The sequence below is a fragment of the Haliotis rufescens genome, unplaced genomic scaffold, assembly GCF_023055435.1.
Source record: "Haliotis rufescens isolate VD_foot unplaced genomic scaffold, xgHalRufe1.0.p SCAF_2, whole genome shotgun sequence".
In the NCBI taxonomy this organism is placed as follows: Eukaryota; Metazoa; Mollusca; class Gastropoda; order Lepetellida; family Haliotidae; genus Haliotis; species Haliotis rufescens.
This window is the reverse complement of record NW_025963890.1, coordinates 24,676,492-24,737,439: the sequence shown is the minus strand read 5'-3', so window position 1 is coordinate 24,737,439 and position 60,948 is coordinate 24,676,492. Positions and strand designations below refer to the sequence as shown.

Below are 60,948 nucleotides of genomic sequence, written 5' to 3'. Positions count from 1 at the left end.
AAATAGGAAATTGCATCAGGCATAATTCTTGTCACTGATGTGTCAGATTTGGAAATGTCTACCACGTGTCTACCATTAAACTTTTTGAAAGGTATACTGAGACCTTGCATGTTGTATCAATGTTGATCAACAACTTCTGAGCAAGAGTATATGACGCTCTTTGAAGTCTTGGTAGAAAGAGCATGCTCGAGTGTACCTCAATAGCTGTGAAAGGTAGACACCAAGAACTGGAGCTGCAGGGATATTGCTATACATGAAGGAAAAGTTGACTTTTGGAAAGTTGAAGTAACCCCTCTTGTCATACAGTCTTGCAGAAATTGTTTTGTCACACTGAATCTTTATGCATAGATCTAAGTATGAAACAGATGAATCGGTCTCTGGATGATCTCCTTTATTTCTAGTTCAGGTGCGTAAATCAGTGGAAGGGAAATGACTATTTGATTGTTATTGAACGATATCAGATCACCGATATACCTGAAGCTTAAGTTAAACTTCTTGGCCAAATGAAGCCAATCTGAGCAGAAATTTCTATTAATATGCATTAGGAAACAATGATCAGCAAAAGGGTTAGCATACTTGGTGCTCATGGGGAGGACTCATTTTTGCCTAAAAGTCCTACCCCTAAATTTTGTATAGATGATATCAACTTCATCCCACGTTATAGCATATATATTTCAAGGAATTTCTTCTTGTTAAACCATCCACAAGCACAAACGTTCATGAATGAATATATTATGTAGCATTTCCGCAGTCGATTGAGCGAATGGAGGTTTAACGCCGCAGTCAGCAATATTCCAGCTGTATTACGGCCGAACTGATTGAAAGGTTGGCTCCACGTCAAGGAAGAGCGATAACATCCAATCAGCCAAGTCATCGACAATGAACTCTGGATCCTCTTTATTGGGTTCTGAAGACACGTCTGGCTTACTCGCGAAGTGACTTCTTCTTGCCGGAGTCCCTACTCGGAGGCGCGTAGTGAACATGTATATATAGCACCTGTGTCGTCCGCACACCGCGTAAATCACAGTTAACTACCCAAGTGTTACAGCGTAAACAGATAATATAATAAACCGTCATGAAAGTCAGTGTCATGACGATTGCATTGAGTTTGACTCTCATAAAACCTTAGGTCAACTTCAATCACAAAGTACCTGAGATCAGAATAGGTCCCACAGTAGCTTAGATCAGCTTCAGTAATACAGGACCTGAGATGAGCTCTTATCACACAATACCTTAGCTTAGCTTTAATCACACAGTACCTTAGATCAGCTATAATCACACAGTACCTCAGATCAGCTTCAGTCACACAGTACCTGAGATGAGCTCTTATCACACAGTACCTTAGATTAGCTTCAATCACAGAGTACCTTAGATCAGCTATAATACACAGTACCTTAGATCAGCTTTAATCACACTGTACCTTAAATCAGCTACAATCACACCGTACTTTAGATCAGCTCATATCACACAGTACCTTAGATTAGCTTTAATCACACAGTACCTTAGATCATCTTTAATCACACAATACTTAAGATCATCTTTAATCACACAGTACTTTAGATCAGCTATAATCACACAGTACCTTAGATCAGCTATAATCACACAGTACCTTAGATCAGCTTTAATCACAACAGTACTTTAGATCAGCTATAATCACACAGTACCTTAGATCAGCTATAATCATACAGTACCTTAGATCAGCTATAATCACACAGTACCTTAGATCAGCTATAATCACACAGTACCTTAGATCAGCTTTAATCACACAGTACTTTAGATCAGCTATAATCACACAGTACCTAAGATCAGCTATAATCACACAGTACCTTAGATCAGCTTTAATCACACATTACCTTAGAATAGCTCTTATCACACAGTACCTTAGATCAGCTATAATCACGCAGTACCTGAGATCAACTTTAATCACACAGTACCTTAGATCAGCTTAAATCATACAGTACTTTAGATCCGCTATAATCACACACTTCCTTAGATCAGCTATAATCACACATGTACAGTACCTTTGATCAGCTATAATCACACAGTACCTTAGATCAGCTTTAATCAGACAATACCTTTGATCAGCTTTAATCATACAGTACCTTAGAATAGCTCTTATCACACAGTACCTTAGATCAGTTCTTATCACACAGTACCTTAGATCAGCTTCAATCACACAGTACTTTAGATCCGCTATAATCACACAGTACCTTAGATCAGCTTTAATCACACAATACCTTTGATCAGCTTTAATCATACAGTACCTTAGAATAGCTCTTATCACACAGTACCTTAGATCAGTTCTTATCACACAGTACCTTAGATCAGCTTCAATCACACAGTACTTTAGATCCGCCATAATCACACAGTACCTTAGATCAGCTTTAATCACACAATACCTTTGATCAGCTTCAATCACACAGTACTTTAGATCAGCTGTAATCACACCGTACCTTAGACCAGCTTTAATCACACAATACCTTAGATCAGCTTCAATCACACCGTACTTCAGATCAGCTATAATCACACAGTACCTTAGATTAGCTTTAATCACACAGTACGTGACATCAGCTTTAATCACACTGTACCTGAGATCATACTTTCCAAAAAAACGCTACCACAAATCATGTACTGAATAATGTTACCCCTGTCATCTACCTCTGAAAAGGTACAATTTCCTCTATTGAATATGCCAAAACAAATCCTGCAAGAAACTGGACTGCATTACTTGTGGATACCACAAGCTGTACCAGATGTCCAGTGGGTCAAACAACAAATGAAAATAGTATTAACAGATCAGTATAAACAATCTTGGCAAGCTTATATTCAAAATTCCTCTAAGGCAGATAATTATAAACTATTCAAAAGCGAACCCACTTTAGAACCATATCTTTTAATTCTCCCACAAACGCTACGCATGTGGCTAACGCGTTTTAGAACAAAAAATCAAAAGTTGCCGATAGAAATAGGAAGATGGCACGGAATACCACGTATAAACAGATACCGTACTCTATGTAATGCCGCTGTTGGCGACGAATTTCATTTTTTATTAAGCTGTAATGAATTACTCAACCTTAGAACAACCCTATTACCAGACTATTTTTGTAAGTATCCAACTGCGCCATAAATACAACTACTTAATGAATTGTGATTTCAAACCTCTTCTTACAAAGTTATGTAAATATATAAAGAATGGACTCGCACTGCTACAATGAGTGATCTACATGCCACTACATATTAAGATAGTACCTTAATATATAATTATTTACGCAGATTGTATGCAAATATGATGAATAAATTGTATAATGTATGTATATATAATGCATATTATATTTTAACTCCAAACTGCTTGTATTGTGCTACATTCGTTGTACAATTGTTTTACACTTCGTAATGTATGTTCTCTATACCACTATTGTGTGTTTTTGAGAATAAACTCTGTTCTGTTCTGTTCTGTTCAGATTACATAGCACATGTACCTTAGATCAGCATAAATCACACAATACCTTAATTGTGAGTACCATACGGATAGTGATCTGTGATTACATTTAAGTCCAATTCAATTCTCTATTTGGAATATGAATATTTACCATATGTCTCCGGGGTTTATCTCAGGTTACTTGCCTTTGTATGAGTTTGTGGCGGGTACCACCGGTTGGGTAGGATACGCTCATCTTTTCGCGAACACCTGGTATCATCCCAATTTGGTAGTGATTCATAAATACCCGCTCATGACATAGTCGGAATCGTACAATCGACTTTTAGCAGAAATTTGAAAAGGTTTTGCCGACGTTTATAACAGTTTTATATTTGTTATATCGCTTATTGATTTATTACACGTAATTATAAGGTATTCGAATTACACGTGTCTCATGGGAATATGGGTTAGAATTTGTCACGTGCTGGTCGCAAGAGGCGACTAACAGGTTGGCGCGGTAAGGATCTTTGAAATGGTTAATTACGATTCATCGTACCCCGGCGGCGTGGATAGTTGCTCATAATATCAATTACAGGTTTGTCTGGACCAGAATCTCTATGGACGCAAGGTGCATATTTTTCCGCACATGTTGATTGCTTTTAAAATTCACAAAGTGTACATTTTGGAGAAAAAAAAAATTCTTTTTATCACAGCAGTCGTGATTTTCTTAGCTCACCAAAACAAAACAATATTATCAATTCAATCGTAAGATTGATAATTTTTGCCGTCAATTCAATGTCAGGGACAACATTTTGCATATTATTTTTTATTTCTAACATACTTTCATTTCTCAAAATGTACTTTACACAGTAAAGTAATGATACATATTACTAGGTAAAATTTATGAATCTAATGCACATATCACAACGCTAGGGTCGTTTTACTATCACCTTTGTACATGCAGAATTATATTCACAAGCATAACACAGAAAGGGCTCAAGCGAGTCTGTTGTAAAACACTTCAACCGTTTTTTCTGACAGAAGTAGGAACAGTTTTTTAACCCATTATACACGAGTCCGAGTATGTGAACAAACAATGCCCTGTATAGAAGCTGACTATGTGTTATATCCTGGTGTTGAACCTGTGACTCGTCTGTGGCTGAAGATGTCTATACTGCGTTGCTGGAGTAGATCTGTAACTCCCAGCCTCGATCTTGTCAAGTTGATGGCTACAGTTGTCCACCATGGTGGTTCTGGTGGCAAAGGAATGCTCGAACTCCCTCTTTCTGTTCCTTGTTCGGAAGCAACACAGTATGGCATGTTTGAAACTCTTTCTGAAGTTCTTCGACATGAAACCATACACCACAGGGTTGGTGCAGCTGTTCATATACGACATGAGGAAGAAGGCCTGCCTCATAGGTTTGAGGTAGCCGATGTGGAGCTGGGGCAGTACCCCCGTGGATACCAGGAGATTGTTGATTAGGATAGGCCCCCAGCAGATGATAAACAGCACAACCACGACAATCAACATCTGAATCACCTGAAACACAAACAACAATGTCATGACGATGGAGAATCAAATGTTCAAATTCAAACATAATTAAACAAAGTATTAAGGTCCATTGGTAATGGTTGTTTCGGTAGCGTTCTCTAAGTTGAGTGGACAACATTGAGTGAGTGTGTGAGCCATGTGAGGAATATATCACAAAGTCATATTTCGTACACCTCTCTTGCTTTCTGGGTTACTATTTTTTCGATTTAACCGCTATTTTTAGTTGAGTGGTGAACTACATATTGTTACACAAGCGGGTGTCATAAGCCCGCTTTGAACGGTATCACAATTATACCACGGCGTGTCAGCAGGTTTTATAGGTATACCAACTTGGACAAATGCAGGTTTATGTGGAATGCCACTATGTAAATTTATTTTGGACACAACTTTCTCAATAATATTTTACCTAATGAATTTAAATCTGATAAAATCCTGATACTATTGGCCATCATTGACAAAACCTCTAAATTAATTAAACATATTATAATTTCATGATATATCTGTACTTCTAATATTAACACTAATCTCTTTCACCAAAAGTATAACACATTTATCTGGTTGAAAAAGTCTTGGGGGAAAAAATAAAAAAAGGAAATCTTTTCTTTTTATATGGTCTGATCTATGTTACCTACATAGCTAACTCTTAACGGGTTTCAAGAAGTATCTTAAACATGGTGACTATTAAAAATTATTATTACTGCTTGCATCCTCGCGGTATAGCCTTTGTTTTTTTAAACAATGATATGTAATTAAATATAATTAAATACACCCTTTTATTAAAACATGATGTATCTATTGACATGAAAACAATATCACTTGGAGAAACCCACGAGTTCGGGCAAAAATCATTATCAGGTCGAAGCTGGTACTCAACCAACTCAAGGGATTCTTGCACGCAAACGACGCAAATGTGTACTACGAGTTGGGACGTCTTACCCGACCATGTCATTGAGCCACATGTTTTGAAAAAGTGTGCAGAGACAATTGAACTTTGTAAAGTATTACATCATATATAAAATTTAGATAACGTTTAATAATATTCATGTTAACTTGTCAAGTAAATCTCATTTTGTATTTGAGACAGTAGATCAGTACATGGACAAGAAACCTGAAACAACATTTATGAATCTTATTCATTTGTTTTAAAATAATTTCGTTTTACAGTCATATAACCGCTGCAATTACAAAATAACTCAAAACAAAAAGACGACTGATTTACATCCGCCCCTTTTGTGGAATTACAATCGTCTTTATAGATGATTCAACCGACCACTGCTTTAATTTCAGATCTGATAACCTCGAAAGTAAAGGATACATGGCAGACCTAGCATTTCTCATTATGCATTTTTCCATTGCAAAATACAATAATCCATCTAATTTTGAAGGATTAAACCCCCTTTTGATCATTATTCTTGACAAACTTATGGTTTAAGGCGCATAATAAAATACTTCAAAACCGTTAATGATGATAATTATTCCGTGACAAAAAGAGGCAGAATTTTTCTAAACATGACTACTTGTCCTCCAGGTAATTCCAGATTACGCCACATAAAGTAATTGATTTGCTCTAGTTTGGCCGAGTAATGAGGTAGTGATTTTCAAGAAGAAGTCGCGACAAGTCATGCATTTGCATCAACGTCCTTGAATTGTCCGTTGCAATCAATGGAAGATTAACGGCCAGACTTCTATCAGCTATCCTATACTGACTCTAAGAGTCTGCACTATTCTCATAAAGTTAGACCGGAAACCTTCATGTCTCTTGCATGACAACTTGATCCGACAACAACTACCTCACTCTCACTTCTAACAAGTCATCAACTTTAGGTTGAATCACGAAATAAGCATCAGCTGCGTTTTCAGTGAAATTGGCATACGATTTAAGGAGCGAGAATGTCGATCTAGACCGACATCCAATCAAAGTCTCTGGGGTTAAATGAAGAAGAACCAGTCAGATTAGATCTCCCGGACAGGAAGCCAATATTTGTTGCATTAACACATTACGTACTCTTTGAAAGCTTAAACAGACAGCTTCTGACACGTGAGATATGGTAAGTAAACAGGCTCCTTGAAGTTGAGGATTCACGATTCCTCTGAACTGAGATCCAGTTCGTAACGAAACATCCTCAAGATACTCATCCCGCAACACAAGCTTACTACTAGTCCAGCCTTCAGAACTCTTATGGTGGCATCGCAATAATAGTTTGATGTTTAACTCGAATATATACTGAACCGCAAAAGAAACGTCACCCCAAGTAACATTGCATGAAAAGTTATCATTTAAATATCTGGGTAATTTTTCTTCAAGTTTCTTACATTTAACATTATCTTGTCCGGAAGAATGACATTTGATGATAAAAAAACAAAGCAGATGACAATAAAACCGATCGCCCAATTGCATCACGGTAACCCGATACACGTGAGTTCCGTGCAAATTGAAATGCACATGCGTTCCCCCATTTCTTGCCCTATAAAGATCCATCCAGATTGGATAACATTCATTCGTCATTGAACTGCTACCACATGCCAAGATTGACAAGAAATCAGCGACACCAAGCCCTTCGACGATTGCAAGCTGAACAAACCGCCCGGCAAGTAGCCAATGTTTTTCAAGTCCACGTAAGGACCATATATAGGCTCCAGCAACTGTACCAGACAACAACACTACAGATGACCGACCACGTAGTGGAATACCAAGGGTCACGGTCCGACGTCAGGATCGTCAGATCGTGCTACAGCATCTGCAAGATCGCTTTGTTACTGCTGCGGAAATTGCTCGACAGACCATGGGGACACACCAGCGACACATTAGTGCGGACACCGTGCGTCGACGATTGACGACCAGACACCTCCACTGTCGCAGGCCACATCGAGGACCCATACTGACACCACCATCGCCGGGGCCGTCTTCAGTGGGCAACACAGCACCAGCAGTGGAGAAGAGTTCTCTTCTCAGACGAGAGCCGTTACTGTATCTGAACAGCAGATGGCAGAGAGAGAGTCTTGCGACGCCGTGGGGAACGTTATTCGGATGCTTGTGTTGTTGAGAAAGACTCGTGGGGTGGTCCGAGCATAATGGTGTTGGGTGGAATTGGTCTTGTCCAGAGGGTTGACTCTGTGGTCTTCCAGAACATCGGTCCAGGGTGAGGCAATGGTGTCACAGCAGCTCGGTACATTGACCAAGTCTTGAGACCACACGCCATACCACATCTGGCAGGTCGCCGCAACCATGAGTTTCAGCATGACAACGCCCGTGCCCACACTGGGAGAGCAACAAGGGACTTCCTCCAGCAGAACATTTCACTAGATACTTGTTGAACTACGTAAAAGTTGCAACGTTACCGAATATTTCTTGAGCATCTGTTTAAGGTTTTTTTACAACAGGAGATAAAGCGCCCGAACTTGCCAATAACATATATCAGAGTGTGGAGTAAACACACCCAAATGTCCTTTCATAAAACACGATTGTGCATATTTACAGCATTTGTATGCCATTACCGACTATTGTAAACACTTCCACACAAGAACGAGGATGTCACCACTGCCCACAGATAAAGTGGTTTTCTGAAGGTCTGAAAATGGATTATTGCTTTGGAATATTGAATAAGAAATGTGCATTGAGAAAACGGCACTAACTTTACATTTATCTTCATCCAGTCGCGACTTCTTTTCCCTTGGTTCTTTAAACACCTGGTTGGGATGTCTGTATATGGGAGCAACACACCCGCTTGTCTGGCGGACCATTGGCGTTCTTTCATGTGATGTGTGACTGCCGCCTCTGAAATACACTTGCAAGTTAGTTATCTGCAAGGAAAGTCCGTTGACGCTATGAAAACGCATGTTACACTAACAAATACGGGATTTGTAATTGGTCACATATGTAAAATTATCTGTAGGGTGAGTGAGTAAGGTCGTTACATGACATGAAAGTCTTTTGCACAGGAATGGTCAGTCAGTTCGGGGCGACCTGAGATCTGTGTAGTCCTTAACACTTCAAGGGGGCATAGGTGGCCTCTTTGTCTGAGAGCTGTGGCCCTTAGCATGGCAGAAACCTATGATCGATGGTTCGAATCCAGATTCGCCCTGATTATTTTCTAGGTTTGTAAGCACCATACCCGTGCACGTGGGTTTCACCAAAGTGTTAAACGCCTAAGACCTGCATCACCTCGGGCTTTTCCCCCACATTTAGATGACACGAAGTGATATAACTGGAATATTGTTCACTCACTCACAATACTTCCTGCACGTGTATGTTTCTGTAACTATTACTGTATTGTGATTAATAAATATTTCTTAGTTCAATTCGTTTCGATCTATCAAATATGTTTCTCTCTTGAATTGGCAATATCTTGTGTAAAATGGAAACCCTCCCATTTGCCGTGTAATTATGTCAATGGTTGGACCAAAGTGCTTACTTACATGTGTTTGCCCAGTCCCTAAAAGTGCCAGTTACCAATGTCAAGATTCTATATCAAATTCAGCTTCAAAGAAAAACACCATTAACACAGTATTTATAGGCGCTGATCGAGAACAATACATCATACAACATGCGGACAATGTTCATCCAAACTGTACTTCCGAGACATCGTATCACAATTTTATATCATTAAGACCGATGGTGGCGATATATGGGTCAATAGACACCCAGTAACGAAAGAAAATTCGTCTTTGAGTGTTTATGGTAAAACACCTCCAACATTTATGGAGCATTTATGTCTTGTGGGAATTCATTGTAGCAGTAAAAATGTGTTTTATTGTTCAAAACAAGAGTTTTAGAAGGTAGGTTTCCCATGTACGGTTCCGCCGTTAACATTGATTTCTTAAACTTTGTGAATTACGTATTTTCTGTAGACTTCAGAATTTCTCTCTGGGTTTTCTGTGTGTAAAGTTGTTTGAACCAGTTACAGAAATGTTACTTCGAACTTAGTTCCTTATTCAGACAGACATTAACACAGATGGCACTGTGTGTTAAACACGATACTGTATAATGTTTCACGCCGACCGCTGTGACACCTTGTCTCAAGTAGGATTCAGTATGTGGCATACTTCCTAAATATATCAAATATCGGATACTCTACGTGATCCGTTGGCAAAGAACATAATATTATAGATCATTTCAAGAGCTCTCCCTCTTGCAGCAATCGTCATTATTGGCGATCACCATGAGTGGTCACGTTGCGTGACTGTCATGGTACGTTGTATGTGTTTTATGCTGTTCGACAAATAAATTTACCAACTGCGTTATTCATCCTGAATACATGACAGTGGATAGTTTACCAGTAGACAAGACGCCCGGTCCAACCCCTAGTGTCTCTTCCTTCGGTTTAAAACCCAAACGTGGATGAATTCCCTCGCTTACTCTATGCATTTTTATGATTCAGATGTCACACGACGCCTGGTGTAGAAACAGGAAAAGGTCCGAATAAACATGGTTCAACCATGTAATGAGTTTTTGAAGTGTCTGCTCTTGTTGCAATATTAATAAAGCCTAACTGATAACCTCACCAAGGCCGAATTCGAGTACCGACTTAAACTGAGAAGTAAAAATACATATAATTAGGAGTGATGACCGCAAAGAATAAATGTCCACACGAAGTACTGAACTGATCACACACGCACAGACGCACACATATTTCCAAAGACGTTTCTGCACGTAACCAAGTGACCAAGTCAAGTTGTCCAGGTTGTTAACGAAGAGGACAACATGACTACATCAAAAGAATGAGTAAATATCGCAAGAGTGTTTTGTGTTGTGTATGTATCGTTCTCATCACCAGTTATATTTTTTTCCATCAACGATTAAATTGTATGTAAGTTCATTGATACCAAGTATAAATTTTTACCCTTAAAATTATCGCGTTGCCATTACATGGGGTTTTAATTTCTTTCTCAATTTATTATCTTTTGCAATATGAATATACTACATACATAGTACTAGATATATCAGTAGGAGTAGCACTATCAGTATATGTACACGGCTACAAGTCACTGTGATCCTATGTATTTGTACACTTTCACATGGTCCACCATCCTTCTTAGAAGAACTTTTACTCTGGAGGGACAGCCATGATTACATGTATTATAGATCGTTATTTTACTTTCAGATGGCGTAGAAGTGCAAAATAACCAAAAACAAACATTGGCCTTTGTTGAATATTGTTGAAGCAGGACAGTTTTTAACTTTTGTTGTTCCAAGAATGATATCATGAGTCATGAGTCATGAGTGTCTGTTTGTACTTCACTGACTTGTTTAAAATAACAAGCTAGGCAAATATTTGATACGGCCACCACCACATCAGCATGCACTATGCATTATTACAAACTGATTTTCAACCTTGTTGACTTAACATGCCACGCTTAAACAGATGATCAAGACGAACACGATTTTGCAGAACCAACCTTTTAAAATAGTCATGAAACATTAACTTCGATCGCATTTTATGTTGTATGAGAAAGAATTTCAATCTTTCGTCGGTGAACACATGTAGGTCATCTGACATTTCTTCTATCCGTCAAAAATAGCGGATCACCGCCTGAATAGCAGACTGTGACATAACATTTGAGGCAGATTGACACCACCCCCAGGGGGAATTATACCTGCAGACGTGTCTAAGTTGGCAAATCTTTACGGGTTAGACACGTGTTGCGGTCCGTGCTCTCTTATCTTACAGGGACAGCAGACGAGGCTGAAAACCTCCATACCGCCTGACATGTAAAAAATCATATGTGACTTGGATCTGCTGCCACAACCTATCATATATATTAAACGTATGTTTAAATAATCCCTTGTCAGGAATCTATGAGATAGGATTAGTGGCAAGGATTACCTCACAGCAGGAAACATTAATCATTGGAAGAGGACTCATTTTGGAAAGGAGTTTATTTAAAGGAGCATAGCTTCCTCTCGTGATCACGTCTGAGATTGCAGACGTGAGTTGAACCGCTGGGGATGACGTCACATACAGTGCATCTCCTTCGGGGTAGTCAAACAACGTTTGAAACATTAAATATTTGCTTTACGTGTCATCTTATTTCAAATTCAGCGTTTTGAAAGCACTATGAAGTCTCATGTTGCAGTCTCATGTCTTTGTTTGAAATATTATCACAGCTGTCAGTTGGCTTTTCTGTTTTGTGTTGTGGGTTTTTTGTTGTTGTTGTTGTTGTTTAACGCCACACTCAGCACTATTCGATGGCAGTCCGTAAATGATCGAGTCTGGACCAGACAATCCAATGTTTGGCATTATGATCATCTATCAAGCAGGATACGATGACATGCATCAACCAAATCAGCGAGTCTGGCCACCCGATCCCGTTAGTTACATTTTGAGATGTTTCAAGACTTTGGAATGATAACCAAGTGCGAAGATATGGACAATAAGTTACGAGTGACGAGGAATTTAGCATTATCTGTCCCGAGTGAATTAAAATTGTAAGTCCCGAGCCTTCACGAGGGACAGATAATCAGTCATTCCTCGTCACTCGTAAATTATTGTTTTCTTACCCATCGTCACGTTTTAAAATAAGAAGCTAAAAAGACAAGAAACAGTTTACTCTTATAACAGAGGCGAAGCCGTATTTCATAATATTCATACCTGATCACACACAGTCTACACTCAACACTAAGATTCCGCTAATACGAAATAGTTAGTTTGAGCGGTATTAATTCTTCGACAATTTAATATAAGCATTGTAATAAATTTTGGCGAAAAATATACAGTTTGATTCATGTTTAATAGTACAACAATGAATAAAAAGTGACTTGGCATTATTGTTTATACAAAATTTAAACACGTGAAGTTCAAACTGTTTGCCAGTTTCTCTCGGTCGACATGGCCGTCAGTCGCCTCAAAGTCACCAGCTCTCGTGACTACGAAAAGATAACCAAAACCTTTGTCCGTCTGCACATGCTCAACAACATCAAACTGTGTAAACTGATTCTACAACAAGTATGGTTTATTTAACAGACTCTTTCAAGCGAGCATATGCCTTACATTTTAAAACAACAGTAAATATTTCAAACAGGAACATTGGAATGTGACGTGGCCTTGACCTAAAACTTATAGATCTCGGCCAAAGTGTTTATTGAGCATTTTCACGAAAGTTAAACGTAAATGTCCATAAATCAAGCACACTGGCGCAAGAGTCCGAAGATATGTCGCCTATGCGCCGACGTTTGGGGGCATTGGATACATCGTCCGACTCAGCAGGCTTGCACATATTTACGTTGAATACGCCGCCATAGATCGGGCCAGAAAACAGGCAGTGGATCATGTCCGTCGTTGCGGATTTTTGTACCGAGTCGGATACAGGAACAATATGCGAATTGGAAGATCGTTCAACGATTCGGATGCCACTGATTGACATATAGGCCTAGCAGAATCCGAAAGTGGTTTGACGGGGACACTGCGTGCACTGATTTTGCACAAAATGTTGGAGATACCACGGCGTTTCGTGAATATGTGTTTATAGAATGCATATTTTTGTGTTTTGTGCCCAGACACTTGCATTGGTGGGCTGGAACGCCCTTCCTGGACAGTGATTGTATCATGTGTTTCCTAGCGTTGTGATTACCCTACCAACTGGTTTGTCGGATGAAAGGTTGGCTTTGGAAGTCATGTTTTTCGTTAGTGCACCAAGCTTGTTTTCCCCAACTGGCTGCCTTTTGAACCAAGATTTGCCAGATTTGGGACACCCTCTAGTGTTTGTTGCGAGATAGAATGGATCTTCCCTCCCCGAAAAATTGCTGGGCCTCAAGTCGCGGAACACCTTATACACGTTGACTGGACAACATGAGGGGCCGTCGGGTTAGGGCCAAGCCCTGGGTGTCACAGCACGAACACCCGTGGAGTCTTCTCGGGTTCTGGTTTTGGATTGCCGTTCAACATACTCGATGAACTCATGATTATCAGAATCTCGTTTCAACTGAAAATCCCCCCAAGACATTCTTCTGTGTGGAGTTATTGACCGTAGACCGCAAAAAATTGTATTGTTCCACCACAGAGTGTTTAATATATAGCGAACAACAAAAGTTCTTATGAAATTGAAAAAGATTTAATGCAAAGAAATTATTTTTTTCCAAATCTATAACAATTTCGGTTTGCAACAGATAAAAGACACCTGTAAGTGTTCAAATGGTTTAATTTGCCAAACTGACTTCAGGAAATGCGTGATTTCATTAAAAAAAACATGAACATGCCAAAATGTCAAGTTACAAAATCAATAGCGTGTGTGTCAACCTCTGGTTGCGATGCAAGCAACACATCTTCGTCTCATGGAATGGGCCAGGCGTCGCAAAAGTCCTGTGGGATATCTGTCCATATCTGCTGGAGCATGTTTTGAAGTTCCTGGAGTGTCTGTGGAACACGTGGTTGACGTCGAAGGCGCCGATCCATCTCATCCGACATGTGCTCGATTGGTGAGAGAGCCGGCCAGGAGGACGACAGTCTCTGACTGCATTCGTCTGTTGCGAACGTTGCCATAAACACCAAATGGTATTTCTGTGGACGTTAAATTGTCTTGCAACATCACGTTGACTCGATCTTGCTTCAACCATAACAATGGCTCGCAGACGCTCATTTTCGGACAGGCGTGGCATTAAGTAATTTCGAATAATTGCGTAATTTTGTTGTTTTTCTGAGTGGTTGTTGTCAGCACGATGCTAAACAATGCATATGGAATCCCGTTAACGCACATGTTGTTATACCCGTTCATGGGTAGTGAAATGCATGGGGCTTGCATAAAAGTCAACTTTTGCATGGAATGCATGCTTTTCTGTAGCAGTTGCGTTTTTGTGACTTGATTCCATACACGTACTACAATATTTAAAACCATACTTTACTTGTTTGAAAAATACACTAAAATATTGGTGTCACAGGAACTTTTGTTGTTGAATATAGATTCAGGTGTATTCGTGCCAAGCTGGCCTGCACTTGGAGTGGTTTTATTTCACTATTGGAAATAGCTTCTGCTCCGTAAGTTAGGTTACCCTTTCCCTGTTTTTTCAGTGATTTTGTTTTTGACTTCATGACACCCCTCAGTTTGAAAAAATTAATTAAATCGGGAAGTGAGAAGCCATAAACTTTGCGTTTTAAGTGACGATCTAAACTGCCCATGAATCCAATGAGTGAGCCTGGCTCGTACTCGGAACCATCCTGTTTCCTAACGTCAATGAAAAACATGATCGTGTTACGTTCAGTGGGAGGGATAACTTCAATTGGGCGTTGTCATTAAGCTTTTCTTGTTGTTTTTTTATAGTGTTTGCATTTTCATTTTCTGCCAGAAATTTGTCAGTGTCGCCATCATGTACATCAACAAATCTTTCTGCTTATTTTGGAACATCAGGGATGTTATTCGGGCCGTCCAAGAAATCATTATCCATCAAATCATCCAAAAATGATTGATTCAGACCAAAATGTTGTTGCAGACCTTGAGTTTCAGGAATCACGCGTAGTCTATAACGAGGGACTTGTCGCTCACCCATGTCAGTTTTCACCACAAAGACGTTGAAACTGTTCAGTGGCTGTATTATGTTCACTACTCTTCCAACCAATTTTCCGTCAATCTTCACAAGATCGTTCACTTTTATCGGGGACAACAATGTATAGCAGACTTTATTCAATCAAATCTAATCTACAAATCTTAAGTAGTTTTTATGTTCCGAGTATTCAATTATCGTAAACAACATGTGTGAACGATATTTCATTTGAATGAATAAAAATTATAGTTTTAAGAACGCTTTGTGTTGTAAATGACAAGTCTCGTATGGCAGAGATGTGTTTGTGGAAAAAGATGAATGAACATGATAAATTGGAAAATGTAGTTCGCGTCATTAACCAATGAAATTACAGGCTTTATAAAAAAAGCCAATTGGCATTAAGCTACTGTTGTAACCTCCCTAAGCATCTCCGTTCCCATATGGGTAATACATGTATGATACTAACAGAAAAAGAGTAACTGTGTTTCATATAAAGTGATGTAAATGTTATAGTATTGAAAATAACATAATATTTGGTCTTACGTCTCACCAATTTTCTTCATAACAACTTATTTGACAAAACTCATACCTGGAAACAGGAGACAGAGCGACAATGTTAATATCAGATGTGACTACCATTTGCGTTGATACAGACAGGGACAGTGGCGGGACATTGAAGACCAGATGCCTGAAACCGCCAGGGGATGTTGTTTCAAACTATGCTAGCCATACGGGTTGGTTCTGGTCCTGGCGTAGGCGTCTATCTATCTCATCTATGGGGAGAGGTCTTGAGAAACAGCCGGCCATGGTAGTACAGGAATGTTATGTGCCTCAGAAACTCTGTTACAATACGTGCAACATATCCTGCTGTGTACAAAACAGTAGGAAAATTCCATCTAACTGTAGTGGAATCAATTTCCCCCTTGTAGCTGGACCTCTAGTGATCACGTTGAAGTGACTTCCATAGCAGGCCAATGTCATTGGCTGTGAAGTAGGGATGAATGTTAACTTTTGAAGGACTTTATATTAAGTGGTTTGGTGTTAGGTTTATTGCATCTTCCCTAAGACTATAATGGTTCACTGAATCGCAGATGCCCCGCAAGTAAGAACCTTCGTGTCAGCACCACAATTGATTATAACATCTAGCGACCCTGTGTCACCTTGGACTCAACTCCAAACTGACCTCGACGAGGGTCCCGAGAGTCGCGGTAAACGAAATATCACTGGAGAATTATATATCACGTTGCCAAATTCGTCACATCCTAATGAGATCAACGTAAGTCTTGAGAGACAGAGGACGAGGCAGGACACGATGTGTTAAATACTTTGACAAATGCCCTGGTCTGGGGCAGTGTAAAATGGATATAACGAGGTGATGGTGGAGAGAGAAAATCAAACTAATAATCTCCCAACACTATTCTTACTGTATGTACCGAACGATATGGTTATGGTTTTAAAACGAAAAAGCACCAACAATGAAGGACAACCCAATATCGAAATATTAATCATTCTTGAGCCCTAATTCCATTGTCCCTTAGTTTGTCATTTCCCCGATACAATTTGAACCACTTATCATCAAGTAAAGCTATTGTATTTACCAAATGCAGGAATCGTCTTTGATATAATAGGTAAATGCTCGTATAATCTTCGGAGTCTAGAACATGGTACTATATTGATGTTATAAAATAGTTCTGAAAACTCGTTGGCGTGGAACATTGCTCTTACTCTAAGTCACTAGTGTCTCTGATCCAGGTTCTATTAAATATAGGTCGCCATGATACAGCTGCAATATTGCTGACATAAACAACATTCAATCACAGCACGGATGGTCAAATCCTTAAAAATCACTAAAAGACGTTAAAAGATGGTACTTGTTGTTACCCTGTCTGGCGCTCGGCATTAAGGGGCTAAAACAAGGACTGGTCGGCTCGGAGTCAGTATACTGTGTCTGAGTGGGGCATTCATGTTAAACTGCGGCATGGTATCTCAGTGAGCTAGCACTATAAATCGGCATCAGTCCGGACTAGTACAAGCAGCCACACACATAGCCCTGAAACATTCTAAGGAAGAATATAATCTTCGCTGGAGAAAGGACTTACGATAACGAGCACCTCACCATTACGATAAGCAGCTGTTACTGCTGTCGTCTGATCCGCCACACAGAGAACCAGGAATAGCAGGGGCATTCCCATAGCACAGTGGCACTGCTCGAAGACCGTGCATGTCGGTGATTAGCCAAACTAGAGTGATATAGTGCAAGTACACATACCGGACAACTCCTGGCTTGGTACTTGATTACACAGTTTAATTATAGTGGTCCGGGGCGACGGCCAAGGCTGTGTGCTTCCTAGCATATCCTGGAAGTATTCAATCTTGCAACAGAAAGAGGTTGTTTCTAGTTTAGATCACAGGCTCGGCTATGAAATTGAAACTGTGATGTGAATCCGTTAAGGACGTTTTTTTCTCCCTTGAAACGAAAGCTGTAGAGATGGGACTTGTTTGTGAGTGACGAACGACTTAATGTGTTTCTAGATTAGTACAATAAAATATTCTATATTGAAGGCGAGTCAGGCTCGGTTCCTTTTTTACAGCGTTTAATCAGGTTTCTGGTCTTAAGTGCAGTGCATAAAGTGTTACATTATTCAGATATGTCTGGCCATGATGTTAAAGTAACATTAATCACCATGAGTGTCAGATCTATGCAATGCAGATGCTTTAGTATACAAGGGGACATGTTCATTACAAGAAAGATTGTCACCCGAAATGCACAGTCTGTCAATAATCTTCACGTCCTAGCTTTTTTTAATTTATTTCCATAGTTTCCAGCTAAACGGTTGAAATACCGTCTTTCAGAGGCATTTGGAAGTTGGAGTACAAACTTAGGATATGGTATTTAGATGGACAACTACTTTATTACACTCAGGAGCGACGTACCGGTGTGGGTACATCAAGCAAGAGATAAACAGAGTATGGTGATGAGGTGAGGTGAGGTGAGGTGAGGTGAGGTGAAATTGATTTTAAAGTCGCGTCCCAGATTATTGCTCTTATATAGCGACGTGCATGTACGTGTGTGTGTATGTGTGGCTGCTTGTACTAGCCCGGACTGATGCCGATTTATAGTGCTAGCTCACTGAGATACCATGCCGCAGTTGAACATAGTGCCCCACTCAGACACAGTATACTGACTCCGAGCCGACCAGTCCTTGTTTTAGCCCCTTAATGCCGAACGCCAGACAGGGTTACAACAAGTACCATCATTTAACGTCTTTTGGTATGACGCGGTCGGGGATCGAACCCCGGACCTTCCGCTCTCCGGGCGGACGCTCTACCACTAGACCACGGAGGCGGTCAAAGAGAGTATGGGGGTATGAGGTAGAGTTTATGCAGTTGAATAGATTTGGGTGTGGCTACAGTAGAGTGGAGAAGCCTGTTTCGTGCACAAAGGATGAAATAAGGTTAAAGGTCCTAGCAGGTCCAAACTATACTTAACTTGCTTGATAATGGTGCTATAACATACACTTAAATTATCACATGTTCCAGGACAATGTATATGTACATATCAAGTCGGTTCATCTGATGATGCATTTTAGAGAACGTTTCATTGGAATTCATTGATAAGCATTTATGTTACATGTTGTAGCTGTACATGTGTATAAGTGCATTTAATAGTAGAAAGGACACGAAAAGCGAAGCTCGATAATGTCTAACACACTATGGAAACCTGTTTCGTTATCTGTCTGTCGGTTGCAACCACGAAGTTTCGGCTGCTTGGCTGTCAGGCGTCAAACAATGGTTTGGATGTGTTATGCGTTTCACAGTGCTTCTGCGAGACGTGATTTCCATTTAAGAAAAATCGAAACTATTATATGAAACATTTACATGAAACATTTACATGAAACTATTACATGGGAAGAACCCGTGGGGATCCTCCTGAGTCAGAATAAGTTTCTTCTAACCTGAGGCCGACTAATGAGGATCAGTGGGTTATAATGTGTGACCTTGGAGTATGAGACTTTGACCTCACTGAATGATTATCAGTTGGTCTCATTGTTTGACCAAGTTGAATGTGTGACGTGGCGGGATGAGTATCAGTTGGTCACAATGTGTGACCTTGCTAACTGTGTGTCATCTTGCTTAATCGGCATCAATCATTGACAATGCTGTCAACCCCAGGTCACTATGATAAAGCATGTTTATTGCGACGTAAAAACCATTAATTGAAAGTTCAATTTTACTTTCTTTACACTGTTAACCTATTTCAGGAGTGTAAGTTCAAGTTATGTCGACGACGCTGGCGACAAGACCACTTAAGGCGAATTAGAAGAAGAACTTTCCCGAAAAGAGAGCGAGGGCCACAATATTCTTTCCCTAATATTATTACATCAGATCTGTACAAGATTACAAGACATAATTCTGCTCCTGCCGTAATCATCAGCTCAGCCCTATCAGCCACCTGACCCGCTCGTATATCTTGGCTGCAATGTCTTTCTACTTCGACTTCAAATTCAGTACCAAGGTTTTCTTGGCGAAATTGGACAGAATACGTATTAGTCATGATCGAAATGACCAAAATCTCTGTTAAAGCGCGAGAAAGGCCACTCACATATGACAGAACTGTTCTGCTGTCGATATATTGGCAACATGTAATGTCATCAGTGTTAGTTGGTGTCGGGTAGAGTATTAATGTGGGAATGGTGAAAAGGGTAGAGATGTGGACACACAACTACAGCTGATGCCTAAGGGATCAAGGAATACTGTCCGATTGTACTCGTGTTATACTATATCTACTTTAGTATGATTAACTTTAACGACATGTTCGTTGAATGTGCAGCACTCACCGTGTGTACCCCCAGCACATGTAAAAAAATCCATTCCGATAAGTTAGATTATCCATAGTAATTGTCTTCAAACAGATCAGATCCTTTGAAATGAGGAGAGGGGAAATAAGGTTTAACGTCCCGTTCAATTATTGTACTTATAAATCGACGTGCATGCACGGATGTGTGTGTGTGAGAGAGGGAGAGAGAGAAAAAGAGAGAGTTGGTGTTTTTACTTGTGATTTTATAGTGCTAGCCCACTGGTACAGAGATACCATGCCGCAGTTGAACATGAATACCCCACTCAGACACAGTATACTGACTCCGAGCCGACCAGACCATGTTTTAGCCCCTTAATGTTAGCGCCAGACAGGGTAACGACAAGTACCCATCTTTTAACGTCTTTTGGTCACTGAACTGAGAATGCGATTACATACAAGTTAATCCATAAAACGAGCAGTCCAAGAATCGGGCAACATCAGCAACCATCGTCCATGTGTTCACCTCCAGATGTAACCATAATAGGGGGGGATAATACCGCAACCTTTTGTCTACTCAGAGGTACCTGGACAAATATTTGCCACACAGTCTGCGACAAGAGACCATTCAGACAAAAGTTTTACTACTGTAGGTTAAAACCTTCACCAACTGGTAAACAGTTGAACATAGAACACGTTTCCAAAGCCGTCACCCTCTCTGTCTGGAGTATTGTTGTCCATGTCAGTAATTGAAGTATACAGTACGTGCCTCTGCCTACACACATACCCAGACCAAATCGAAGTTGAAAGATGAGGAGATTGAGGAAGACTTGGGCTGTAGGTAATTATAACCGTCAGCGATGAGACGGGGTTCAGTGATTGCTTGATAATTACAAACCACTTCATATATCCAGACAGTGGTATGTAATTACTTATACACATCCTAGAATAGGGATTCGGGGCCCTCGCATCCACAAAGCCATTAAAGAAATCGTTTGTCAAGCATATTTGTACACCTGATAAACATAGTCAATATATGATCAGCTCATATTTCCTCAAGGGATATTTGGGATAAGGATATTAAAAGGTAAGGTTTGAACCGTCGCGTGGTCTCTCTTGTCGAGGTCCTTAACGTTCATGTGGTAAGTTGGTGTATTTTGCATGTATACGGGTTTGATTCTTTTAGACTCACTCACTCACTCACTCACCCACTCACCCACCCACCCACCCATCACTCACTCACTCACTCACTTGTCAGCTTCAAATACGGTAACAAATCGAAAACTAATTCACATAGGTTTAGGTAATTGATAAAACACATAGTAAGTCCAATGTGTAGCAAATCATTCCTACATATCGGCGATAACAAACCACATACAATCACCCCGCAAAGTTGCAGACATCAGTGCTATTTATAAGTGTCAAACGTATATATCAGGCATAAATTGTACCCTGTTTTGGAATCCTTGATGAATCAGTTTACAAATTGTCATTAAGATTGAGACTGCCGCTCTTCACGACTGACTGGAGAGTGTGCAACTTACTGCGTAACCCCGAGGGCCAGTCTGGTGCCTGACACACGCGACAACTCACAGCAGATCCCCGTGTAGGCGACCACCATCACCAGTACTGGTACCACGAAGATAATGACGAACATGTAGGACTCAAACAAGATGGCCAGACTCGGGTCACCATACTTCTTGACACACCAGTAGGCTTTCCGTACCCCTCCCACTTCCTGGTGGGTCTGTGAACATCAAACAGCGGCATGAACATTCAGCTTGGAGCAGACATCTAGTTAGGAACAGCAGGAGGCAGTCAGAAAAATACGACAATCCTAAACTGCATTTGCCAGATTTGAACTTCTTTATTGTCAGCAGGAATCTAATCTAACGAAAAATCATTCATAATTTGGTTTCTTCATGAAAAGATCTGAATACTTGTTCACTGAATTTGTTGCCGCAGCTTTTTTTTATAACGAGATATTAATGTTTTTGTTGTTTTAATAAGTTCTGGAACATTTAGCTCAATCCTTAAACCAGAAATTTGTTTCATCATTGATCTTCTTTGGAAATGATGATATATTTGGTTTAACTATGCAAAGCGTAACTACGAAGTAACTGACGTACGACGCATGTGTACTTTTAACATAACTATGGATTGTATAAGTATAAGATGCTAGCAAGTTATTGTGGTGACATCCCTCATCCAAATAATTCAAAACCTTGATATCGATGACGACATTTTACTGTTATATAACAATAAACTCACCTGTATAACTAAAACTGGGGTAGCCATGGAGAAAGACACAACCCAAGTGAAGAAAATGACAACACGTGCGTGTGCACTCGTGCAGATATATTTTGCTCTCAGGGGCATCAATATTGCAATAAACCTGAAATAAGAAACGATTGCAAATTCAATATTTCCAGCAAGTCTCCAAGAAACAGCTTCCTCCATCGAAAAGTTATACGTTCAATACAGTGATATGAGAAAACATTTGAAAACATCCCCAACCCCAGGGCCTCATTGCAAATGCTAACTTGAATCAATATTGTGAATGAAGCAGCGACGTCAGTGCAAGTAAAGTTCCTTATCTAATTTCAGAGATTGTATTATTTTTGCTGTTCGACATATCATACTGCAAAATTCATACTTATTGAAATTGGTTCCACTGCTTTACGCAGAGCATAATTAATTTGCGAAATTATTTTTTTAAATATTTTCTGACATAACATAAAAGTAGGCTCCGAAGGAGATTTATGGCACTTTTCATGTCACCCTTCTTTTATGTCGAATTGGAATGTGCCCCGTATCGGCAATTACAAAGAAAGTTTCCATGTAAAAGATGAGATTTATTTTGTTTGTTTGTTGTTCAACGCCGCACTCCGCAACGTTGCAGCTACAAGACGGCCTTCTGTAAATAATCCAGTCTTGGCCAGACAGTACTAGTTCAGTTATTGATATTGTGAACAACGACGACACGTAATGATCGAGCCTGACCACCCGATTCATGAGGTCGGCTTGTACGACCAGCATAATGTGCTGTGGATTCATTCTAACCTGGAGTACCCTCGGGGCCTATGTAGAAGATGACATGTCACGTGTGATTATTATAATACCAAGATTACTGACATGCATGTAACCTTTTCTATGAGAAAAGCACAACATTTCTTAACATGTAAAATATTATTCTCGTAAGATACAATAACTTATACATGTCTTCCATGAAATCCTGCCTTTACTTGATTCCGCAGTCAGCAATATTCCAACTGCATCAGAGCGGCCAGGAAACAATCAACAAACCAACATTCAATTGTTTTATAGATTTTTGTTTGTTTGTTTGTTTAACGCCTCGTTCAGCAATATTCCAGCTATATTACGGCGGTCTGTAAGTAATAGAGTCTGGACCAGACAATCCAGTGATTGATATCATGAGCATCGATTGTTTCATAGATAGACAGACAGAAAAAAAAATTCTCCTATCACTTCCATACAATCTTTAGGAATAAATATTTTAATACATAATATATGCAGTGTATAGAGCCACTCTCACTGTTATGACAGACCTAAAAGTCAGTAAAAGTTTACATAAACTAAAATAAGCAAAATACATAAAAGATAAAATAGCATTAACTATATAAAATATGTTTTCTGAGCTGTAGAAGTAAAAAGCGGATTTTGGCAGTGTAATATACATTGTGTTTATAAAATACAATTAAGTTATTATTGTCGCACAATTCTAAAAAAAATGAGATAGCTGAAACTGACATTTCTATACAAGATTTCACGCAGACCATCATACAAAGTGCAGTGTAACAAATACATGTAACAATTGTATATCGAAAGCCTGTCTGCACGTCACGGTGATTTTCTTGGCTACACCTGATTAATTGTCAATGGTTGTATACCGAAAGCCTGTCTCCGTTCGTCACGGTGATCTCCTGGACCACACAAGATCCATTGTCGCTGGTTGTATACTGATAGCCTGTCTCTGTACGTCACGGTGATCTCCTGGACCACACAAGATCCATTGTCACTGTTTGTATACTGATAGCCTGTCTCCGTTCGTCACGGTGATCTCCTGGACCACACAAGATCCATTGTCACTGGTTGTATACTGATAGCCTGTCTCCGTTCGTCACGGTGATCTCCTGGACCACACAAGATCCATTGTCACTGGTTGTATACTGATAGCCTGTCTCTGTACGTCACGGTGATCTCCTGGACCACACAAGATCCATTGTCACTGGTTGTATACTGATAGCCTGTCTCTGTACGTCACGATCATTTCCGTAACTACACCTGATCCATTGTTACTGGTTGTATACTGATCAATTGTCACTGGTTGTATACTGATAGCCTGTCTCTGTACATCATGGTGATCTCATGGACCACACAAGATCCATTGTCACTTGGTATATACCGAAAGCCTGTCAGTATGTTACGGTGATTTCCTTGACTACACCTGATTAATTGTCACTGGTTGTATACCGAAAGCCTGTCAGTATGTTACGGTGATTTCATTGACTACACCTGATTAATTGTCACTGGTTGTATACCGAAAGCCTGTCAGTATGTTACGGTGATTTCCTTGACTACACCTGATTAATTGTCACTGGTTGTAAATCGAAAGCCTGTATGTACGTCACGGTGATCGCCTGTACTACACAAGATCAATTGTCACTGGTTGTGTATCGAAAGCCTGTCTGTACGTCACGGTGATCGCCTGTACTACACAAGATCAATTGTCACTGGTTGTGTATCGAAAGCCTGTCTGTACGTCACGGTGATCGCCTGTACTACACAAGATCAATTGTCACTGGTTGTATACCGAAAGCCTGTCTGTACGTCACGGTGATCGCCTGTACTACACCTGATTAATTGTCACTGGTTGTATATCGAAAGCCTGTCTGTACGTCACGGTGATCGCCTGTACTACACCTGATCAGTTCTCACTGGTTGTAAATCGAAAGCCTGTCTGTACGTCACGGTGATCGCCTGTACTACACAAGATCAATTGTCACTGGTTGTGTATCGAAAGCCTGTCTGTACGTCACGGTGATCGCCTGTACTACACAAGATCAATTGTCACTGGTTGTATACTGATAGCCTGTCTCTGTACGTCACGGTGATCTCCTGGACCACACAAGATCCATTGTCACTGGTTGTATACTGATAGCCTGTCTCTGTACGTCACGGTGATCTCCTGGACCACACAAGATCCATTGTCACTGGTTGTATACTGATAGCCTGTCTCTGTACGTCACGATCATTTCCGTAACTACACCTGATCCATTGTTACTGGTTGTATACTGATCAATTGTCACTGGTTGTATACTGATAGCCTGTCTCTGTACATCATGGTGATCTCATGGACCACACAAGATCCATTGTCACTTGGTATATACCGAAAGCCTGTCAGTATGTTACGGTGATTTCCTTGACTACACCTGATTAATTGTCACTGGTTGTATACCGAAAGCCTGTCAGTATGTTACGGTGATTTCATTGACTACACCTGATTAATTGTCACTGGTTGTATACCGAAAGCCTGTCAGTATGTTACGGTGATTTCCTTGACTACACCTGATTAATTGTCACTGGTTGTAAATCGAAAGCCTGTCTGTACGTCACGGTGATCGCCTGTACTACACAAGATCAATTGTCACTGGTTGTGTATCGAAAGCCTGTCTGTACGTCACGGTGATCGCCTGTACTACACAAGATCAATTGTCACTGGTTGTATACCGAAAGCCTGTCTGTACGTCACGGTGATCGCCTGTACTACACCTGATTAATTGTCACTGGTTGTATACCGAAAGCCTGTCTGTACGTCACGGTGATCGCCTGTACTACACCTGATCAGTTGTCACTGGTTGTAAATCGAAAGCCTGTCTGTACGTCACGGTGATCGCCTGTACTACACCTGATTAATTGTCACTGGTTGTATACCGAAAGCCTGTCTGTACGTCACGGTGATCGCCTGTACTACACAAGATCAATTGTCACTGGTTGTGTATCGAAAGCCTGTCTGTACGTCACGGTGATCGCCTGTACTACACAAGATCAATTGTCACTGGTTGTATACCGAAAGCCTGTCTGCACGTCACGGTGATCGCCTGTACTACACCTGATTAATTGTCACTGGTTGTATATCGAAAGCCTGTCTGTACGTCACGGTGATCGCCTGTACTACACCTGATCAGTTGTCACTGGTTGTAAATCGAAAGCCTGTCTGTACGTCACGGTGATCGCCTGTACTACACCTGATTAATTGTCACTGGTGTATATCGAAAGCCTGTCTGTACGTCACGGTGATCGCCTGTACTACACCTGATCAGTTGTCACTGGTTGTAAATCGAAAGCCTGTCTGTACGTCACGGTGATCGCCTGTACTACACAAGATCAATTGTCACTGGTTGTGTATCGAAAGCCTGTCTGCACGTCACGGTGATCGCCTGTACTACACCTGATTAATTGTCACTGATTGTATATCGAAAGCCTGTCTGTACGTCACGGTGATCGCCTGTACTACACCTGATCAGTTGTCACTGGTTGTAAATCGAAAGCCTGTCTGTACGTCACGGTGATCGCCTGTACTACACCTGATTAATTGTCACTGGTTGTAAATCGAAAGCCTGTCTGTACGTCACGGTGATCGCCTGTACTACCCAAGATCAATTGTCACTGGTTGTATACCGAAAGCCTGTCTGTACGTCATAGTGATCCCACTGACTACATCGTACTAAATATTACTTCTTGCATACTCAAAACGGGTATATGTACCATTTGAGGAGTGTAAACATAAATGGAAATCTTATATCAAACGAACTGTATGACGAACTTGGGCTTAGTTACACCTGACTATCACGAAATGTAAAAAGTCCTACTCATCTAAAACATTTAGTCCATGAAAAAACCGATGACATTAACCTACAGTGTTGGATAAGTGCAATAGATAAGTCTTTAAAAGGCACAATGTATAGTGTCATAAAAACTCATTGTCAAAATTTTGAATATCACTTGAATAGCGTTTTGGCGAGTCCTCCTTAAGTTAAGAACTTGTAACCACAAGCTGAAGACAATAGCTTTTATTAAACCGAAAGAAGGTGTCTACTTTGCAAACTCTCTGACATATGTGAAAAATTATATTATTTGTTTATTTATCCATCTTTAGAAAACGAATGAAAACAATTTCACACAGATTTTACTACATTACTCCCAATATGTATAAAATGAACTTACTTTTCAATAATCCACGACTAGGATCATTGAGAAGATTGTCCAAATTTTGTCAAACCAGTATTTCATTGTTTAAACTGCTCAAATAATTTTCTCTCTATTTAATTGCATATATATTGTTGCTTCGATCTATCTGTATATACATGCATGCATGTTCGGCAAAGATGTTCTGGATTTAATCTATTCTTATTTGTTGTTGAATAATGTTGCTGAAATTATTTTGTTCCTCTTATGCCGGTGATAGCGACCTGAATGTGAAATATAAAGTTCAGTTCTAAGTTCGGTTAAGTTTAGTCTCCTTGACTTACACATGTCCGTGTCTAGGTAATCACCTTGACGACAGTGGATCGACTGTCACTGTTTAGATAACAAGTACATGTCGGTGTACGTCATGGTAATCTCCTTCTGGATGTGTGTGTGTGTGTGTGTGTGTGTGTGTGTGTGTGTGTGTGTGTGTGTGTGTGTGTGTGTGTGTGTGTGTGTGTGTGTGTGTGTGTGTGTGTGTGTGTGTGTGTGTGTGTGTGTGTGTGTGTGTGTGTGTGTGTGCTCTTGTCCGGACTGATGCCGATTTATAGTGCTAGCTCACTGAGATACCATGCCGCAGTTTAACATGAATACCCCACTCAGTGACAGTATACTGACTCCGAGCCGACCAGTCCTTGTCTTAGCCCCTTAATGCCGAGCGCCAGACAGGGTAACAACAAGTACCATCTTTAAACGTCTTTGGGTAAGACGCGGTCGGGGATCGAACCCCTGACCTTCCGCTCTCCGGACGGACGCTCTACCACTAGACCACGGAGGTGGTCTCCTTCTGGAACAACGGCCAATGCTTAGATAACAAATACATGTCGGTGTACGTCATGGTAATCTCCTTCTTGATCAACTGTCACAGTTTAGATAACAAATACATGTCGGTGTACGTCATGGTAATCTCCTTCTTGATCAACTGTCGCTGCTTTGATAACAAATACATGTCGGTGTACGTCATGGTAATCACCTTCTTGATCAACTGTCACAGTTTAGATAACAAATACATGTCGGTGTACGTCATGGTAATCTCCTTCTTGATCAACTGTCACTGCTTTTATAACAAATACATGTCGGTGTACGTCATGGTAATCTCCTTGACGACACCGGATCAACTGTCACTGCTTAGATAACGAATACATGTCGGTGTACGTCATAGTAATCTCCTTCTGGGTCAACGGTCATTGCTCAGATAACAAATACATGTCGGTGTACGTCATGGTAATCTCCTTCTGGATCAACTGTCACTAGTCATAAACTCAAAACGTTCTCGTGAACGTCATGCTAATCACATTGATTACACCATATTTATTGTCACTTATTGTATGCAATTAATACCTTAATACGGTTGGTCTAACTTGGAGTTAAATCAATGTTGCCTTATTGTTATTCCATACACATTTTACCATCTCGGCAAATAGCCACTGTTCATTAATGATGTAGTATTGAAACCCTCTTCATCATGGCCCATTATAAATCATGAGACATGACGAATCTGTCTTGCTTTGTTTAAATACTCTGGATGTGATGTCAAAAAAAACTCATCGCGGATACTAATAACTGACAAAATTATAGCAAATATCGATAGTAAAGTATCACAGTGAACGACGGCTGTCATTTATATTTGACGATCGGCTTAGAAATGAAGAAAAAATCAATTGAACTGTCACTCAATGTCATTCGAATGTGTTATGATTTGTTTTACATGGTCAATTAAAACTTGAGGGACCGTCCATTTGACATTTATTCTGTTATATTGGAGGGGGAGGGAACAGGGATATAATCCAAAAAATAAATTGTCCCCGAAACCTCTTTGAAAAAAAGAGAAAATTCATAATCCATAATTTTTAATAAAAAAATATCTGATTTTGTAGCTGTATCTGAAAAAATGTATCTAATCTCGATATAAAATCCCATTCCCTTAATATGCTAAGAATATCTGAATTTACAGAATACGTTCACATCACATCGATCTTTCACGTGAGACTCGCAGAGCTGTTGCTTCGGCTTCTCGTCTCCCTCGCTCTACAAACTGGACCTTCTGGTAAGTAAAATTTGCCATAAAACACTACATGTTACCTTTTACACGCATTTTCCATTATGCGAATATCATGTATCTGGTGGACTGTCTATCCTCTATCGATCTTAAGGTGAGGCAATATAAAACGTTGTTCACGCACAGAGAAAAGTAACACAATATGACAAATCTGTGCTTCGTGATCTGCAAAAGTCACGCTCAGAACCAGGTCAAGATGACATTACATTGTGTTTTAGCCTTCTCGTTGTAATGTCAAATGTTAATTTGCTGTGTTGTTATTTTTATCGTTTTATATTCGTGCCTGTATCTACTAACCTTCTTTATGGGCACATCGTGTCTTCCTCACTGTCGAGTAAATTGATTATGTTGCCTTTGCAACAACGCACTTACTGGCACGTGGAACACGGACTTATATAAAGCAGTGAGTACAGAATCATGGCTGACTTCAGGAATAAACAAATGCAATTATCAGGACGTTAACGACACGTAATTACGCTTTCAAATAAATTTCCTGTAACGTAAACTGTACATGGCCGCGGTGAACAGACAAATTCCGTGATTAATCTATTTCATGCCTAGCCAAACGCATGTCGTCAAGATCCGTTTTCAAAACCACGCTAATCGGCTTTCGCTGTAGAGATTGTCTTGCAAGCAACTGTTTACTGCGACAGCTCAAAGTGTATAAACTACAAATATGTATGTTGAAAGAAATCTTTATTGAAGAAATATTTAATGAAGAAATGTTTATTGAAGAAGGTCAATGAAAATGCCACCTTCATTCCAGTAGAATCAGATGGACCAAATTCAGTACTTAACACTACCTTCGTTTACAAACTCACTGAGTACATAGACATAGAAACTGCGACTGGTGTGGGGTGGGAGTAATTCAGAATAAATCTAGAATATAAAAGATGAAAACAGTGTGGTGTAAGTTGTGTTCTTTACTGAGGAGAAGTAATGCGGGAATTCCTGACATCATCTAATACCGGAAATACCGGAAAGTGAACATTACTTTTCTTACGACTATGGACAGTTTATGTTTGGCATAGTAAGTAATTACAGTTACCAGCTACCGCAGCCAACATACCATTGGGACGATGGACGCACTGGAATACAATTAGATGTCAGACGCACAGTATCAAACATACATCTGGGACGTTAAACCCACATCACGTATTATTCCATACAATAAGGAAGATACAACATACAGAAAAATAAAGCACAATGCGTATTATTGCAAACCCCTTGGATACATCAGCAAAATCTTATAAATTAAAAATCTTTCAAAATATTGCATATTGTAAGGAACCGTCCTGGAAGAAAACTGAATGAAACTTCTCTGGGGTAATATAAATGATGAGTGCATGTCACTCGACCACGAGGATGCGTATACCTATACTCCCACACAGAATTACAACTCGACACACAACGCTGTACCCGCCTTTGCAATTGTACACAATGTCACAACTCATCACGATACATTATTGACAAGCACAGAATTTTTGTGTTTACCTTTCGATGCTCATGACAGTAAGTGTCATGACGGAGCAGATCATGGACACCGTCTGCATGTAGTGGACGAACTTGCACAGGAAGGCGCCAAATGACCACGTGAATGTAAAGAAGGCAGCGCACTGGAAGAGAAACATTCATCAAGAATGATGATCGTCAATACACTGAGCTGTAGAGATCTTATTGTGATGCCCTGTAAATATTTACTGATCCATCTTATGTCTTGATTGTTACGTTCCACCTGTATCTCAACATGTTCATTTTTTACTGTAGCTAATGAGTATACCGGGGAATGTTGAGAACTAAGTGGTGTTTTAATAAGTGGTAAGCCCCTAGCTATTAAGCAGTTGGGACAAATTCAAATTTAGTGTGGTAGACGTGCGGAGGATGGCTGCAGTCAAGGTTGACGAAAGGAAAACGTCTCCGACAGTCAACACTCAACACATACTTCACGGACGAGTCACAGATAATTCAAATTGATTTCCGAAAGGTTAGCCAATTATGCGACTTTCGCACTTTTTGTCCTTAATACCTTCATGTTTTATTTCAGTGAAACGCTGGTCGTGACAGAACCGTCGCGATTGAGAGGCTCCACGTCCTGAAGCCGAGTACACTGGTCCCGCACAGGCTTTCAAAGAGATTACTCTTTGTTCCCTTTTTTCAAGACAAAATAGGTTTTAACATAAGCTTTTTTGTAGCTTATTTAACACATCTGGCTCTACTTAAAGAAACCGAAAACTTAACGGTTTTCATAAACAATGATAAAGAGGAAATAGCAATCTCATTAAAATCAGATCTTAGTCTTCGCTACCGCTAAACAACGATCTGAAGACATCACATTACGGGTCACGTCAGAACGATCTTTCGCGAAATTTGACCGACCAATGAAATGACTGACAAGAAATCGACATTGGCCAATCAGAAAGCAGCTTTTTCGAGCTTTACGACACTAGTGTCAAACTGGCGACTACGCTTCGAAACACATTTTGACGTATACTCGATTAAAAAAATTAAAACTGATAAGAAGAACATTCTGGAATGGCTTATAGATGGCCTAGATTGTATGGATATAATTATAAAACCCGTAACTGTCGTTCGGAATATCCCGCGTTAAATATATCGTGGTTGCATGATTAGAAAACACATTCCGACTGTCACTTTCATGATCTGGTATGCGACGCTCTGATTGGTTGGATGAAAGGTCGCTCTGACGTGACCCGTAATGGGATGTCCTCAGACCTTTGTTTAGCGATAGCGAGAACTAAGATCTGGTTTTAATGAGATTGAGGGACTAAACAAATATAGTAGATTATGTTATTTAAAATCGCCTCCCACGGAGATGCGTGAAATTACATTTCTTATTGCCTACTTTCATGTTTGTATGTTCAACACAGACCTTAAGTCGAGTATCGATTGGATGACTTTCTTCAGGATCGTTCCAGTATAAGGGTTTTATCGGCTTGTGCTGTAGCACTAATTTGCTGAAATGCTCGTAACTAAGAAGTTCATTAGGAACTGGTGTACCGTGTATATGTGTCAATGTTTTCACGACGTACTTGTCACATTTTAGATTCCCTCAATTACACAAATACTGTTCATGAATGATATCCTTATTCCGTTTACATCTTTTGACATACAGAACTTAAAACGCAAGTCAACCACCAAAAACATTAGTTACGGAAGTTCGTCGTGTTAAATGCTCTTCCAGAAAAGGAAATGTCCTTCTTTGATCACTAAATAAATACAAAAAAATGTTCTTAAAATGAAATAGAGATATATACCAGTTCATCGTTCTCGAAAATAGAAAATAAACAAAATGCCGAGGCGTATTATTAAATCACTTAAAACAAGTTCCTCATACGTTTTATCATGTTTTGGAATGACAATGTTAAACATGAGACTGCTTCGGCGTCTGTGCATGGAGCCGCCGTGTTAGCAATGTGACCCTTGCTGGTGCCATAACCAGTCCAAACCAATCAAAGTAATATCGTGGTCTAGTGCTCCGTACCATTCGGCGTTATGGCCTGTTGTAAACATACATTAGCGGACAATTGGTGAGCTCTGCAAGGTCAGTTGACGGACAAACGATAAGTGAAATGCCTGCAGTTTGTTGGCCCTGTTCCTTTGACAGCTACAACTAACCCACTACGGGAGAGTCTGTGTTTAACGTTCGAGAAAATATTATTATGTGGTTGCGAATGGAGCTGATAATAACTGCTGAATCAACCTCTTAAAACCAATTGGTAATACTGAAACATTCGCTGATTTTTCTGTAGACTGATGAACATATGGTATGCAATCATGCGTATGCAGATACTGACTGTTAGGCATTTCGTATAACATTGATGTGATCTGAAAATACTGCAAACGTTGTATCAGAATAGCCTACATTGAACAAAAAACAATGAACGTTTTATACAGATGCAATCACTGCTTTAATTGGTTAATCTATTGCCTTGCACTTTGATGTTATGATAATGTGTGAACCCACTCAGAACATATGACTAAAAACTATTCATCTGCAGAGTATGTGTTTGTGACATGATAGATAGGAATAAACATGCTGTGGTCAATATCGGATTTAAATACGCACTGAAGGACTTGGAACAGCTGGAGGTTTGTTTTAAACAGAGAATTTGATGAAACCCTGATGCCGACATGAACAGATTACACTATAAGGTTGTTTTCGTAGATTGCGCCACCACCCGTACCACACAGCAACCCACCACATCAGATATGTCAAAAGTACCCACTGAACATGAACTAGCAATAACATCATGCCGCTGGTCTGGCTGGAGACCCAACAGGGGCCACTGGACAGTTTAGCACTGCTCTGTGTACATACTGACACAGCAGCGACTTGATGTAGCTGTGTCACGTAAAGATGTCGGTTGTGTTGTTGGAAGTAAAATTATTATATATAAGGTATCGATAGATACTTTGCTTTGGCTTTGAAATAGCACTTTTGTATCGTTTGTCTTGTTTTAAAAAGTGTAATTCAGCCTCGCACAGTTTGGATTAAACATTATTTTAGTGAAATCCGTTCACTAGTATTTGTTTATCTTCTTGCTGAAAACAACAGAATCAACGTTTGATGTTTTGTCGTTTGCTTTGTGAGGTTTGCTCTGAACGGTAGAACCGGTTTTATGTTTCCTAACTATATGTTGGCTTGCTGTGCACAAACACAATAATGGGAAAGCGGATGTCACACAAACACATCAACGTCTATGTGTGAGACCTAGGCATGTCCTGACAATACGTTTTAGGCAGTGTTTTGATAGAGTTTGAATGTCGGTTCAATATTATGGTTTGGACGCACGCTCTTCGTGTTTCTGCCAACTAATGAAGACCCAATAATCATGTGCAAAGTTGCTGTTATGGATATAGCTAGTAAACGTTAGCAATCAATAAGTGGGCATTTAACACCCCTAAAGCCTTAAATTAGAACTCAAAAACACATAGCAACATACATAAAGCATAATCGATACCAAAATTGACATTTAAGAGACCCTAAATCCTTAAACATGACTTTAAAAACACATACCAACATACAATGCTATCAAGCTTTGTAGATTTTAATATGATGACAGACGTCCCTTCCTAGTCGTTAAACTTCAGAGCATTGAGTACGTGTCTCCTATCCTGTTAACCTTTGTAACCATCTGATTCTAACTGATGGGAGGCCGACCATTGTGCCAGACCATTGTTGAATATGAGCTCTTTCGAAGATTTCAATTGGACTTCGGATTAACCTTGTATTAATTTGTTATGTCTGTATTCGCCAGGGGCACGGGTGGCCCAGTCGTCTAAGGCGCCGCGATTCGCTGTGCAGAGTTGCGTCCCTTGGGCACGCCAGAAACCTATGATTGTGGGTTCGAATCCCGGTTCGCCCCGATTATGTTTCTAGGTTTGTCAGCACCATACCCGTGCTCGTGGGTTTCACCGAAGTGGTAAACGTCTGAGACCTGCATCACTTCGGGCTTTCCTCCAACATTAAGCTGACACGCCGCGATATAACCGGAATAATGTTAAAAGCGGCGTTAAACCTAACTCACTCACTGTATTCGCCAAATAATATAACAAGTAAAGTTGTTGTTTTTTGTATGAATATCTTAAAGCAAAAGCAATATCTGCAACGAGGAATAACTATTTTCAGTTACAGCATTAACGTAGTCAATAATGTCTACCGCATTTAAGCCGAGCTAGGATTGATATGGCTTCACTCAGCATGATAGCGATCTTAATGTAGGTCTGTCTGGATGCGTCTCGTCCTCAGTCTGTAGCCCAAGTTCATCTTGTGGTATACTGTTCATATTACATGTCAGAAACCAAAGGAAAGACTTAGTCGTTAATCGAAGCTGTCTGTTTCATGTGGAATTCGTTGACCCCTAAAACACACTCCATGTGTTTGATGCCTGGAGTATTCCCAAATCACTTATTACTCGAAGTTACTTGTAGTTTATATTTAATTTGCGTGATAAATTGAAGCATTCGACTCTTTCCGAGACCTAATTACACCTCACTATCATTGGATACTGTTTGGGTAGAAAGAGGAAACTCCATATTGTTCCTCAGCGAAATCCAACAAAAGAAACACCAAAAATATCTGAAAGGCCCGCCAGATGAGCTTTGTGTGCCCGGAAGTGGTTTTCGTTGCCCTGGCGTGTCGTCTCCCAATCCCAGTGTATCTTGTGCCAGTGTCGCCGGGAGGCAATCAAACTCCCTGTATTCACCTAGTGTGGAAGGACCGGTGGTTGAAAATGATGTTGTGCATAGTGCAAATCCACAACCTGATAGAACAACTACTCGAGATTGTTTTTCAATTTAAATCTGCAATATAATTTTTCTTGGGGTAAGGACAAAGGTCTCGGGTTTTAGCACACGTGTCAACAACAAGGAGAACAATACCCCATAGGAGCGATGTGATGAAAGATAAAGAGATAAGTAAACTCATTCAGTCGCAGCCTTGTATGGATTGACATGTTTGGCGCGGCCAATATAATCAGAAATAGGGTTTATGTTCTGAAGAAAAGTATATTGGGAAAGGCACAGTTGATATCCCCAACACAAGTGTTTTTGTATACCAATTACATATTGTTGCACCTACATCTTCTTCTTAGGCTGTCTGTATATTATGTCAGAATATTTCGATATCATAGGGAAAACTTGTTATAGATTCCTTATATCTGGATATACAGCTGACCCCAAGGGTAGTAAATTGAACACTAGGGCTTAGATAGACGAGTATGAATCTGGCCTTCCTTGATGCCATCGGATTCTTAGGACATCATGATAGAAATGACCTCCTATCTATATGATGTCTTGACCACGAGGGGCGGTCGGGTAGCCTAGTGGTTAAAGCGTTCGCTCGTCACGCCGAAGACCCGGGTTCGATTCCCGACATGGGTACAATGTGTGAAGCCCATTTCTGGTGTCCCCCGCCGTGATATTGCTGGAATATTGCTAAAAGCGGCGTAAAACCATATTCACTCACTCACTCACTCTTGACCACGATGAGCAATGGAAGTGTACGATTGTGCAATGTATTACACGATATGACACAGATTAGAGAACCGGTAATTTTTACGTCCTACAGATATTATGATACCCTTCTGTGTCATTTGAAAGATGCCAGGGAAACGTATAAGCTATCTATATGACGCTAATGAAATCTATCCGGTGAGGCGGCATTACTTCAGATGTATCTCACTGTCGCCGTCCATATGCATATGCTCCCAGCTATGTCATGTTGAGAGACGTGGTAATTAGGAACTGTAGGAAGACTGGAAACATATAAACAGATAATAGCCAAGTTAATTTAGTCCAGATTAAAAACAGAATTGGATGAATTGCGTAAGAGGTATTAATTGTGAACACCCCGGCTCCAATTACACTGCCATGGCTAAATGACAGGTGTCAAAGTGGAGTCATTAGAGGCATTGTTGCCTCGCCTTTGTGGTAGAACCGGGGCCCAGCAGACTCCTTGACGCCTACTACAGAAGAAGAAGTATATTTTATTATAGTGTCACCCGCTGTTCATATAAAATGACAAGGCAAGAATGTAAAAAATCACCGGCAGGCCAAAATGGCCTACGAGACACTAAAAGACTCATAGAAACAATATTGTATATGTGTACACACCACATTTAATAGTAATTATGAAAATAACATTCATATTATTATCCCCCATACAAACATCCTATATACACACAACCACATCCATTCCCACATCCAGGCCTTCACTCACAGCAGCTTACGCAAACCACGTAACACACCCGCTCATTCAGACACATCCCAACTCTCATTGACATCCGTTCAATCACATCCGAACCGTCACACATTACCCTCGCACACACCCTATTTCTGAAACACACCCTCACCTGTATCCATTCCTGCATCAACAGCAACTCCCTCATCCGCACCACCTACCACGTCCTCACTCGCATCCACATCCCTCCAAGCCTCCACAAAAAAGAATCACTTACCACGCACAAAGACACCACCCAAGCAACAATCCACCGCCCCACACGCACACACACACACACACACACACACACACACACAATCAAACCCGACAACATGAAACAAGCACACAGCACAACCCCACGGGCCAGCCACCCATCACAATCCACAGCACCCCCACACATCAACCCTACAACACAGCAAAACATGATAGATGATAAGAATTATCACACGCACACAACTACCCAGTTTATTGTTTTATATATTTTCTTCTCCGAAACATTGAGAAGATTAATGCAGCAAGTGGTTTAACCAGATCGTCGCACTGCATGAAGAATACGGTTTGGTCTGCAGGAGACATGGTAATAAACGAGGGGTTAATAAAGGATACTTTCTGCCAAAGATTAAGTCTTAGATCTCTATAACAGTCACACGTTACCAAAAAGTGAACTTCATCTTCAACAGTTTGGCCGTTACATAATTTACAGACGCGTTCAGAAACAGGGGTTTTCGGGCGTGTATAACGACCTCTTTCTAATTCTAAGGGTAAAGTTCCTCAGCGAAGTTTAGCTAAAGTGCTTCGTCGTGATCTATCCAGAATATGACGTACATAAAATGAAACATTCAGTGTATTTCTAAACAATCTAAACGTTCTAAGCTTATTACCTGTAGTATGTAGTATGTGTCATTCCAAAGTCCACGAAACCAGTTTTCTCTATCAAGTTCTATCAATTTTGATTTCAAAATTTGGAAATCTATATTACCAATATTATACAGATCCAAAAATGGTAGATCCAAAGAGCCAAACATTCTTACAACACTGCTGTCCCAGGACTTTCGGTATGACAGAGACCAATTTCTGATACTAGCTACAATTCTCTGCGGGGGAGCTGAATTAAACTTCTTCCAGAAACGCACAACTAGTACAGAGATGGTGTTTCACTACCATAATCAGCTACTGATGACGGACACGCTTCAGGCTGCAATATGTCCAACTTATTGAGTTATGACATCTAGTATGAACATATTGTAAGTGGTCGTACGTACAATAACGTCCATTCCAAGGCGATAATAGATAATAAACAGGAAAGGGTATCTGGAAATGTTTCTAAAGAAGCAATCCACTTGGATGGTCAATATTAGATAACGAAATGAAAATACTTTGTTAACCTAAATAGACGTTTCAGCTCATGGTATTCACGGGATCGTAATGTGTTTCTTCTGAAAATATTTGTCTTCTGAAAATAATCTTGAGAAGTCTCATATCAATTATATCAGTGCATTAAAGTTAATGTGACAGTTACGTTCTTCCAATAACGGTTTTCCTAGAAGAAAATTGAGGTCAATCAATTATCATCAATATCCTCTTTTCAATAACAATTTCTTTTTTCTGGAGAAGAAATGTAAAAAGTAAATAGGCAGCGTTGTTTTCCTATCCGATGGGCCAGTGAAATAATCTTGTTTTGGCGGATGACAAAGAACTGATGTGCTACACGCGACAAGCAAGCGTTTAATCATTATTCCACACTGACATTGGAGGATGATCCAATTTGATTCGTTAATTTTGCTAAATTTGAAGTGGCTAATGATTTTAGGGCCGCTTCACATCGCGTAGGAATAAGATGTTAGAGCAACAACTGTTATTCGATTGTCGCATGCTAGGTTTGAGGCTAAGTAAGTAATAAAGATCAAATGCCACAAAAGTCCGCAAAGCTTGCCATCATATAGCACAGGGTCATCGGCCGCCACATTTGCGCCAGTACTAGGCTATCCTGCAGAATGTTGATCAAGCTAGGGACTATATCACAAGTAGAACTGTTGCTGTCGCTGTCCCGTATTTCCACATCATCAACATCCATGTTTAATGTTTCATAGACTATCCAGACTGGAATGTCAGATTATGTCCATTTATTATTTCAAGTTGGTAACGGCAGTGTGTTATCAACAACTACTTTCGCGACTCAAGTTTTCGCAACTACATTTCTCGCAGGGCCTGATCTAGGTCATCGTTGATTCTATTTGAATGTTGGGGTGTTGGACTGTTATTGATCACTCCATATCAAAACTAGATCCATTTATCATTACAATTTTTTAATTGTATGTTATTTCCCAGTTATTTTGTACTACAAGTACATTTGATGTCAACACAAAGACCTAAAAACTGTTCAGCTATCATGTCTCAAGGATTCCTCCCCTGACGATGGGCTGAACTTTTGCGATTCCAAGAAAAGGAAGTCAACCCTATTCCGACCGCATCACTGCACTGAATTCGAAGTCCGTTTTTAAAAGCGCGTTCTAAATGGCGATAAACCTGTTCAGTTTTCAATTTTGGGCTGGTTCGTCGTTGATTAAACAGATCAAAGTTTTTTAACATTCAAAACAGAACAGGTTCTCTTCTAAATGTATGTATTTTTGACAAGTGATGGCTGACGGGTTGAAACGTTACTTTTTTTACGTGAGTCGTAAAGAATTCTACCCCTCTGCCTGACTGTGTGATGAATATAATTTTACTGATACCTAAATAGACATAATATCTGACTGGTTCCTTGACCATTGCACAAAATAGCTGTATCTCTTCCGGTTTCTTCTGCAGCAAACATTTTTATCTCCAAACTTTGAGCAAACATAAACCTTTGAATAAGCAGATCTCATTTGAAGAACTGGTGGCTTTCGTGATAACTTTGAGATTAAGTTGGCATCTGAAACCAGCGAGCTCAAAGTGTATACTGCCTTCAGATTGTCTCAAGTCGTGTAGACAAAATTAGAATGAGGAGAATTGACAATGATTTCCAGCACGACATTTATAGTGTGATTACTAATTAGAAACCTCATAGAGCGACCCCGAGAAAAGGGCAATAAAACTACAACGAAATATGCGACTTCTCACAAAAATAGAAAGGTTCACACTCTGAGGAATAGATTAGCTGAATACTGTCTGGGGCCAACAAAGAGTAAATATCCTGGAATAGTGATTATCACTGTCGAAACAGAAACAGAAACTAATTAAATGGTTTGGTGTTGTGAGTGAGTGTGTTGGGTTTAACGCAGCTTTCAACAGTATTCCAGTGAGTTTAATGTGGGAGGAAAGCCCGAAGTAATGCAGGTCTCAGACGTTTCACACTCTGGTGAAACCCACGAGCACGGGTATGGTGCTGACAAACCTAGAAACATGATCGGGGCGAACTGGCATTCGAACCCACAATCATAGGTTTCTGGCGTACCCGAGGGACGCAACTCTGCACAGCAAATCGCGGCGACTTAGACGACTGGGCCACCCGTGCCCCCGAAATCTTTTTGAACATAAAATCATCAATGAAAGGAAGTTTTAGGAATCATTATAAGAGTGAAGATTTAGAAATAACTAGATACATGTACTGTAGGAGGTCGGGTGGCTGACGACAAGGGAAACGACAACTTTGACTTAAAAACATATGCGATTTATATGTGAACATCTCAGCATAATGGGAGATGTGACTAGGAATGTCTGAAGACATCAGCTGCTATGGTCAGCATATTAGCACTACGGTTGAAATAGGAATGTCCATTTCAGAAAGGGCTAAAAGCTGATAAAAAAAGCTAAGGGGTGCAACGAAAAAGTGCATGTTGACAATAAAATCTTTCGACAAATATAAAGCATTTAATCCAGACTGTTTCAGCAGAAACAGTAACGATGGCTCACTTCATAATGCCCCGGGCTTAGGCAGATAAAGCGGCACTCAAACAGATGTTGTACCATGTATATATTCTTATACAATGCATCCCCTTTACATTGTAACATGGGGGCTCCAGGATTTGGCATCCACATTTCACAACGTTTGAGGTAAACTCGAGCATGTTCTTACTACGAAGTTTTCAAAGAGCGTCATACGACTCTTGCTCAAAAGTTGCTTGATAAAGGTTACAACATGCAAGGCCTCGGCAAAGCTTTATAAAACGTTTTATGGCATGTGGAGGAAATGTACACATTTGTGACAAAATATGTTTATTTCAAGTGAACAATTGACGTGCCTTTGCATGTGTTTGTGACGGGTGCACCCGGTGGGACAGAATAAGCTCACATGGTATCCTCACTATTTGATAGTGATTCATATAAACCCGCGTATGTTATCGTCGGAATAGTACAAAGGAATCTACATTTAGATTTCTCAATATTATGGAAAACATTTTGTCGCTTTTATTTATTACAGCCAGGCTTACAAATGTGTGTCAATAGGAATTATGTAAGAAATTCATATTCAGATTTGTAACTCGGACATTCAAAGTTTTTTAGTTTCAAAGAATTGTAGAGTAAACTGCAGGCAGTCATGTTATAGGAGAGACTGGTGGTCCCGTCGACTGGCATCACAACACGCTGTTTATTTCATTCCACTTGAAAGTGCATTGCAAGGAGACTCCTCATGTTATTATTTCTTCAAACTCTTCAAAAGTCCACAAAACACATTTACGCTTCTTGTAATTACGACCCGCATCGATTCATGTGTATTTTGGGACTTTTCTAGTTTTACTCGTGACTTGTTGAAAACGATAAACAGTTCAGAAAAAGATGGACTTCTTGGGAAATTAATCTTTTAGATAAGGCATTTACAATCACGTCTGCTCAACTGAAATCAAAGCTGACACTTTAAAGCATCGCACCTGAACATGAAGTTACATTCTAGCATTGCCATTGGTCAAAATACGATTAAAATCATGTCCTTTCACACAAAAACAAGACTATAAAAACGGCTGTCGATAAGATATTACAGTGGTGTTGTATACGTTCGATAGCAGAACAACAACAGCTTGTCGTTTGAAACATAATGAAATCTATTTCAGAACACACTCAATAAAGTAAAGTACAAACTAACCACGGAGACAGAGCCACACAAACACCGGTTCAGACTCTCTCGTGTGCCGGCTCCTCTTCGGTCAAAAGCGACAGTTACTGTATTCACCACGACAGTCAAGCGTCAGTGTGGTTCCGTTGAAAATAAGGTTGTTCCTGCACGTTCATTTTCCATCGGTAGCATGAGGTTAATGGTGAACATAATTGTAGATCGGGGTATCCCTCTGGGTTAATGTAAGTTGTAAACAGCACTGTCATCGTGAACAACTGTTTTGGCATCCACTGACAGTGGCGAGTAATGGCAGTAGGTAAAGTTCAGCCAAGTGGAAGTTCGGGGTGGAGAGATAGTCATGTCTGAATATGTATAACTGTTACTGGCAAGTTCTTTCAAACCAACTGTTACATAACTACAACTTCAAAATAACTGAAACTCTGTGCTTTAGGAAGTGTTTTGAGAAATTATATCAGTTCAGCGTTATTGTCAGTTCAGTTCAGTTTAGGTTATTCTTAGAAAGACCCACCAACGGTGGTACATGAGAAAAAAATATAATATAAATTCATATACAACAATAATATAAAGATGACAGGGGTAATGTGTGAATGCATATAGAGATTAAAGGTAACACTGAAATATGACAAAATTAAAGTGACAATAATCTCATATACGTTTTTTAACAGCTTCATCATTTCTAAAGAAGGTATTGATTAATTCAGACATGTTTTCATATATTTTACTCTAATGCGGGATAAACTTTTTTTTTCAATTTATACATATTATGCTATTCTGATTTTTATGTATGTGCATAGACCACCACTGGAGAAGAGCTTCACATCTGAATAGGTAATGAACTCGTCACCAACCGCGGGAGAACTACAAAAATTACACAAACGTTCCACTCTTGGCTCAATATCATTAATAAAAAGTGAAAACAAAAGTGGCGAGAGATTTTCGCCTTGTCTTACTCCAGTGTTATATGGGAAGAATGAGGGTATTAGATTATGGAGGAAAACAGTGGATTTTATGTTTAGGTGCAAGTTCTTCACTCAGTTCAGAAATTTACCATATACACCATAGATTAGCAATTTATACCATAGACCAGTCCTCAACACAGTGTCAAACGCTTTTTGCAAAATCAATAAAGACGCAATATCGTTTTGCTTGTTTTAAAATTTCCCTAATTGTATGTGAAACAAATACATTGTCACTTGTGGAGAAACCCTTTTCTGAATTCTGTTTGGGCTGAAGTTAAAATATTATTTATTCTACAGATTTAGTAAGCCTCGCATAAACGCTACTTGTGGAACAGTTTGCCGTAACAGCTGAGAATTGTTATAGGTCTATAGGAGTTCGGAACTAGGTTCGTTCTCCACCCTTTTGCTTATATGTCGGTTGGATTATACCAGGATTATGTCAGGATTATGTCAGGAGTATTTTCGGATTTAGTCATATCACATTTATTTCGTAGCTTCCAATATTCTTTTGGTGAATGTTTATTAAGGTCACGAATCTCTCTCATTTTGATATTGTCTTATGCATGTGTCCATACATTTATATGCTCTTGACATAGGATGATAGTGCGTTCTATTTGATATCTATTTGATATTTCTCTATCCTGTCACCCAGTCAAACATGTATGTAATTAATCTTGAACTTCAGTAAAATGCTGTACGTTTGCCACAACCTATGACCACATTCTCGGCACGTTCTGAGATAAGCTGACCCATTTGCTTAAGTGGGAGTGGGCGTTCCAAGAGAGCACCGTATTTAAAGCTCTGTGGTCGTCATGGTAGAACGGAAATAGGTTGTCCCAATTTTTATGTGACACAACATTCGGTGACTTGAACAAGGAGGACAAAATTATAACAATCTGCAGTGTCATTTAATATCAAGTTGTATATTGCATACATACGTAACGCTAATCATTGTCGTTTATAATACAAAAACATTTTATGTAAATTGTATCAATCATCAATGATCTTGCCTTTGACAGAGGGGCAACATCCAGTGATGTTGAAATAAAAACGTTAAACCAAATCATTAGTAATATTTCACCACTATATCATAACTCTTCGTGCAATTTGTACAGGCATTTTAATGGCTTTTCTGCGTTTCCCATCAAAGCATCCTTTGTGTCTGCACATACTAATAAAAATGACAAAACCCTTCCATAATCATAAGAAATCTCCCCAAAAGCAGAGTGTGAATCGCTATCAATTAGTGATGATACTAGGTGTTCGCGAAAACAAGAGCTCTGGTCACAAACACATGCAAAGACCTAAAAAACACGGGAACATATGGTACAAGTCAAAATATAGATATGCATCAGACATCATTTTTGCTGCTGATCCCCCAAATTTCGAAATGTCATCCACATGTCTACAATAAAAAGAATTGAATTTTCTTCCTGGGGCATTGAATGTTATAACCTTGATGTAACGACACGTATCTCAAAGTTGTGAAATGTAGACCCCCATGGTTGGAGCTAATGGAATATTGCCAGATATGCTAGTAAAGGCAAAAGTTGACTTTTTGAAAAGGTGAAGATTCATCCATCTTGTCATCAAGTCTTATGAAGTATTATAGCTTTGTCGCTATCTTTAATATAGAGATAAATATGAAACAGATAAGACCGTTTCACTTGTCTCTTTTATGGCGAGTTCAGGTAGGTCAATCAGAGTAATGCCTCAGCTTAAGTTAAACTTCTTGGCCCAAATCTTTTGTTTTGATTTTGCCAATCCGAGCAGAACAACGCAATGATTTCGTAAGGAAATTTGTCTGTGTCGCATGTTTCATTCGCAGTTGTCCTTATCCTTCGGTACGCTTTACAAATGAAAAACTGTTGCTGTTAACACTTCATCATAATCATCCAACACGAGTCTTAAACTTGCTTATTGCTAAGGAAATACGTAAGTTGAAGATCTTGTTTTATGTGAATATCCTAATGATACCGCAAGGCACGCCATGCGGTGTTTCATAATGTATTTAACGGCGATGCAATGTAAACCTGTGTCAGTTAAACAGAGCATTGCATGTATGATAGGATTCTTCCTATTTTAGACGTTTGTTTAATACAGGAAACTAAATACGCGTTATTATGTCGAAGGCAGATACTATGGGAATATTGAAATCGCATATGCCAGGGGAGTGTTTCAATATCAACACGTTCGTAGAGGAAAAAAACTCCAGTGTCATTCCATCACCACTATACATCTATGCGCTACGAAGTGAACTGTTCTTACTCATATCCAATTAAGGACAGTAAGCACACGGACAGGCAGGTTTTTCTTGCCACAGCTGTACTGAAACCAGGCATTTCAAAGTCGGCATTTGGCAAACAGTTTGATTACATTCCTTTATTTGCTTTCAGAAGTTGGCCATATTGAACAGTCTAGATCCTGCATTTCCATATCTCAAGCTATATTGGGAGAATCATAAATTAAATTTCTTTCGTTGGAATAGAATGAATTAGAATGAAATTGATTTCTCTTCAAGCGCAAACCAGATACAAAGGGGAGTAACTCATGTAAAGAGGGCGCTTGTATGGAGTATATGAGAGACGTCATAGCGCGGGTAATTCATTCTCGGTGTAGCCAAGAAGCAAGCAGCTTTATTCCCACCAAAGTTTGGAGTACGTGCATCTGTTTATCGAACTATAGCCATACCGCCTAAGATCAACGATAACTTTTAATCACAGTTGTTCTCCAAAGAAGACATGTTCCGAGCCGTTAAGAAAATTGAGAAGAAACTATCCAAGTTTGACAGGTTTTCTCCGAATAGGAAGCCTACAGCGACTGTTACCCTGTTTACTGTACTGTACAGTCCTGTGGTTACCCTTCCAACCCAGCATGCCATGTCCCAGCGGCCCTTTCGTACAGAACAGGCACGTGCTTCGCGTGCGTATTTTCGTCACAATGGAGGAGACATTGCCCGCTCGTCGCATCACAGCCAGTCAGGCGTGCTCTCAACAAGACCAACAAAACAGATTGAGCAAGGTTAATCAGATATTGAACGCACTGATGATTACTACGAATACTAGCAGGTTGATGCTGAAATCAGAGTTAGAGGACGTTGGAGACTTTGTAGCAACTTTTGGAAGGAAATAGGATCTCCTGATTTTGTGCTAGATACTATCAAGGATGGCTATAAAATACGCATTTATTCCGCGCCTTTGTCAATGGAACTGAAAAATAACAAATCAGCGCTTAATCACCATGAATTAGTATGTGATCAATACAAGATTTGCTCAGAAAAGACTTTATTGTTGAATGTACTGATAGACCACATCTAATGAATCCCCTTCCGGTCTTTGTTCCTGTCGGGGAAAGAAAAGACCCAACCCAACCCAACCCAACCCCCCCCCCCCCCCCCCCCCCCCCCCAGAAAGGAAGTATGAAAGTTCAGCTCCAGTTAATAGCTCTAGAAATTTTCCAGATGTGCCTCCAGTCTAGTATTCAGTTGCACAAGGAATGGATTCCTCGCTGCCACAATGATAGGGCAGATTATCTAAGCATAATATACGACACTGATGATTCGAGCATTGCAGATTATGCGTTAAATGGATAGATGATAAATGGGGTCCTCATTCTGTTGACAGATTAGCATCTTACTACAATATTAAAGCTGTATGATTTGATTCTCGTCATTGGAACCAAGATTGCGAAACAGTGGACACGTTTACTGTTGACTGGAGTGGTGAAATGAACTAGATTGTTCTCCCGGTGTATTTTGTAGGGAGAGTGTTGATGCACGTGAGTAAGTGTAAGGCCAGAGGCACATTGGTAGTGCCTAGATGGTATTCAGCTAGTTTTTGGCCTTTCCTGTGTCCAAATGCAAGTCATATTTCGCAAGTCAAAGATTTGGTCTGGTTCCCTATATGCAAAGAAGCGTATGTCCAGGGCCGTTGTGGAGGTGGCATATTTGGTGTTGAAGATTTGAAGTTTCCAATGTTAGCATTGTATATAGATTATTCTGGATGATTTGATTCATAGCATGTTGTTTTTGTTTCAGGTTCATGTATATTACAATGTGTGTATGGTGATGTCATATCCACTCTGCCAGAGAGGTTGCATCATGAGATAAATCCACTGAATGAGCTCTAAAGTGAAGCAAGCTCTGCTTCAACATCTAAATCTTATGGTTATGGTTTCAGGCGATTCCAGCTTTGGGCTGAATCTCACGGTTTATCATTTACTATTCCAGTGGTACCTTTGCATTGTGCCCATTATCTATTATCATTGATACAAAGCTGTGATAGTATATCTCCAGCTATGAATGCAGTTTGCAGCTTAAGATATGCCCATGTTATTGTTGGACTCACTAGCCCAACTGAGATTACTCTGGTACAAATTGTATTGGAAGCTGGCAAAACAAAAGGAGACTTGCTAATCCTGTGTGTAAGAAAGAGCCAATGAGTGTATCTCACATAAAGGACATGGTCAACTCTTCTAAGTGGAAATCAAGTTTAAAAGGGATTTTTGCATTCCGGTGAGTTGCTTCATATCACCAGATGTGATATATTATTTTATAATCAGTATATGTCTGTCTTTATTGGCAAAATCCAAAACTGATGTTTACCGAGATGGTGCATGGGTTGTCATTGCTGCTACATTGTCTTACATGTGTCCTGTTTAACACATGAAGTGGTATCATGAGTTAGCTGAAATAACTGCAGTTTCAAATGAGTATATATTCAGATCACTTTCGATGTCAAAAAGCAAGTGTGTGTTGAAAAGAGAAAATAAGCCCATATGTTATACAAGGCTGAGAAGTGTTTTTGACTGCAATGTCATCCATCGTACCAGATGTTTCGAAATATTGCCTCCACAGTTTGAGATTCGGAGGAGCTACAGCAGCAGTCAATAATGGTATTCCTGAAAGACTATTTTAAGCGACAAGGGCCCTGGCGCAGAGAGAAAGCCAAGGATGGCTATGTGAAAGATGTTTGAGTCAGACTCAGTGTGTCGAAGTCGTTAGGACTATAGGTGATTGATTGGTGTGTTTAATACAATAAAACGGTGATGCAGCTAACAATTGCCCTTTCTTTGTTTCTCGGCTAGTACCGCAGGGGACGTACAGTGTGTGTTTGTTATTTGTGTCTGGTTTGTGGGTAGGGGAAGAGAAATGAAATTTCTTTCGTTTGAATGGAATGAATTAGAATGAAAGTGATTTCTCTCATGCGCAAACCAGATACAAAAGGGAGGATCTCATGTATAGAGGGCGCTTGAATGGAGTATATGAGTGACGTCATAGCGCGGGTGGTTGAACCTCGCCTGCGTTCTAGCCATGAAGCAAACAGCTTTAATTTCAGAAGTTGGTGACGGGGCGTTTCGGGAAAGGCTACAGTAAGATACAGAGTCACCGTGGCGTCAGAGTTATGGTTATCGGTTGAACCCAGAGGGGTTCGTGGAGCAATACAATAGTGAATAAAATGTGTATGGTGTAGACAATTAAAGGCTTTCGGCTAGTACCGCTGGCGACGTACAGTGTGTGTTTGTTATTTGTGTCTGGTTTGTGAGTAGGGGAAGAGAAAAGGAATTAGTTCTGGGTCAAACAAAACACGTCTTAGATGCATCCATGGGTCGTAAAAAGTATTTGACGTGAGTATCCTTTGTGTTGGACTGATGATCACAGGGGCGTCACGCTCTCGTTATCCATATAGCCAGAAAAACAAAGGCGTTGATTTAAGTACTGAGGAATTGTATTCACAAAGAAGTAAAATGTTTAGTTCAGGGAGTTCTAGGGCCATTAAGCAGCACCTTCTCAAACATCACTTACATACACATACATCTGAGCGAGATAACAGGGATGTGCAGACAGAAACAGGAGGGAAGATATACTCAGATAAACGGATAATATATAAACATCATAGGATACACGGGTGGCCAAGTGATTTAACCGAAATTAAGAGTTTTGTCAATCATCCATGTCAGGATCCGCTGGTCGTGGGTTTGGATCCAAGATTCGCCCTGATAAGGATATTGGTTTCTTTACGTCCCCATTGGTTTCAGCGAAGTGGTAACTATCTGCCTATAACTTTATTTTAGTGGCTTTGGGGATTTCCTCCCACGTACCGCTGTCAAGTCGTCATGTAACTTTCAAAGGGGGTCATGAAAACCCACACGTTCCGGAGGAGGACCGTGAAAAAAGGGGGTTGGGTTATTCATATCTAAAACATCATGTAATATTCCTCACAGAATACTTCTTCGAGTCATATGGCAAAACCAAGAATCAGAAAAGCAAAGTTGTAGTTTTACAAGCTCAGCATGACATCGTACGGCGTGTCAGTTTGGAGTGTCAGAGAGGAGAAAGAGGAACAACTCATAGAAGCAGTAAATCACCAGGAAACACTGCCGGATGTTCATCTTCCTCTGCATGACAGACACTCGAATAGGAATTCTCCTGGAGCCATTTAGATTACCAAACTGTGGCAAAACATCATTAAGCTATAGCCAGAACGACCTTGCTGATGAAAAGCGTTCACAGATCATAAAGACTACAATATCGCCTCTGTGGTCTAGTGGAAGTTCGATCATCGGCCGCGTCATACCAAAAGACGTTAAAGGATGGTACGTGTTGTTACTATGCCTGGCACTCGGCATTAATGGGCTAAAGCAAGGACTGGTTGTCCCGGGGTGAGTATACGGTGTCTGAGTGGGGTATTCATGTTAAAACTGCAGCATGGTATCTCATTGGGCTAGCACTATAACATCGGGATTAGTCCGGACTAGTACAAGTAGCCACACACATATATAAGTACAACAATCTTGAACGCGGCGTTAAACCCCATTTCACCTCACCTTGATCCCAACTGATTCAATATAGTACCTTCCTGTTTCGTCACATGGCAACACTGACAACTTTCTGTATTGTCTACTCTGTCTACTTTGCTCTGTTCGGTAATTGCCATGTGACCACAGGTTTCACTTTATGCATCGGGGATATTTAAAGATGCACGTGTAGCTTGTTACTATGACAACCGAGTTTTTCTTCAATATATACATGGGGTGGTAGAAACCATTACTATTAGTTTCATAGGTGGTTCCTGTCGTTTCATTTGATGCCTTTGTGATGCACCTGTCATTTCTTATGATAAATTTGAATTTGTTCAACATACACAGAGGATGGTAGGAATTATCATTAATGTATCATGTTAGATTAGTGTATATTACAATAGAGGACGATGAACCGTTAAAACATAAACCCTTACCAAATCTGAGAACGTCGCCAAAAGTGACGGGGCAATATGCTTTGGTGTGAACTGAAACAGTTGCTGACTGTGATGTGACTGAAACAGTTGTTGACTGTGATGTGACTGATACAGTTGTTGACTGTGATGTGACTGAAACAGTTGTTGACTGTGATGTGACTGAAACAGTTGCTGACTGTTATGTGACTGATACAGTTGTTTACTGTGATGTGACTGATACATTTGCTGACTGTGATGTGACTGAAACAGTTGTTGACTGTGATGTGACTGAAACAGTTGTTGACTGTGATGTGACTGCTACAGTTGTTGACTGTGATGTGACTGAAACAGTTGTTGACTGTGATGTGACTGAAACAGTTGCTGACTGTGATGTGAAATGCCCATAAAGCGTCATTAACCCTTACTTGTTTAAACATCACTTATAAATAACAATGTTTATTGCAAAAAAACTAAACTTACGAGCAAAAGAAACGTTACCAACCAAACTTGTTCCTGAAAACAGAACAGGGTCAATGTTAAGGAAGAAACTTGTATTGTCAAAAGACATGAATTAAGGATTGAAGTTGTATTTGTTGATGTTCATCAGCTGGTGCAGACAGTGCCTCACGTGAGCAAAATCCGTGATGCGTGAAGCGTTTCATGGTACATTTGCTCACGTGTGGCACTGTCTTCGTGAGCTGATAAACGTCAACAAATACAACTTCAATCCTTATATTGACAGATACATAAATAATAACAAAACATTTCATTTAAACACCAAACATGAATTAATTAAAGCGAACTATATCAACGCTGAGGCTTGAATTTGTTCGTGACGTGATTCGTCAATGGGAGTTACGTCTCTTGGTTTAAAGAATGACGGATAGAGCAATGTCATTCGTTTGAAATAAAATTTGCACACAGTAAAACTGGAATTGGAGAGAAATCAAGCCCAAGTTGATTGACAAAATGGATTAATAGGAACGTTCCGTGGATTTTGGGGGTGTATTTGAGTGATGCCAAGCCTATATGAGCTGCAAATGACGGGGATCACCACTTGAAGCAGCGCGGTTGGATTTCCCGATGCACGATTCCCGATTCACTGTAACTTCGAATGGATGCTTCATTTCGGTGACCCGACATATAAATGATATACTGTCTGGCTTCAAAGCCCCTTTCGTTCGTAGCCTGAATTATTTTAAGACATTTGAGGAATTCCCCAAAAGTAGTTTTGCATCTCTCCACTCGATTGATGTCCTAATCAGACTACAAACCGACGTTCATCGTGAGAGGAGCAACAGTTAGCTTGGTAATCTTTAACAAGGCAAGATCGCCCTTTACTGTCAATATTACAAGTTATGCGCTGAATGAATACAAAAATGAATCCATTGTGTCCACAGTTTGGGGGATGGGGGCAGATGTTCAGTTATCGATCAAACATCAAGACTGAAATCAGCGCATGAGACTCCCTTGAATGTTTCCTTTAAAACTTGTCAGTCAATATCGTTTATGCAAACCACGGGCATCAATGCACACACCAACTCGACGATGGACAGAAGATGTGAGACGTCTGATCACAAGAAATGGGATTCGACGACATTCTTCTTGCTACCTGATCCATTTTATAGGGGTGACCTGGTCGTGCTCTTATCTGACGGTCAAAGTGATCCCACAGGTGTCTATAGGTGATAATTCTGGTGATTGTGCTGGTCAAGGCAAGGAGACATTGTGTGGGGCATTGTATTACCACCTTGCTGAAACAGGGTCTGGGGAGTACGACAGTACAACAGGGTGAAGTAATTGGTCGATGTAAAGCTGTCCAGTGATGTTTACTTCCAACATCACCAGATCTGTCTACACGTAGCTTCACGTGTCAGCGTTACGTCTCGTAGTGGTTTGTAAGCTCTGATACTGAACAAGAATGACTGTCGTAGCTGATGACGCCACCGTGATGATACGATGTCTGAGATGGGGCATACGTATGTAGTGTCTTTCTGGGTGGTCGTTACATCAGGTCTGCCACGCCTAGACCGCCTAGTCTGCCTGTAACAGGACATGCTCCTGGCGACTGTCATTCGGCTTCATCAAAACTCCTTGCGATGTGGCAATGCGTAGCTCCTTGGTGTATCATACCAACGTCTTGTTCTCTCATACCCATATCCTTGCAGGTGTGAGTACAAACATGTCAAGTTGACCAGTTTTCTGTCGATTTGAAGACAACTGTACACTGAGCCTTTGATTCACATGGTGTTGTAAGAAAGTTTTTCTATTACATACAATTGCTTCATTGTACTGCTATTTCCATTGTTCTGTTACATAACCACCTACATCTGTACAGCTATTGTTTTAGTGAAAAGTGAGAAAATATTAACATTCTATCCATAGGTTGAAATGGAAATGTGACGTAAAAACATCTCAGATCTCTTTTATGAAGAAAAAAATCTCAAACCCTACAAAGAAACAAACAACATGACTCCCCCAATATCAAATTGTCCTCCCCTTAGCATGAGTTTATGAATCTCAATCAAATATCGATATCACTATCAAATAGCTCGTTGTTTTGAAGATCATATTGAAACATAATTTGCCAATAAATATGCATATCTAAGGTATTGTATTTAGACAATATTTATAGAATTATTCTCGAACACATCACATCACCATTGGTTGTCTCGCGAAGCAGTTCATATATTTAGACTTCATCGTCTATTTCGGAAGAAACGTTCTCGGTGCCCGGACGAGGATGACAAACTGAAATTGACCACCAAGGTGTTTATAGCCTGATCGGCTGACCATCGAACAATGGTCATCAACAATATCGTTTACAAAGTCGTTGTAATTACGCTTTCCAGACGCCATATCGTCAACTCGGCATGAGCCCACGGCTAATTGTCCCGAGACCACCCTTCTGTTCCTGTTGTTACAAGGTGGACAAGGTGACTTTGCCTTTCATCAAGTGAATACAAAGATTGCCGTTATTGGTTTTTTTCTTTTTCATTAAATATCAAAGACATTTTTTCATTGCAATCATCGAAAATGTCCCTGTTATAAATCAGGCTTTGACAAGACAGTGGAAGGTCAATTTCCTTGCAGTCAAATACAGATCTCCCAATAGAGCAGTCCTCCGACGACACCGCATTGTGCATATTATATAGAAAGGGAAATTCAATATGGTAATTATATTTCAACTCAAAAGATCATATCTAACATGCTCACACAATGATAAAAGTGGGGCATGAGAACCGTCTAGTCACTTGGGATTTCGTCGGATGAAGAATATTAAACACGATTTGTATCAGTTAATTTATAGTGAACAAATGTAAACTATCGCCTTTACCGTTACAAACAATTTGAGAAACAATAAAGTATTTTTTTATTATCTTTGCCACGTATTTGCGAGGTATGATAATACAACGTGATCTGTAAACATCTTATGTGATAGGGCCACTGCAGGCACACTGAATATAAGAAACCGCATGCCTGCAGAGAGTAAACACTGTCAAGATACTTGTTCACACCGCCTGCCGGGAGGAGGTAAATATGCTGGGATGGCCAAGTGGGTAATTACAACAGTGCCTGGGGAATGGGATTGTTCGTCAAGACATGTCTATATCCAAACTACTGGGATGAGAAGCAAACGATGGTGTAGGTCACAGAGAGCGCATGCGTTCTTCAACCAGTTATCCTCCACTTGAAGTGCAGGCCTATACCCATTGACATAATGGAGAAAGTCATTAATATTATGTGAATATCTTGCATGAAGCTATAAGCAAAACTGGATTCACTGGTTTGGTAAGAAGACAACATTGGGTATTTGTGTGTGCCCCGAGCAGATTGGTTTCACTGTAGTGGTATGGTCAATATGGAAATGGGTGGGGTAGTGGTATACCGGTGGTATTACTCATCGGATCTAAATTTTGCAGATGGGTCAGATTGGTAAGGCCTATTTAGTCCATGATTGTTTTTCTCGTTCCATGCGGTATAAAATACCTTATCCTCAGTCGCTTGTTCCGTATTTTATGTACGTGTTTTGGGGTCGTATGTTTTAAGCCAGATTTTATATTCAGACACAACACTGAAATGTATCTTTATGAACAATTTGAAGGAACACAAATAAGGACACATATTTGGTTCATATGAATACAAAATACACTGAAAGCCATGATAACTATAGTATCCGATTCTCCTCCACATTGCACCAAACATATGTGAGGCGGGGGACAATGTATTGTCAATGCAAAGGAATAACAATAGATTATCCGCCGTTACAGATTAAAATTTGGTTCAAAGGGCAAAAGAGCTGTGAAAATTACTAAAGCCTTGCTACACATCAATAAGGGCAGCTATGTACATTAGACGCTGACGGATGAAGCATGAACGTCGGGTAGTATTACGTGTACGTCATCAAGTAAAGGCAGAAGGGAACACAATAAGCTACTTTCTTCATGTGTAGGTTCTTTGGGACAATAACGTTATGTAAGGTGGAGTGTTTGGTAGTGAGGCTGGCTGGGATAATGTATTATGTCCTAATAGTAAAATAATGGTATCTGGTATCTTGTTGAATTGCAAAAGTAAAACATCTTCGGAGTACAATTGAGGTGTCATGTGAAAGTAAGCACATCTCTCACCTTGACGGGAACACAGATGAGCACGAGCAGCAGGTCAGCTGAGGCAAGGCTGGTGAGGAAGGCGTTCGTGATGCTCCGGAGACTCTTGTACCTGCACACAGCAAATATCACAAGGAAGTTGCCACATAGTCCAAACACCAATGTAATGCTGTAAGCCAGGGATACTGGGATGAGCTCCTCCAGCGGCAGTGATGTTACCGCTACATCATAGTCGTAATCATAGTAGTCGTTGATGTCGTAGGTATCGTTGACTTTACTAATCGCGTTGACATCAGTGTTGGTGTATTGTGTGCTTCCTACGCTGTGGGTGGGCCAGGTAAAACTATCCCCATCTAGGGACGTCTCTGCTGTATTATGCATGGTACATGGATCTTATTCTCTCTGTGTTGATATCCAAGACACACGGGTAAGAATAACGTTAGAAAACAAAGACGTTCAATTAACAAACACGGTACAGAAATCCTGGGAACGTCACAAAGTTTCGAATGTTGTAACTCCTGGAAAGTTCTCTCTGCTGACTGTTGGAAATGTGAGGGAATCAATATCTCCTGCAGTCAGTTACAGGGGACGGAGGAGCTGTGCACTAGGTGTTGTCACGGAGACTGGTACTAACAACACCGCCTCACTAGTTTTAAACGTTTCGTCATCACGTGGTCTGCCCACGGGTCACATGACCGGATAATGCCTTAAGAACTATTCACATCAGGCTGAGGAAGAACTAGCCAATTTGTGAAGCAAGACTGATTGTCAGTGTAACTGGAACACAGAAGACCATTCCCAACCACACACAGTCTTGGTAGAATGAACCAGCGGCGTGATTTCGTTTTAACGTCTTCTTTCTGCAATGCGTGTTAGCCTATGTAAATACGATAAAAGAAATAACTCTCCAATACATCTAATTAATACATGATATTGGAAGAATTATGTTATTTATTGTAGGATACCAAGGTATCCTTAACGTTAATGAACGAGTGTTTTGTTTGAGTTCTTGATAAAGCTAGCTGGTCGTGTTGCATGTATCAGGCGATACAGGAGTACCCCTTTCAGTTTCAGTTCTTATACACTTCCCATAATTAAACATGTTTCAGAGAGTGTTCACTAGACACTAATATGGCCGATGTCTCTCCTGAAAAACATTTCTGGTGTCCCCCGCCGTAATATTGCTGAGATATTCGTAAAAGCAGCGTAAAACCTCACTCACTCACTCACTCACTCACTCACTGGCACATATAATTGACACTTCCAATGGTTGTGTTTTATTCGTGACAGTCAATTAGGATGTTGGTGATCTTTAGAAATTAGAATGTTTCCTCTAATGTTCTTCCCAAAACAAATAGTGCAACATGGAGTGGAAATATGCAAATGTAATTCCAATGCTATAAATATGTTTAATATCGTGTTTGCAAGTCGTGGCAACATTGTTGGCACATCACGTGTACTGTTTGGCCAAGAGGCGATCAACGGAGACAGAAGTACCATAAAGGCGAGAAAATCATGAACCTCCGGAACATCAAAATGTCTTTCATGGAAGATTTGAAGATTTGGTCCGTGTTTCTTCTCCCTCCGGTAAGGTTATTCAGCTCCTCACGCTGTCATTTCACCTTATTGTGATGTTCATAACATTTGGAAGCCATCTTGGAATGTCTGGTGATTCAAGTGTATTTCTTCTCATCATACACGTCTATAGGACCATCTCATGCTTGTGTCATCATTTGAACAATTCTTCTAGATGTTGCACTGTATCTACCCCACTGTAATAGTGGATTCACGTTTCCCTATGGTTGATTCATTACCACGACATCTGAACATGTGGGGTGTCTAAGAACATTAAGGTCACATTGGTTACGATCCATCCCAACAATAAATTGAATGTCCTACGCTGTTCGAAATTGCCGATTTAACGGGCAGATCAAGATGTCAGGAATGTATGACCTAGTCTATTGATAGAGGTATCTTGTCATTGATAATTAATTGTAATCATTCGGCATAGTCACTGTTACATTTTTGATGGAATTGGTGTTGGTGTTGGTGATGGTGTTGGTAATTGTATTGTTAAGATCAAAAGGATCATATTTTGTACCCCTACAAAAGCGTCAAGTTACATCAAATGTTTATTTATTTCTTCTGAGGAATACATCACTTCACAAGGCAAGCCAAAAGCATCAGACGAACAAACTTTATTTGGTGTTGCCTTCGCTGTAGATTTAGTTTACAAAACCCAATATTACATCGATACCTGACAACGCCTGGAGGCATTAAGTGCAGCTCTCACCTGTATTCAAAATAAGTAAACATCTCACGGAGGCCAGTTACACAAAGCAAGACATCGCGTTTGTTGGTCAGTGGTGAAATAGCAAAATAAAACATGGTCATGTGATTCAGTATCAAGCGGCTGAATAACGCTGTGCCAGAAGAACTCATATGTCCATTCGTCACGTAATTAATGTGAACGAATCACGACGAACACAGTTTGTTATATAATCAAAAACATTTATCCCCCAACTGTATGTTGTATGTGTTATTGTAAACGTTTAAATTGATTTCCGTTTGTGCTGGTCACGTGATCAGTTGAATAAATCTATAACTAATTGATAAATGGGAATGTCTATTTTAATAAAATAACACATTATGTTCGTGCATTCCCATTTTTTATTAAAAAAAATAATGTTCGAATATCGAATACTTATTTTACATCATGTACATGTACATCATATGTATTTGTTAAGGTTTCCTGCGACACACAAACAGGCTTCACGGACTACTGGACAGAACGTCTGTCCGGAGAGCGGTAGGACGATGGTTCGATCCCTAGCTGCGTCATACCAAGACGTTCAAAGGCGGTACCTCTAGTTTCTCTTGCATGAGAGGGATAAAACAAGGACTGGTCGGCGCATAGTCAGTATACTCTGTCTGAGTGGGGTATACATGTACATACAGAACTGTATCTCAGTTGGTTTACACTATAAAACCAGCATTAGTCTAGACTAGTATAAGCACGTACGCACGTACGCACGCACGCACGCACGCACGCACGCACGCACATCCATGCTTGCATGCACGTCGCTAGTAAATGCAACAACCTAAACGCGACGTTAAACTCCATTTCCTCTCACCTCTTACGACATGTCATCGAGACAAAGCAAATGTACAGGAAAAAACTAATTGCTGGCATGTTCATCCCCACAGATTTTAAATATATTCTTTTACTACCTCGTGCATCCGGCAAGAAAAAATACTGGAATTAAATTTAGTTTTTAAATTCTTAAGACATTCAATCAGTCTCTTTTCTCGAAGATAAGGCTAGCCTACGTAACAGTGTTTTATGATAGTTTCTCTAGCCTCACAAATCTATATGTCGTCGAAGGTAAATGTATGTTTGTTCAGCGAAAATCTGACTCAGAGCTGTCCAGGCCGGTCCATATACACACTGTCGAAATACAAAACTTTCTGTTATGGATTTTGGTTCTGAAAATGCTTTTCTGGGTCGGGAAGACAAGTTATGGTTTAAAGACACCTTGTCCTGCGGTTCCTGCATACAGCGTCGGTATTTCGAGGGAGCCATTCAACAACATTATCACCAGGACCGGAGGCTTAGCACGACAATTAAGATCGATTGAAATTTGGTTATCCAGCTTCGTCGTTCGAAAATGTCAATAAAATGTTGTTGTTTCTTGTCGCCTATACTTGCAGAATCACGATAAGATTGACTACTCTACCAACACGAGATGCTATGTCTTCTGCTTGCTATTTCTTCGTCAAAAGTTTATCAACACAGTTTCTTTTTATTGAACAAAAATCCCTGCCAGATATTCTGTCAATGTTCATTTTACTATAGGTTTGTCTCCGACAAAATGGAATCAGGACATTGAAATATGACTGATTTCATTTATTGGGTCAAGATCGCCAGGATCAATATGGCAAGAAGTCCTTCATGGAATACTTTTTTCAACGTATAATACAATATATTGATTTTTATTTATCAAATAACCTAGATCAGATCTAGTAAAATATGAATCGTACACCAGTATCAGGTGAAACATTCACAGTTGTGCAGGTCTTCAGCAACCCATGCTTGCCGTAAAAGGTGACTGTGCTTGTCGTAAAAGGCGACTAACGGGATCGATGCGTGGATCGATGCTCATGATATTAATCACTGGATTGTCTGGTCCAGACTCGATTATTTACAGACCGCCGTCATATAGCTGGAATATTGCTGAGTGCGGCGTTAAACAACAAACCAACCAACCACAGTTGGGCCGTTAAATAAATACCATCGTATTTTATTTTCAATAATTAAAAAATAAAACACTACCATCATTATGCATAAGTAAACAATATCTATATGTTCTATTGATATAGAAGATCGCTGTCTCCCTATGTACATATTTGACAATAATCTTAATATGTCATCCAGTACGTCTTATTATAATACAATCTACCAAATCTATGGGTTGTTCTACATTTTGCTGTAATTCCCGTGTGCCCCCTGGCGCTGGTTTCAGCCTCTCCAGCCTGCCCCAGTCAGTACAAGCTTTCTCGTGTGTAACAACAGCCGAAATACAGACTCTGCCATCACAATTAATTTGAACAAGTTTCAATTGATGGAATCAATGATCACATGTGGTGTGGACTGTAAACTCAAATATATTTTACACGCACTCTTACTCTTTATCGAGACTGTGAGGTTTATACTGAGGTCAAATGTTTGGCACGTTAATTCAAAGGGTGATGGATTGTCTGTATTGTCACTGCCTGTGTTGTCCATAAGTCTTAATCTCTCAACATGTACATTAATTGTTGCTTACTTATTCACATTGTTTACACCCATTTCTGTTTAATTATATGTAATTATCCTAATATAATGGGCATTTGAATGTATTTTGGGCCGATGACCTTTATACTGAGCAAAACTGTATGTCTGTCTGTCTGTCAGTAACGACTGAACTCAATGTAATGAGTCGGAGAATGAGTGAGTTGGGTTTGACGCCGTTTTTATATATCACGTCGTTATATCACGGCGTGTCAGCTTAATGTAAAGGAGGAAAACCCGACGTGATGCAGGCCTCAAACGTTCAACACTTTAGTGAAACCCACGAGCACGGGTATGGTACTGATAAAACTAAAACACAATCGGGGCTAATCGGGATTCGAACCCACAATCATAGGTTTATGGAGTTGCCAAGCGAGTTATGACGGCTTATACGACTGAGCCACCAGTGTCGAGTAACAGAATTGAAAAACTATGTCTATGTCGCAGTTCTTAGAAAGGCGCCTTCATCAAATAAAAAGACTCGAGAAGAATATCCCCAGCGTATATAAGAATAGTTTTTCATTTAATGTCTATTCAAATGTGAAGAAACAAACCAAAATATCGTTTCCATAGTGACTTGAATTTCAAGATGTAAGTGAAAGGTGAGGAGGAATCATTACCATTACGACTGGCTGTATCTATGCACATTTTCGATATGGTCTGCATTGAAGCGGAGGGAAAGAATGTATGCAGCACTATCTCGTTTACTCACAACCACAAGGGGGGCCTTGTGGGTGTCCGGCGCTACAAACCATGGGACTGGGAGGGGGAGTGAAGGTGGGGTCTAATGAAATAAAAGATGGAAATACGCAGAAAGCAGTGTGTGAACATGATTGGCTTTCTTAAGAATATAAATATGTTGTTTAAGTAATGCAGAGTTATATCCAACCTTCACTGAGATAAAAGATAAATGGACTTTTTAATCTTAACACAACATTTTATGTGTTTGTCGATAACATAACACTTATTTGTTGATCAT

General features: G+C 40.0%; 1 protein-coding gene across 1 annotated transcript; it reads right to left on the bottom strand.

Annotated features, from left to right (window-relative positions):
* Window positions 1-4,276: 4,276 nt before the first annotated feature.
* LOC124146156 (QRFP-like peptide receptor) lies at window positions 4,277-55,760 on the bottom strand. Its single transcript, XM_046516305.2, has 6 exons — window positions 55,160-55,760; window positions 31,059-31,180; window positions 22,508-22,631; window positions 21,781-21,983; window positions 8,604-8,745; window positions 4,277-4,958 (listed from the first exon to the last, which is right to left on the bottom strand). Exons 1-6 carry the CDS (start codon window positions 55,517-55,519, stop codon window positions 4,542-4,544), a joined length of 1,368 nt encoding a protein of 455 aa, XP_046372261.2. The 5' UTR covers window positions 55,520-55,760; the 3' UTR covers window positions 4,277-4,541.
* Window positions 55,761-60,948: the final 5,188 nt, after the last annotated feature.

Bases quoted from the DNA above. Each gene is read 5' to 3' on its own strand.
- LOC124146156 (XM_046516305.2), bottom strand. From the start codon at position 55,519: ATGCATAATACAGCAGAGACGTCCCTAGATGGGGATAGTTTTACCTGG. The intron at 22,632-31,058 runs GTAAACACAAAA...TTCTTATTTCAG, and splicing joins ACTGTCATGAGCATCGAAAG to GTTTATTGCAATATTGATGC. The intron at 8,746-21,780 runs GTAAGTTGCACA...AGTGTATTTCAG, and splicing joins CTGGCCCTCGGGGTTACGCA to AGGCGGCAGTCACACATCAC.